General features: G+C 44.9%; 1 protein-coding gene across 1 annotated transcript; it reads left to right on the plus strand.

Annotated features, from left to right (window-relative positions):
* The first annotated feature begins 2,582 nt into the window (after nt 1–2,582).
* Nucleotides 2,583–10,506, plus strand: SOX9 (SRY-box transcription factor 9). The gene is made up of 3 exons (XM_028713809.2): nt 2,583–3,524; nt 6,080–6,333; nt 7,225–10,506. Exons 1-3 carry the CDS (start codon nt 3,094–3,096, stop codon nt 8,034–8,036), a joined length of 1,497 nt encoding a protein of 498 aa, XP_028569642.2. The 5' UTR covers nt 2,583–3,093; the 3' UTR covers nt 8,037–10,506.
* The last annotated feature ends 61,583 nt before the right edge of the window (nt 10,507–72,089 follow it).

The following is a 72,089-nucleotide window of genomic DNA, read 5'->3' on the forward strand; positions in this document are numbered from 1 at the left end:
TATTGTTCTTGGAGCAATAGGGGTTTATTACACATACGTGCGCAACTGGAAGTTGTACACAGGGTTGCAGCTTTAAATCCCCCTCCCCTTTATGACTTAGTTTTTCTAGGTTGGAGGGGGCAGGAAAAGTCGATATAGTCAGGGGTCTTCGAGAGCAATCTGTATTTTTTTAAGGGGAGCACAAATGCAATAGGCAAAGAAAGGGATTGTCATGGGGAAATTTTGCGGGTGCGGAGATAAAGAAGAGACGCGTAAGGTGACGATCTGCGCCCCCCCCCCCCACCGTTATCCCAAGCAGTTTGTTTGTTTTAAAATGAACTGTCTCTGAAACTTTTGATATCTTTATCAGTTTCCTTGACTCCGAAGCCGTTTCACCCGGAGAGGCTGGCTACATATTTACAATTGGACGGTGTAAGGGTGGCAAGGGGGAGTCGAGCCCTGATATATCAAATCGCCAGAGACTAATCTCTGCGAGTGTGCGCGCGTGTTCTTCAGGAGATGCGGTGCTCTGTGTGTGTGTGTGTGTGTGTGTGTGTGTGTGTGTGTGTGTGTGTGTGTGTGTGTGTGTGTGAAGGAGCGTCTAGCAGCCTTGAAAACGTCGGGGTTACTTTTCTGAGCCTATGGTGCCCCCTCTGGATGGAAAGGAGAAGGACACTTGATCTGCAGCAAAGGTGATTTGTTTATATATGTAAGTCACTGTAAAAGTTCCAAGAAAAGTTTGAAAGGAGAGTGGAAAAAGTGCACGGAAAGCAAAGCAAAAAGGCAATGGAATGGCGTCTGTCCTAGGGTAGGCAACATGACAGCTAATGATTTAAAGAGTTTGCAATGCGGGAAGCGCCCACAACTGACGGGCTGTCGAATTGCTAAGCGAGACAGTGCGATGCGCACATGACGTCTCGATAGATGGATTATCAAAAGGCGAATCAATCGCAAACTGCGCCCACTTTCCCTCCTTAGCCGTTTCTCTGCCGCAGCCAAGCTGTTCGGCTGTGCCAGAGCGCATCCCCGTAATGTGCATTCTTTATATCCGTCGGAAAACTTTTTCCTCCTGCTGTGTCACCTACTTTTAAGGAAATATTGTGGAAACATTGCAAAGCCAATAGGTATTTATATGTATGTGCCTGTGTATATATAGAAAAGACCTGAGGTTAGTAGGCATAGCATCTGATTCAAAAAAACAAATCAAAAACATTTCACAGAGACGTCTCTGAAACGAGATCCATCTGAATATCTATATGAGACGAAGAAGAAAACTTATTTTTCTTTCTCCGTGGTTTGAGCAGCGGGGCGGGGAGCGATGGGGATAAATTTCGAGGCATAATGCATCCCCTTGCGCCTGCTTTGCGTCTGGCCTTGGAAGAGAGGATGTCAGCGAGCCTAACAAGTAAATCCAAGTATTGTCTTTACGATGAAGGATCACGCTTGAGGAAGAAAACCCTGAATTATAGGGATTTAAAATATATTAGATCCCTCCCGGCAGGATGTGTAGCTGATGATCATTCCCATAGGTTCAACCCTTTCTAAAAAGATGCGTAGCCCATGTGCAGGTTTCCTTGAAAGTAAGTCTCGCTGCTTTCCGTGGCGCTTACACCCTAGTTAAGCCCTTGGGTTGGATGGTAGCTTGTACCTGTTGACTTTTACGGTGGAAAGTCTTATCTGCTTGAAATAGAAATTTGGTCATGTTATGTTCCTACACAGCAGATCACTCTCAGCGTGATATTTTGGAGGAGGGTGCTGCTGTCATTCACACACACACACACACACACACACACACACCACTAACCCTACTTTGCACAGAATAAGACCAGAGTAAGGGAAATTAAAGATAACCATTTTTAAAAGGAGTCGTCCTAGCCTAAGTATATAGCGTAGAAGGGGTATTTAAAACTAAACCTCTGGGTCAGATTCTCACGCCGTGAATTGCAGTGCAGCGCTGAGGAAGTCACCCTCGCCTTCTCTTCCTGAAACTTTTAAGTATCGATAAAGCATTAGGATGAGCAAACAAAAAACAACAAACTCTCCCATAGGAGAGGTGAGTCAGAAGAATCACTGGATTCAAAGCTGGGGGGGAGACAGATAGACAGACAGACAGACAGACAGACAGAGAGTCGTACAGAGGAGCTCTAAGCTCTTTCCGAGTGAGAGAGCGAGCGAGCAAGCATTTGTTCTGCAGTTTTACCCGAGCGATGACGTATCTGCTAGGGAAGATTTCATGCCTTTTCTTCAGCAGAAATCTGCCCAGATCAAGAAGTAGAAAAAGAAAGGAGAAGAGTTTACTCGGAGGAATATATAGCGCAAGAGTTGGGAAGTACAAAGGCTCAACTGCAGCGCGCGACAAACTTTCTCTTTCCCTCCTCCCTCACTCCCCCCCCCCCTATTTTCCTCTCTGAGATCTGCGCTCATTTCTCCCCTCCCTTCAGAGAGCGGCGAGGAAGGAGGGGGAGAGAGAGAGAAAACTTTTCAGCCAATCAGCTGTGTGCCAGCCCTCCAGGGGCAGGCCTGCCATTGGCTGAAAGTTTCTAAGGTGAAATAGCAGAGGAGAGTATTTATTAAAGAGACCCAGAGAGAAAGTTAGTAGAGCTGAGCTTGAAGCCGACTAGGTGATTTTGGGAGCCTATATATATATATATACACACATATATATATATATTCTTTTTTCTCCTTCTCTACCTTCCAAACTCCGAGGAACTTTTTCTCCTTCTTTTTTGAAAGGGGTGGAATATATATTTTAATATATATTCTTCCGACAGCCCCTCATTGACTATCCACGAAAAAGCTGCCCACATGTCCGTTGCTTGAGAGCAAATATCTGCAGCAGCAGCAGCAGCAGCGATTTTGCAAAAGCCGAGATCCGAGGTCTTCTTTCCAGTTTCTGCAACCCAGGCGAGACATTTTGGGTGCCCCTTGCGAACTTTTCCTTGTCGTTGCCGCTGGGCTCGCCTCTTTTCATGCAGTTTTAAGAGACCCTGCCACTTTCGCTTTTTCACCCCTCCCCACCCTCCTCTTCCTCCCCCCACCCACCCCCTCTTCCCACCCCCCTCTTGCTCGCTTTTTTCATTTCCACCGATATCCTCCCCCGGGTCGCTTTCTCGCATGAATCTCCTCGACCCTTTCCTGAAGATGACCGAGGAGCAGGAGAAATGCCTGTCCGGCGCCCCCAGCCCCACCATGTCGGACGATTCGGCCGGCTCCCCTTGCCCGTCGGGCTCTGGATCGGACACCGAGAACACGCGTCCCCAAGAGAACACCTTCCCCAAAAGCGACCCGGACCTGAAGAAAGAGAGCGACGAGGACAAGTTCCCCGTGTGCATCCGAGAAGCCGTCAGCCAGGTCTTGAAGGGCTACGACTGGACGCTCGTGCCCATGCCCGTGCGCGTGAACGGATCCAGCAAGAACAAGCCCCACGTCAAGCGCCCCATGAACGCCTTCATGGTGTGGGCGCAGGCCGCGCGCAGGAAGCTCGCCGACCAGTATCCGCACCTGCACAATGCCGAGCTGAGCAAGACGCTGGGCAAACTCTGGAGGTAAGCGCTGGGGATGGGCGCAACGGGGGGAAGGAAGCGGGTTGCCAAAGGGGCGCTGGCACGCTTGCTCCGGAGGAAGCGTGCAGAGGATCTCAGTCCATAGTTAGAGGGACGGGGAGGGTCTCCATGGTTTGATTGTTTAGCTTCAGGGGTGCCAACTTGAATAAAATATTCAATAAATAACATAACAGATCAAAAGACATGGTGTACACATATAATTTAAATGGCAATGCCCGTCAACTTTTTTTGGGGGGGGGGGAGTCGGCCCCCTCAAATATTTTATGGGGGTGCGAAGGAACCTCAGCCCTTAGAAGTTGGCTCCTGTGCTTCGTTTTGCATCACCACGCCTTGGCAAAGTCTACTTTCCGCCACTCGGGGTCTGTCTGTGCAGCATAGGAGCCAGTCCTAGGGGCCGAGGTCCCAAAGTTGCGCCCCCCCCCATTTAATGGGCATTGCCATTGAAATAGTGTTTGTGTGCCACGTCTTGCGATTGATAATGTGGGGTGGGGCTTATCTGGAAATACACACACACAAATATTTTATTCAAGTTTGCCTCCCTGCTCTGCAGGAGCAGGGCCAGAAGGGAGAAATTGCACGCGTGGGTTGGGTGCGCGCACGAGAGAGAGAATGTATGTTAACAGGGACAGTCGTTTCCAAAGGGGTGGGTGGTGGGAATCTGGGGCTTGGAGATCCCATGCTGAGCTCCTCCTCCTCCTCCTCCTCCGCAGAGGTAGCGTGGAGAGAGCCCAACTAACGCGCAGCTCTTGGAGAATGTGTCCCTTGAACTTCACATGCAGGTGGCAACCCGGGCATTTGGACTGGGTGGGAGCTACTTCCGAGTGCAATCCGATCGGGTTCTGTAAGAGAAGTTCTGGATCAAAATGTCGTTTGTACCTTGGTTTGTGGACATATATGTCCATAGGAGCTAACTCCTAGGGGGTCCTCCATCCTCCCTCCATTAAAATATTTGAGGGGGCCAGGACCCCCCAAAAAAAGTTAATGGGCACTGCCATTCAAATAGTGTGTGCATGCCGTGTCATGTGATCAATTATGCAGGGCAGGTACCCCCCCCCAATATTTTATTCAAGTTGGCACCCCTGTATGTGACCATATTTGAGGTCCTGTTTTAGCTTAGGGAAGAGAGGGAGGGCCAGGCCATGCTCTGGTTTGGTTTGTTCAATGAGATGCCAACACCAGAAAATAAGGCTGAAATGTATACTTCCCCAGGAGGAAGTCCTAGTAAACTCACAGCAAAGTAGACCTGCATAGGATTGCATTATAAGAGCAACTAAATGATGAGGCAGTGCTAAACCCCTTATTTTTAAAGTGGCCTTGAGATCATGCCTAGGAGAGAGCTGTCCCATCTGCTTTTATATATATATATATATATATATATATATATATATATATATATATATATGCTGCGGTTACTCTGAAAGGCACTCTGCACATGCCCAGGAATAATTTATTTTGTACACACCTGCCCATTAAAAAAAAAACATGTTACAAGGTTGAGCTCTGACAACTCAAGCCCTGTTCTCAAGACAAAACATGAATGGCATACGTTTGGGTATGTGATGATTGTTGGTGTAAGTTGGCAAGTGTGGACCAATAGGAGGTTGAGTTGGAAGGATGACTTGCAACAGGAGGGAGGGGGAGAGGGAGGGAGCAGGGAGTTAAGAGAAAGTGAGTCAACTGATTGAAACATAAGCTTGTGACTTTCCACAAGAAAAAGAGAGAGAGAGAAATCAATGGTATCTGCAAATGAAAGGTTTATGTTGTTGTTGTTGTTGTTGAGTTTAGCTATAAAAGAAATGGTGGGCAGTTTGTGCTGGTGCCTGGAGGCACCCAAAGTGTTGGCGTCCTAATCTGTATTTGTTTGAGTGTGTCCTGGGTTAGTTGGTGGGGGTGGATGGGAATTGAGTGATGGCTCCAACCAAATTCCAAGTAAGGGGCCAGAGCAGAGTCCCTGTAGTGGCTCGATTTTTGTTATGTCTTTTTTGAAAGTAGCCAAAACACTCTGCTAATTTCTTGCAAGAGGGGCAGAGTTCTCAAAAGGGACCCTAAGCTGATGTAGAAAAGGAACAGGCAGAGGCAAACTTAGCAGTACTGGACAACCAAGTCCTTTTCCTGACATCGCTCAGAGGTCCCAGAGAAAGTTTCTAGTCTGCTCCTAAAAAAAGGAGAGGGGGGGGCGGAGAGAGAGAAAGAGAGAGAGAGAGAGAGAGAGAGAGAGAGAGAGAGAGAGAATGCTCAGATAGCAGGATGTCTAAAAACTGCCTTCCTTGCCAGCTTCGCTATGCCGCTAGGACATTTTGGCATAATGTCCTATGTCCACATATATCTGGATCATGACCTTGGTATGACCAGAAGCCCATTTTGCACAACTTTGCAGCCTTCAACAGCTGCCTGGGACAGTGCTCTTGCAGACAGGCTGATATTTTCTTTTTTCTTTTTTTTTTGCAAAATGAAATATGACCTAAGTGCTACATTCTGGAAATCTCTGCAGTTGACACCATTGTAAGTAACCACAAGGCCCTTTCTGTCTCGCCCAGGTTATTGAACGAGAGTGAGAAGCGCCCATTTGTGGAGGAGGCGGAAAGGCTGAGGGTGCAGCATAAAAAAGACCATCCAGACTATAAGTACCAGCCGCGAAGGAGAAAGTCGGTCAAGAATGGGCAGGCTGAGCAAGAGGAAGGATCTGAGCAAACTCACATCTCCCCGAATGCCATCTTCAAGGCCCTGCAGGCAGATTCTCCCCAGTCTTCATCCAGCATGAGCGAAGTGCATTCCCCTGGAGAACATTCTGGTAAGTGTGCCGTATGCTGTGGTTCTGCTCGTAGAAATAATAGAATTGTAGAGTGGTTAGGGACCCTGGGGGTCATCTAGTCCAACCCCCTGCAATATGCCATTGTCCCATATGGGGATTGAACCTGCAACCTTGGCATTACCAGCACCACGCTCTAACCAACTGAGCTGTCTATTACCCTTTTAATGAATTAGGCTGCTCCCATTTAGGTGGATGCAGAAAAAGAGCGCACTTAGCAATCTATTGCCCTTATGCATCCTGAAGCATGTCTATAGAACAGAAACAGGATAACAGGTGTGATAGGGGCGAAGAACGTGCAGATGTGCGTGTCCTCTTTAGGTGACATGTCATTGGCCACCACTGTCAGTAAGTACGTCTCACGGACGACAGCACACAGCATCATTTGCACACATTCAAAAGGGCTTTCTCTTTGCATAAGGCAATTGCTTCTGCCAGCAATGCTTCCCAATCCAGTTCACACCTTTGCAAACCAGTTCTATAAACAGCACTCTGTCCTCTTTTTCAGCAGAGCACAGTCTCACAGGTACAAATCCCTTTGGCTGTACAAAACAACTGATCTAAGGAGCCATGCAGCTATCTTCAGTGGCAATTCCTTATTACTGTTCACCCTACCACCACCCTCTCCTTTCACTCACCTCCAGACAGAGTTAACCATTAATGGAATTATCATCGTAATACAACACCTCCTGCTTATATATAAAAAAATGGCTGCTGTTAGATTTCCAGCGCTTTATGGCACTCTGTCTGGACCCCTTATCAGTAGGAAGATAGGCCCAGGTGTGGCTTGCCTGGAGTTTTGACTTCAAAGGGGTGGAGGGGAAAGTAGCACGCTGACTCTGACAGATGCCGTTTCTCTTGTGTTTCCTGCAGGACAGTCTCAAGGGCCACCGACCCCTCCCACTACCCCTAAAACAGATGTGCAGCCCGGTAAGCAGGACCTGAAACGGGAAGGGCGCCCCCTGCAGGAAGGAGGAAGGCAACCGCCCCACATCGACTTCCGAGACGTGGACATTGGTGAGCTCAGCAGCGACGTCATCTCCAACATTGAGACCTTTGACGTCAATGAGTTTGACCAGTATCTCCCGCCCAACGGCCACCCCGGGGTCCCGGCCACCCATGGCCAGCCCGGCCAAGTCACCTATACAGGCAGCTACGGAATCAGCAGCACGGCAGCCGCTCCAGCCAGCACAGGGCATGTCTGGATGTCCAAGCAGCCTCAGCAGCCACAGCCGCCGTCTCAGCCGCAGCCGTCCCAAGCGCCGCAGCAGGCCCCGCAGCAACCCCAGCACACCTTGACCACGCTGAGCAGCGAGCCAGGGCAGGCCCAGCAGAGGACACACATCAAGACGGAGCAGCTGAGCCCCAGCCATTACAGCGAGCAGCAGCAGCACTCGCCCCAGCAGATCAGCTACAGCTCCTTCAACCTGCAGCACTACAGCTCCTCCTACCCCACCATCACCCGCTCGCAGTACGACTACACAGACCACCAGAGCTCCAACTCCTACTACAGCCACGCTGCCGGCCAGAGCTCCAGCCTCTACTCTACCTTCACGTACATGAACCCCGCCCAGAGGCCGATGTACACGCCCATTGCAGACACTGCCGGGGTGCCTTCCATTCCTCAGACCCACAGCCCGCAACACTGGGAGCAGCCTGTCTACACACAGCTCACCAGGCCGTAAGGTTTTTGACGGACAGAAAAAAGCGTCTTCAGACTTTGGTGAAAGTTTCTTTTTTTAAAAAAAAAAAAGAAAGAAGAAGCAAGCTAAACGTGAACAAGTAACAGAAAGGAAAATCCCAGAATGCTTTGTGTACTACAGCATCCTTCCGAAATCAGCTGGAGAATCCTGCTCCATAAACAAACATTCCATGGTGGACTTAGAACCTTTGCTTTGGAGGCGATTTTCATTCCCAAAACAGCCAGCTTAGTTCGCCTAGGTATGGACTTGCTGATTATTTTTTAACAATAACTAAAAATGAAAAGCGAATAATTTTTATTATTATTACAAAACTCAAAAGTATTCCTCTGTGAGGAATATGCTCTATTCTAAGTATTCTGTTTCGTTTCGTTTAGTATGTACTGTGTATGATTCGTTACCAATTTGAGGGGATTTTATATGTTAATTGTACTTTTTGTTTTTAGAGAAACCTTTTTTTTCTTTTTTAATGCTCCTTATTTTGACAGCTAAACAACACTTAGCAAAATGGCATGCCTTAGCCAGAGGTATTTTTGTATAGTTAATGGTCTTTCGCTTGTAGGCAGCAAAAGAAAAAATGTGGATAAAGGAAAAGCAAACCAGTGATCAGTTACTCAATGTGATGTTGTGGATTTGGAAAGAGACTTTATTTTTCCAGCTGGGAAGTAAAAGGGGTTTTTGCGGGGAGGAGGGAGGTTTGAAAGAAAAAGAAGATCTACACCTTAAGCCTTAAAGAAACACTATTGAAAAGCCTTAACAGCAACCCTGCAATATCTTCCAAGAGAGCTTGCGTAATTCTTTCTCTCACTGCCAAGGGGAAATACGAGGCTTCAGAGGAAGACAGTTCAGTTTTTTAAGGTCTGAAGCTCTCTCTCTCTCTTTTTCAATGCAACCAGCAGCACCAGATTATTATGCCACAAATCCTACCATGACTTGCCTTCTTCAGCTTCTGACACTGTCCCCTCCCCATGTGTGAAACAGATGCTGACCAGTCCATAGAAAACAGCCCCCCTGCAAAATCCATTATGAACCCAATTTGCAGGGCAGGGCAGGGATATCGACTTTAACAAAGGTCATGGATGACAGCACTGGTGTGTGTGTGTTTTTTTCTTTCTTTTCTTTTTTTAAAAAAGTATATATATTTATTTTGTGGTGGGGGTGGAGAGAGTTTTTTAATCAAGAGATTTTCCTCCATTTCCCCCTTCCGCATTAGAAGTTCTTGTAATGTAAACAGAAATTCCAGAGTCGGTATATGGTGCCTAATCGTTAAATTATGGTCTAAATCAATAACCCCTTTATTTTATTTATCCCTTTCATTCCCATTTTTTTGGTACTTTTTATTATTATTATTCCTTCGGAATGTGTCTTAGGTTTGTACAAGTATGTCTGCTTCTCTTCTGTTCTCCCTTTCTTCTTCTTTTCCCTCCTGTTTGAGGATAAACTGGAAAAAAATATGTTGTTGTTTTTCATTGTAGACACAAAAGATTGCAAATGTAGTGTATCACTGAGTCATTTGCCTTATTTTCTGCCTCAGCTCTTCCAGATTTACATATAGGGCCTGGGAGTACACAGGCCAGCAGAGTTAAGGTAGTAGAATGGACTGTACCACTTAAGCTTTGATGCTACTGTTGGGGCTGCCATTTTTCATGCTTCCCCCATGGGATTTTTATATTTAAACCCTCCATTGTTGTTGTTTATAATTGCAGGGAGTTCTTTTACAGGGGGTTAGGGGAAGCATTCGAAAGAAACGATACCCCACGACTTGCAAACCAAAGTGGTACAATCCACTCTACTACCTGGAGATTCCACCACCTTCTATGGGTGTTGTAGGGCAGGCCTTGGTCTGTTCAAGAGAAGCAAAGTGACAATGGGTGCAGCCACCAATCCCTGCTGCTTTGTAAGCCCTCTTCTTTTCCATGGGGCTTGCACATTTCCATGGGGCTCATATTTGCCCCTTGAAAGCTCGATGGAAATGAACGAAAGTTGCGGAGCAGCGGTTTTGGATTGGTAGCTGCCAAAGTGTGCAGCTCATTTTCCACCTCTTCACACTGTGTGATTTGGGAGGATATTTAGGGCAAGGAAACTGACCTTTGGTGAAGCGGTGGCTGAACAGTTAAGGATTGCTTTTTTTAAAAAAAGATAGCCAACTTTTTTATTTAAAAAAAAGTTATATTTGTTAATGTTTTGTAGGGAATACAGTAGAAGAAAATCTTAAAGCACTCTTATAATATGGTATCTTTTCTACTTCTATATTAAAAAAGCAGATATTTCTAAAGTATTTCTGTAACTTAAAAACAATCTTTCCTTTTAAAAAAAATCAGTTTTAGGTAAGGTTGGGTTTCCGTTTTGTTTCCGTTTTGGTCATTTTGTTTGCAAATCCCTTTTGGTTCTCTGTACAACTTACCTTTTTGTATATTATTGTTTGCAATAAATATACGTTTTATTAAACTTTAAATGAAGTGGAGCTTGTTTAACTGCCGTATCCATAACTGAAGCAATGTTACCTCCTTTTTTAATATAAAAATGACCAATGAATTTTTGTCATTGTTGTTTAGTCGTTTAGTCGTGTCCGACTCTTCGTGACCCCATGGACCAGAGTACTCCAGGCACTCCCGTCTTCCACTGCCTCCCACAGTTTGGTCAAACTCATGTTCGTAGCTTCGAGAACACTGTCCAACCATTTCGTCCTCTGTCATCCCCTTCTCCTTTCCCAACTTCAGGGTCTTTTCCAGGAAGTCTTCTCTTCTCATGCAGTGGCCAAAGTATTGGAGCCTCAGCTTCAGGATCTCTCCTTCCAGTGAGCACTCAGGGCTGATTTCCTTAGGAATGGATAGGTTTGATCTTCTTGCAGTCCATGGGACTCTCAAGAGTCTCCTCCAGCACCATAATTCAAAAGCATCAATTCTTTGGTGATCAGCCTTCTTTATGGTCCAGCTCACACTTCCATACATCACCAATGGGAAAACCATAGCTTTAACTATTAGATCAAAATATACTTGTCACTGATCCAATGGATCTGCCCTCCCCAGTTCCCAAACTGTATCCAGTTATGACAGGAACCTTGTGGCCCACTCAGCATACTCTTTAAATGGATATATTAATCCATGTCTCCCATAGAGGTAATGTTGGTATATGTGCCTATGGGAAAAAGGTGTCAAAATTCACCATCCTCTCCTCCCTTCTGTGGGGCCTGCAATGGTACTCACCCAAAAGGTGCCAGAACTGCATTCCTGCTGAAAAGAAGTCTTGCATACGGCTCTGCAAACAGATTAAGGAAGAGAGGCACCATTTCATAGTTACCAACCCACCCAGGAATTTTCACAACTTCACATTTCCCGTATCTCCACTGATACTTGGGCTGTTTCTGAGATTATTCTCCAGTGGAGGAGTTTCCAGACCCTGAAATGGAAACGGGGTTTTCAAACCATAGGAATAACAAGTCATCTCTGACTGCCATTGCCTATATCAGACTGATTCCCAGCACAAGTCAAGGGACCGATGGAGGGTGAATGGACTGGCTTTGTGTGTCATCCCCCCGCACCTCACCCTGGTCACACAATGTATGCAAATGCCAGACCCTCTCCAAAGGTACCACCTTGAAATTTCAGACATAGTTGCACCATTTGTAGATAACCCATGAAAGAAATTGTGCTCGTTCACACATGCCTTTAGGGGAAAGCACCTTTGGGTAAATGGAGAATTTGAATGGGGAAAGCAGCAATCAGGGAGCGGGCTTGTTTTATTCATTTAGGATATTTCCAGCCATCCCTTCATCATAACAGAATGGGGTACAGTGCACAAAATGAAATGCACTCCAAACCTTTCCTGGCATGTCTCACTCTTTTCTCTCCCCATTAAATGTATACCCTGCCTTTTCTTCCTCCAAAATGCCTAGGACAGCCTACAAAAAAGCAGTAAAACAATATATTGATTTAAAAAAGAAAAAAGCAATTAAGAACATCTAAAAAATTTTTTTTAAGCTGGAGGGACATTTTTGCCCACATTTGCATTTCATTTAGAAGTAGCCTTTTCATACACAACTTCAGATGTAACCTTCCTACCACAGATTAAGAATAGAAGGAAAGGGGGGACAGCTCCCCAAGGTTAGAATCAAAATACAACTAGTACACTAAAAATATAGAATCAGACATTATGACAGACCACCACCATAGTGATCCTATGGATAGACTTGGGCCTTGGGGGGGGGGGTGGTCCTAGATTCCACTTAAAGTTCCATGAAGAAACCATTTTGTGGTTTTAGGCAGATCATAGTCTGGCAGCCTCCGATCACATCTGTAAAAATGAGACTTGCTTCATAAGGCTCATGTGGAGATGATGAACCAGACCAGGCATGGAAGGAAGTTTCTTGCAGACATTGAAACTCTTAATGTAAGACAGCCTCTGTCCATTGATTTAAATGGGTTTATGCATAGCTAATTGTAGTCCCTCCAAGTGTCCCTATTTTCCAGGGACGTCTCTGATTTGGGGAAGCCATCCCCATTTCTGATTTGATCCCAGAATGTCACACTTTTCCTTAGGACGTCCCGATTTTCATCGGACAAATGTTGAAGGGCTATGGAATTATCCGATCCCCGAGCCATCTGAAGGCAATCCTGTACAGTGGACGCTCGGGTTGCGAATATGATCCGTGCGGGAAGTACGTTCGCAACCCGCAGCACCACGTCTGCACATGCACGGGTTGTGATTCAGCGCTTCTGCACATGCGCAAAGCACGATTTAGCGCTTCTGTGCATGCACAAGTGCCGAAACACAGAAGTAATCCATTCTGGTACTTCTGAGTTCGGCGCAGTGTGCAACCCGAAATCACGCAACCCGAAATCATGAAGCTTCTGTAACCTGAGGTATGACTGTATAGGGAAGTTTTTTTAAAAAAATGTTTACTGCTTTATTATGCTTTTATATATGTTGGAAACCACCCAGGGTGGCTGGGGCAACCCAGTAAAGATGTGTGGGGTATACATAGTAAAAATTAAAAATTATGATTATGGAATGGGATGTTCCTATTTTCATTGGAGAAATGTTGGAGCGTATGCAATTTTGTGCTGGGGCTGCAAAAGAAAATTGGACAAGTCACGTGCAAACGTGGCATACACGGTTTTAAGCACAATGGAGGAAGGATGCGAGGTAGACTGTTTGCTTTGGCATGAATCACTCGGGGAGTTTTTAAGATCATATTGACTCTCAGGTTTTCTCCAGCAAAACAAACAGATGAAATCACTCCCTGGACCTCTGTGTTCTTCTAAACCCCTAGCTTTGCTGCTCTTCCTTGCCCTGAAGGCTATTGGTGTCCTCTTTGTGGGATTTCTGCCCACACACATTTTTGTTGTATGGTATGTATACATCTGGGAAACCTCGGACCCTCATACAAACCAGCATGTGGCCCCTGCTGCAGATTCCATCCACGAACCATCTGGCCACAGGACAGAGTCTTTCCAGCCAGAGCAGTTGAGAAAACCAAAAGAAAAGTGAAATCTTTTATTATTATTATTATTATTCAGGTAGGCAGCCAGTGACCTAGATTTGATTGCTTCTGTTTAGTATCTTCGCGTTGCGTTTAGTTGTGGTTCTCATTGACTGTCCTATATATTTTCCAGGTTTCGTTGTGAGCTGCCTCGCAATATGGTTTCATTTTAAAGGTGGGAGACAGATGAGTTTCAAATCAAAGAGGAATTTGGGGTTGGAGAAACCACACAGATTGGGAAAGAATGCAAAAAGCTCCCCTCCCCCGCCAAGGAATGTGAATTCAGTCCCACGTAGAAGAGGGCCTCTGGAATTATCTCCCCTCTTCTTGCTCTTACAGTCCCTGCCGTCCAATCTAGCTTCTTCCTCTATTGCCCTTTAGGGTCAGTCCATATGACCATTAGGAGGCGCATGTTGACTTACTGCCTGTGGGGATGCGCTCAGGTTGCGCATCTCACCATCTGCGAAATTGTATCGTGGATCTGGGGTAGAAATCTGTCACTCTCTCCCATTTTAGGTTCAGTTCCACTCGACAGGCAAGACAGAAGGAAAAGATTTTCAGCTGGACGTTACTTAATATCCCAAGAAGTTGGAAGACACAATACATTCAGAGCAAAAAAATTCTAGGTCTACAATAGATGCTTCAGTAAATAAGAACAGGAATGCAAATATATTGAGAGTGAATTATAAAGAGATGTAAAGATGCTAACTAGAAATAAATATACGGTATGCCAGAAACTATAAATAAGCAAATGAAAATGAGAGAATCAGTGCAGCTCTGGATGTGGCAAAAGAAGAATAGTCTGGTTGGGGTCGCCTAATATTCCATGGCTCCTCTACTTCCTCTGTAAGCTACATGTGGCATTGCAGTTGGTTTTCCACACTATCAGGAATATCACTTTTTCCTGTATGTACATCCCACTATGTTCCTTCCACACTAGTGGCATACCCACCAACATTTCTCCAATGAAAATAGGGATGTCCTGTTCCCTTCTTCTTCTTCTTCTTCTTCTTCTTCTTCTTCTTCTTCTTCTTCTTCTTCTTCTTCTTCTGTCCTACCCATCTGACTGGGTTGCCCCAGCCACACTGAGCAGCTTCCAACATATTTAAAAATATAATACAACATTTAACATTTAAAACATTCAACATTTAAAAACAGCCCTGCCTTTAGAAGTCTTCTAAAGGTTGTATAGTTTCTTATCTCCTTGGCTTAGGGAGGGGGTGGTCACCTAACTCCATACCCTCCAACATTTCTGTGATGAAAACCTTCTAAGGAAAAGAGTGACATTCCAGGATCAAATCAGAAACCGGGATGGCTTCTGTAAATCTGGGACTGTCCAAGGGACACTTGGAGGGTCTGTGGTGACTATGACATAGCTACTGTGGGTGGGTCAGTTCACCTGCACTATATATTGTGTGTGGGGGGGTTGTGGCATGACACCTATTTCGTTTGCTGCCCATAGCAGCCATTATGTGCTATCACTCATGGCACTTTTATCATGATATAAATACCTGCTAAATCTGTTCTAGGTTCCCTCAACCCTCTTGAGCAGATGTTCTCCAGTGTTTCAGGTAGAAGCACCAATTCCACGCCCCCCTTCTTCAGATTCCAGGGACAGAAACTGGGACTTTCTGCATGGAAAACAGGTGTTACAGTCCGTCCCTCTATGAACCCATGGCAATCTCCACATCACAAGCAGACCGTCACAAGCAGCCTGCTTCTGTAGCTCTGAAAAGATACCCTCTAGTCCAGGGGCCCCCAAATTTATTGGGCCTACCACCCTTTTTCAGGAAAAAGAAAAAGCTCAGCAACCCCCTGGAAATCTACCTTCTTTAAGCAAACAAGCAGAAAGATGCAGAGGCAAATTTGTGTTCTTTCATGTACAGTGGAACCTCGGGTTGCGGACATAATCTGTGACAGAGACATGTCCACAACCCGCAGCCTTGGCATCCTGAAGTGGCATGTCTGTGCAGGCACCAGCACAATTTGGCACTTCTGCGCATGCACGAGCAGCAAAACCCAGAAGTAACCTGTTCCGATACTTCCGGGTTTCCCCCGGTCTGCAACCCAAAAACATGTAACCTGAAGCAGCCATAGCATGAGGTATGGCTGTATCTATATTTCTACCTACGTCCTATATCTTGCATTTTGTGTGTTTGTTTGGAAAACAATCACTACGACTTTAACGCAATGTTACACTGGTAAGTGTCATTACACAACAGTTGAAACATGTATGAATGATTTTTCACATTTTTCTTCTCTTCTTTCTTTATGCTTCCACTACCCCTTGTTTTTATTCAGCACCCCCCCTATCTGCACCCAAGGCTACTACTGCCCCCCTGGATCATTCCAGTGTTCCCAGGGGGTGGTGGCAGAGCAAGCTGATTGGGCGTCTGGGGCATTGCATGACCTGTACCTAGGATGCTTCGCGGGGTCTCCAAGGAGTCTGCCTGCCCCCTCCCACTCAGCCGCCCTACAGCTGAGGAAGAGGTGGTGGGCTGACTGTTTGGAGCAGCATGGAGCCTACGGGCGCCCAAGCCACCGTGTCACTCCCAGGAGAGATGCGTGGCTCAGGCACGCTGCTGGCCCCGTGGTGAGTGCCGCCCAGCATTTTGCCACCCTGCTCAGTGGTGACACCCAGGGCAGCCCGCCTCCACTGCACCACCCCCCTGTCCTCCACCCCTGGGTATCTCCCACTTTGGGAAACACTGTTCTAGTTCAACAAACATAGCAGCGGTTTCAGATGGGCTTTGGCATAAGTGACTCCGATGTCTCTCCTATGGCAAATCTGATCATGTGAACAAAGCTCTCGCTCCTAAACCTAAAAGTTCAAGCACCTGTCACTCTTCTCATGCTGGCACTGCGCTGAGCCAAGAATTTTCAAACTGCCTTTCTCTCGGGGCTTGTGACACTGACAGATGCCTTCTCTTGAGAAATGTACATTAAGGACTAGAGCCACATTTCAACACAAAGGTGAAAGCCTTTCCCATTAACTCCACTCCTTTCGAAATGACATTTGGGACTGACGTTTCGTGACTAGCTGAGACACATCAGCATATCAGCACAATAACTTCCCCTGTTTTGAGCGACTTTGGGAAAACACAAAAGAAGTTCCAGGCTGCGGAGAGACTCACGTTCCAAGCCTACTAAAGTTTGAAGCAAACACCTGTTCTGCAGTGTCTTTCAGCTACATATTTGTCTGACTCCTGTGCCAGCTGTTTGTCCTGTGAGGGCCAACGTTTCCCCCGAAGATGCATGGTGAGGGAAAGATAGCTGCTGCGTACATGGGCTGCAAAGTCATTTAGTGAAGATCAGTCTAAATATTGGTTTTTGTGTGTGTGTTTTTTTTAAAGTAGCCAGACAGCGCCCATGGAGTATCGAACTGCCGTTAAGCAATTAGTGATTCTGCAAATGTAGAGTCGAAGTAACCACTAGGCTAAGCTGGCCCCAGTCTAAATATTGTTGTATTTTGGGGGGGAGGGGACCCCATACACCCTAGAAATTGCGAAATGGTAGGATTTTCATGATTTGGGGTGTGAAGGGAGAAAGACGAGCTGCAAAGGAATTCCTGGGCTAGCTTATACAAAAAATGACCTGGCCAAGCTAGGGCCATTAAGAAAGAATACAGGGCCCTTGAGAGCACTGGCAATGCAAGAAATCTGTCCCCACCCCCTTGACCTGAGGTGTGAACAGAGACTGGGGGTTTGGAAGGTTGCCAGGGTAGCTGGGTGTGAGGTGACAGGAAAAGAAAGCTTTTAGCAGAGTGTTCTGGCTGGGAAGAAGGAAGAAGAAAGAGTGGGATCCATCTTGGGAAGGCTGGCTAAGAGAGATGCGTGAACTCCAGGGCTACAGTGCTTTGGGAGACAAGCCCCTCTTGAAACAACCATGCTGTAAGATCTTGACTTCTTCCATGGAGACTGAAGGTGTATACAGGTAAATAAACCATTTTTCTTAAAGCTACAACAGTCTTCGCCATGTTTCAATTCTCCAAAGGAGCACTGACCCTGGGTGAGTGCCTGAAACCCCCTGGAATCTTGCAGAGTGTGGGGGGTGGCACCCAACTTTTGTAACAATATTGTATGGCTGGGAAAGAGGCTGAGAAGAGCAATCAGTCTACAGCTGTAAACCTCGCACAGCATCACCAATGAACAGACGGAAGCGTAGTTCATTCACATGACCAAGGTTGAATTCATGCCACCAGTGGAAAACGGAATAGAGTTTAGCACCCTTACATGCAAGTAGACCAGTTAATAGTTGGGTCTAAATTATGATAGCTTTACTATGGTGTCTTCTGCCCTACTAAAGCCAACAGTATGAAAAGCCTGGCTGTACCACTCAGACCCCAGTCCCTGCCTTCATGTATTCTACTTTCTACACAGTGCTATCTGAATCACATTCTTTTGCATGCTGCACAGCAAGATCAGGCCAGAATATTGTCTCAAGTGAAAAGCACCCCACATTGTGCACGGTATACCAGCACGTCAAACTGAAGGCTAGACTAGGATTGTCATAGTCCAGGCACAAACACAGTCTCTGACGGCCGAATCCCAGCAATGGCTGGGAAATTTCAGACGTATGGCAACCCTAGGCTAGATGGCCTCCCGTGTGTTGTGGATTTTTGAGGTGATGTTTACTGAGACCTTCTGTGGCTGCCGTAGGAGACATTAGTAGCCACAGTGGTTTGAGTAGCGAGTTTTTGACATGGAGGAACATTCAGAAATGAGGGCTTTCACCTGTGGCAAGAAATGATGCAGTCAGGAAGGAAGCGTGTGGCATATGATTTATCTTTGAGCATCTGATGTGGTGGGCTTATGTTTACAAAAGCTTATGCCACAGTAAATCTTTAATGCGCCACAAGACTCTGTGTGTGTGTGTGTTACGCGCTCAACAATGTCTTTGCCTCTGGAATATTTCTGGGCGCAGAGATGGGCAGTGGCTGAGTTGAACCGAGTGGAGAACTGGAATCGAAGTGAATTGCGTCATCTTTTGTGCTTGGCCTGGGCAGAACAAAGTGAGGGGGCGGGCAGAGACCGGCCTATGAAGCACAAGGAAGTTTGTAAGGCAGGTTTGGCCAAGGAGGAAATAAATTTGGGTGCACAGACAACTCAAAAGCAAGGGAGCTCTGGCAATGTGGCAGGACAAGTTTGAGAACAGGTTGCGAGTGCTGCTGGCTAGAAAGCAGAGGGGCTGCACACAGGCGAGACAGAGGTGTGGGAGCAGGGTGCACAACTCCCAGCTTTTGCCAAATTGCATCAGTGCTTTTTCTTTGCACATCCTCCTGTTGTTGAGGATACCCTGGCCCATTTCTTCTTTCTGAAAAGCTGCTGCTGCTGCTGCTGCTTGCACTGGAAAATGAAACAAAGAAAAGGAAGCAGCTAGCAGAGAATTTTTATTCCTGCTAGTTCCTCATCCTCATATGGATGCCAGTGATATGAGAGGGACAGAGCCACATGAGGCAGTCAGGGGTTTGTGTCTTTCACTTGTAGCCACTGTCCATATGGGGTTTGTTCCTTTACAGAAATGTGGCTCCCGCAGAGCTACAGCTGAAAGGCACTTGAGTAAACCTAGGATGAAATGACAATGTGTAACTTCAGATCACAGATTCTCATTCTCTCTCTCTCTCTCTCTCTCTCTCTCTCTCTCTCTCTCTCTCTCTCTCCTTCTTGCATCCTCAATTCTCACACCAGCAGAACCCAAAACAATCTTCCATCCTTGACTGCACTGCACAGTGAACACTTTAGCTAGCCCCCTTTTTTTGTGCACAGGGTAAAATTCAGAGGAGCAATGGGAGCCACCAGCCAGTCACCTGCAAAGTCTAATGTATTTGTCCTTCTTATCTGTTGCCCTGCTTCTCTGCCTGCAGCCCCCCACAGCTGCTTTTCTTGGGCTCCATGATCACTGCAGATGGTGACAGCAGTCACAAGATTAAAAGACGCCTGCTTCTTGTGAGAAAAGCAATGACAAACCTAGACAGCATCTTAAAAAGCAGAGACATCACCTTGCCAACAAAGGCCCATATAGTTAAAGCTATGGTTTTCCCAGTAGTGATGTATGGAAGTGAGAGCTGGACCATAAAGAAGGCTGATCACCAAAGAATTGATGCTTTCGAATTCTGGTGCTGGAGGAGACTCTTGAGAGTCCCATGGACTGCAAGAAGATCAAACCTATCCATTCTTAAGGAAATCAGCCCTGAGTGCTCACTGGAAGGACAGATCCTGAAGCTGAGGCTCCAGTACTTTGGCCACCTCATGAGAAGAGAAGACTCCCTGGAAAAGACCCTGATGTTGGGAAAGTTGAGGGCACAAGGAGAAGGGGACAAGATGGTTGGACAGTGTTCTTGAAGCTACTAACATGAGTTTGACCAAGCTGCAGGAGGCAGTGGAAGACAGGAGTGCCTGGCGTGCTCTGGTCCATGGGGTCACGAAGAGTCGGACATAACTAAATGACTGAACAAGACACACACACACACACACACCTATATCTATCATCTATCTATCTATCATCTATCTATCATCTATCATTTATCTATCTATCATCTATCTATCTATCATCTATCATCATCTATAAATTCAAGAGTCTCTTATATCTTTAGTGAAACCCAGTTTGCTTCCGAACACAAATTTGAATTCAACTTTCCCTTCACAAGTCTATCACCCCACACAATTTAGCCTCCTTGATATTTCAGTAAAGGTCCCTGAAAAGCCAGCATGTGTCCACCTGATTGCTTGAGCATCCATTTCTTCCTGAAACACCTGTTTCAAATATTATGGCATCCACCTGCCCACTTTCTCCTAATGACATTCCTTTTCTTTCTTTCTTCACACCCTTTTTCTCTATGAATTCTCTATGAATTTCCCAATCCATCGTCACCCTAGTCCCCATACCAGTTTGTAATTAAGCCAAAGTTTAATTGAAATAATCAACATTCTTCCCCTGCCTTCCCATCTTTTTATTTCCCCCTTCCTCTGCTGTATCTTCTGCTGTCTATTGGAGATTGTAAGCCCCTTGTGGCAGGGCCCTCTTGCTTCTGTACTTTGTAAAGTGTCATACACATCGATGGTGCACTAAATAAACAAAAATCCACAGACCTAGATTTGTGTGCATCTTGGGCACAATAGAATCTGCTTTGAAATGGGTACTGCAAGTGTTAAACTGGGTTTTCTTTGCTTGGTGTGGGACCTCATTATTCCAAGTTTCTTGACCACCAAACAGCTATCACCAAGTAGAGTCTCACTCTATAAATTTTAAGCTGCTAATAATAAGGCTGGACAGGAGTTTTAAAGCTTCATTGGGCAGTTTAAAATTAACTTACTCCTGTCAGCTGGAAAATCAACGAATGTGATCCCAGTTTTGCTTCTTAAATCACTCTGAGTCCAGTGATCTCTTTGAAATGAGTAAATTACATATTTGAAAAAGCCAAAAAAAGAGACCATAACCATGAGCTCAATTGCAAAACTCCAAAAGAAACAGATGTTGAGTGAAAGAGCCTAAGACGAAATGGCCAAACTGCATGTTTTGCTGAGATATTAATCCCTCACTTTGTCTGTTTTTTAATGCAGCCATAGGGGCGAAGAACTGTTAATTCGATCAGAAAAACTGCATAGCAGAGTTGAGTCTTCCTTATGTTCCAATTTCCTGATCTATATTGCTCCCTCTAGGTATTATATGCTAAATGGGGAAAAATACAAGCACGTGTATCTTGTATCTGTACCCCTGACCCCAGCATGGGACAAATAGTCGGTTTGGGAGGGAGGTCCTTAAGAGTGCAATTCTGTACAGTATATGTATTTTCAGAAAGTCCCATTCAGTGCATATCAAATTGTAGCCTTAGACTGGGAAAATGGAATGGGGAGGGGTCATGAATGATAAGGTAAAAAAGGTAAAGGTACCCCTGCCCGTACGGGCCAGTCTTGACAGACTCTAGGGTTGTGCGCCCATCTCACTCTATAGGCCGGGGGCCAGCGCTGTCCGGAGACACTTCCGGGTCACGTGGCCAGCGTGACATCGCTGCTCTGGCGAGCCAGAGCCGCACACGGAAACGCCGTTTACCTTCCCGCTAGTAAGCGGTCCCTATTTATCTACTTGCACCTGGGGTGCTTTCGAACTGCTAGGTTGGCAGGCGAATGATAAGGTAGTAGTAGTAATAGTAGTAATTTTTTTTGTCACTTTCTAAACTGCCCTTCATGAGTTAAGATACAAGAACAGCTTACAACAATTACGTTAAAACAATAAAATACAACATCCTGTGTTCAAACAAGTTAAAACTGTTATTATTTAGAATATTTATATCCTACTTTATAGCCCTGAGAGGCTTTCAAAGTAGCGTGCAAAAGATTCTCAAAATGAAAATCTCATTCAAGCCTGATATTGGCAACAGAAATAACATGGTGTCCTCACGGCGCCAGGATAATCCAGGCGGCATTTCCTGTCCTCATCCTCAGCCTTCCTCTGGTGTTGCCTTTGGCCTCTGCCTACTAAGGCAGCAGAGGACCTCTGAGGCAAGGGAGTAGGTATGAGCAGTTGGAACTAGCTTGCTAGGCAAATGAAGGAGGTAACTCTTGCCTTATTGGCAGTTGCCAGGCAACAGTTTCCACTGAGGACCCCTGAGGAACTCACTCAGCCCATGACGTGGAGGAAAGTCTTCCCTTGGCTGGTAGGGCTGAGCAATATATTGATACATCATCCAAAACTGGTTTGAAGTCTATATTGTGATATATTGGGTCCTCCCTTAAAGAGGGTACGTGTTGCGGTGAGACCCGGATAACCGACACCCTGTGTTGTGGGTAGGTACAATTGGTCAGCCACAACACCCGATTGGTAGGTCCCTCAAAGCTGGGTACAATCTGGCCAATGGGACGAAGTCCAAACGGTTCAAGGGACCTATTTATACCAATGCACGTGACCCAGAGCTTCCTCTTTCGGCGTGTGCATTCGGAACACCCGCCCACCTCTCCCTACTTTTAGGGTTTTGCACTTGACCTTGCTATGCCGTCATACGTCATTGGGACAGGGGCACGGCAAGAATTTTCCCCACTTGGCTGATTGGCTGTTGCCATTTGGGTTTCACCTGCTGTATAGCAAATCATCACAACTTATAAGGTTGTGGATAGGCTCTGGTTCAGGTGATAGGGATGGGAGAACGCTCTCGCCATCCCTATGAGAAAGGTATTCTGTTAAAGGAATCCAGGGACTCGATGGTTTGGTCAACCCCTGAGAGGGGGTTGTGCCTGTGCCTGAGTCCAGGGGGACATTTGGGTGGCGGAGTTAGCCCATTCCCGTCTTTCCATTGTCCAGGTGTTCACCATTGGCTGACCTATGCTGGAACACTGGGTCAGCGCTACCTGTATGGCAGGGAGCTAGTCAAACCAGAGCCTATGCAACCAGTCACATTCTGTAATCAATAAAGTTGTGGCCTAAATTCTGCCAATAACCAAAACCAAAATTTGAGTCAAGTGTGAATTTATTTAGGAGGGAGGTTTCTGGGTCTGAACACGCAACAGATTTGTAATTTTTGACTGCACAATATATTGTGAATCATGAAGTGTGTGCGTGCGCTATACAAAATTCACAATACAGGAAAAACCATGAAGCCAGCCAATGCCTCTATGTAGCTCCATCCTTATCAATATATCACGGTGTCTAGCTGGAGATACATTGTGATGCTGAAAACTAGATATCGCCCCCCCCCCTTACCAGTAGGAGTGTCAGTGAGAACTTGGGAACCACTTACCCGGGTACTGTCAGGGACTGGGCAGAGGAGGAATGGTGGAAACCGCCTCCCCATCCTCACTCTTCCAGGGAGAAGGAAGAGGAAAACAGTATAGATTTACAACTGGGGTTTGAGGGAGGTAGAAGCTCAGAGGCAGATGGGGGGGGGGGACTGGGAAATCATGGGAGAGCCAGAACAACACCCAGCTGACATGTTGTCATTAGAAAGCATTCCAGACCCACCATTTCCCAGAACCCGGCGAGCCTCAAAAGTAGGAGAGCAAAGAGCTCAAAGACAGAGGCCACGTAGCAGCATCTATAGAGGAGATGATGATGATGATGATGAATGAGGAAGTGGGAGAGACAGGGGATGGAGATTCACTTGGGACAATGCCATTATACAAGAGGCTAGGTTCTATAGCTTCTCTCTGTAAATATTGAAAAACACCTAATAAAGCAGCTCTGTAAATATTGAAAAACACCTAATAAAGCAGCAATAAAGGTGCTTGTGGTTGTTTTTGTTTACTTGCTTGCACATTTGTTTGTTAATTGGAAATTAAAGCATTTACTGATGTTTCGCCTCGGTATAGAGTCACTCTGACCACTTCCCCCCAAAAATCATATTAAAGAGCAAGGGAGCAGGGGCTGGTTACCTCGCAACAAGGCCCTACAAACTGATCATGGCAAGTTTAGCAAGAGACAAAACCAAGGGATGAAAGAATGGATCGGGGTCTCTGAGGGAGGATGGGAGCAATACCAAAATGGGGGGGGGGGGGACAGGACAAAAACTCCACAGCCCAGCCATTTTATGTGATGAGAAGGGAAATTTTCATTCTTCTGGATACTTGGAACAAAATGTGGCATTGCCATGGTTTCACACTCCCTGGCTGGAAATGACAATATTAGCGGGAGTGACCTGGCAATTAGAAACTGTGCCCCCAGGTCAGACTACAGGGAAAATAAAGAGCGATTACTGAGCCTAGAGAAGGCAGCATAATACCATGGGCTCCTGGGCTCCCTACCTTTTATAACTCGCCCATTTAAATGCAGATTATGATGACTTTCCACCTGGGGCCTCTAATCTGCCTCACAGCCGAATCAAACAATAAACCATCTCTTAGCACAGTAGGGGGCTGGGCACTTTCTAACTTGGCCTGTCATAGGCGGCCAGTGGTGTTGTTGTTTTTCTCAGAGAAAAGCCCAAAGTCACCACATTCAAATATGATGGTTTCTCAAATTCCAGCTCTCTTCTCTCTCCCCCCCCCCCCGCCTCCACCATTCCTGTTTTCAAGTTTCACAGCCCTCCTAGTTTCTTTGTCCCTGATTCTGCAGCGGCTACTCAGCAGAGGAAAAACAAAACAGCACCACAAAGTACTCAAAGATGGTGAAATGCTGCCAAATTTTAATTGGTAGATCAGCCAGGTAATGGTTTCGTTGGTAAAATGGTTAATCAGTAGAGTTGGAGATGGAAGGGCATTTTCAGAAGCATTTCTGTTCTCAAGCAAAGTTGGCCCTGATTTCTAAATGTAACGGGGAAGAGGAAAAGCAAGTATTAAAAGATGGAACTTGAATAAAGACAGGCCTTGCTGAGGTGGCTACATCAGAGAACATAATTGCTTAACAGTCAGTTCCGTTGGTTAGAGTGTGGTGCTGATAATGCCAAGGTTGCAGGTTCGATCCCCATAAGGGACAGCTGCATATTCCTGCATTGCAGGGGGTTGGACTAGATGATCCTCAGGGTCCCTTACAACTCTACCATTCTATGATTAATACAAAAAAATTCCTTCCAGTAGCACCTTAAAGACCAACTAAGTTAGTTCTTGGTATGAGCTTTCGTGTGCATGCACACTTCTTCAGATACACTGAAACAGAAGTTGGTCTTTAAGGTGCTACTGGAAGGAATTTTTTTGTTTTGACTATGGCAGACCAACACGGCTACCTATCTGTAACTGATTCTATGATTAGTTTCTCTCTTCTAGCTGAAACATGATGTTATGGAGAGGCATCAAAGTTGCCACCTCAACTAGCAGCTCCACATCTCCTCATCCTTCTCTCTCTGGTAATATATAGAAGCTAAGCCATGGGTGGGCAAACTAAGGCCCGGGGGCCGGATCCAGCCCAATCACCTTCTAAATCCGGCTCACGGACGGTCCGGGAATCAGTGTGTTTTTACATGAGTCGAATGTGTCCTTTTATTTAAAATGCACCTCTGGGTTATTTGTGGGGCCTGCCTGGTGTTTTTAAATGAGTCGAATGTGTGCTTTTATTTAAAATGCATCTCTGGGTTATTTGTGGGGCATAGGAATTCGTTCATTTCCCCCCAAAAAATATAGTTCAGGCCACCACATGGTCTGAGGGATGGTGGACTGGCCCACAGCTGAAATAGGTTGCTGACCCCCTGAAGTCTAAGCCTTATGAGGAATGGTTGAAGGAGCTAGGTATGTTTAACCTGGAAAAGAGGAGACTGAGAGGAGATATGATAGCCATCTTCAAACATCTTAAGGGCTGTCACATGGAAGATGGAGCAAGCTTGTTTTCTCCTGCTCTGGAAGGTAGGACTCGAACCACTAGCTTCAAGTTACAAGAAAGGCGTTTCCGACTAAACATATGGAAAAAACTTTCTGACAGTAAGAGCTGTTTGACAGTGGAACAGTCTCCCTTCAGAGGTTGTGGAACCTTCTTCCTTGGAAGTTTTGAAGCAGAGGTTGGGTGGCCATCTGTCATGGATGCTTTAGCTGAGATTTCTGCATTGCAGGGGGTTGGACTAGATGGCCCTCAGGGTCCCTTCCAACTCTAAGATTCTATTACATAGCAATTTAATTACTTATTTTTAATGCCTGGCATGGCATATTTTACTCTGACTACCCCAGCTCTGTGCCACAACTGCCTGTTGCTTGTAAGGGAAACTCATAACATATTGATGTCACGCCACACATTTTGTATGTCCCAGCAGAGAGAGAAAATTCAAGGTTGCTGTTTTTGATAGCAGACCCATATCTTCCATGATAATCTCACTCTGGCCTCCCTTTCGCACTTTCCTTCCTGGCCATCTGTTGTCTCCTGCTCTGTCAAAATGTATTTTGTAATCTCCTTGAGGCAGAGGCCTGGCTTTTGCAAAAAGAACACCATTTAGTTGTTGATAGCAAATAAATGCATTGTTAAATTGTTGTGTTTGTAGCATGTAATATTCCTTTCGCCATCCAACTTCCACTCTAAAATGTGGTTCAGTCTCAATGAGTAGATTCCTCCCCCCCCTTTTCTTTCTTTCTTTCTTTCTTTCTTTCTTTCTTTCTTTCTTTCTTTCTTTCTTTCTTTCTTTCTTTCTTTCTTTCCTCCTGGAGAGATACTTTTCCCAGGGCGATACAACATGCCCAGAGCCCATTAGCATCCCTTGTGCATAATTAGAGCTCAGTGCATTGTTATGCAAAGCAGTCTCAGATGACAAAACTGCATCCTGGACAACACAGAAATGCCGCAAGACACTTTCTCACACAGTTTTAGCCAATGCAAACTGGCCCTCTGCATAGTTTCAAAATTAATTAATTGGGGACGGTTGGGGAAGCTTGCACCCACTCGTGGCATGCTTCCGATCCCAGCTGCATAAGAGGGGGTCTCTTTGCAGTTCAGTGTGTGTGTGAGAGAGAAAGAAACTTTGAAAAGCAGTGCTTTTGTTTTTATTTTTCTTCTTATCTCCTAAGTAAAATGGGAGCAAACATGCTTCTTTTCCCTGCCAGTTAAAACAAAGAGCATAAGAAGCTGCTCCGCACCAGTCAGACTGGTTGCCTTGGTAGGGATACTTCAACAACCTGAAGTTGAACCTGGAAAGGGTCCTGTTTCTGTGCATATCTGAATCAACCACTCACAAAGCTCAAGGCTTTCACAAGTATTCAAGGGTGCTGGTGGAGCACTTGCTTCAGCCACTTCCACCGCCTCTGCCACCCCTTGCCCCTTTCCACCTGTGATAATGGAGAAGACAGCAGAGGTGGTAACAGGTGAGCCCTGGCAGAATACACAATCCAGCCAGAGATGTGACTGGGGCTCCAATTCACAACATTGCCGGCAGGAAGGAGCATCTCCACCCCTATCACTCAGCCTGGACACTGAGGTCCAGCTCAGAGGACCTTTTGGCAATTCCGTCACTGCAAGAAGTGAAATTGCAGGGAACCAGGCAGAGGGCCTTCTCATCCCTATGGAATGCCCTCCCTTCAGATGTCAAGGAGATAAAGAACTACACAACTTTCAGAAGACATCCGAAGGCAGCCCTGTATTGGGAAGTTTGACATTTTATTATGTTTTTATAGATAGTGGAAGCTGCCCAGAGTGACTGGGGCAACCCAGCCAAATTGGTGGGAGTATTATTATCATTATAATTATCATTACCATCATTATTAATGTTATTTTTCACCATGGAGAACGTATTGTATTTCACCAATAAAGGCTGAGGAAGTGACAGTTCTTATAACAGAACTGCAAAGCCACTTTCTAGCAAATCTCCCATCTGAAATATAGAGATCCTAATATAAGTTATAGCCACCACCCCAGTCTGCCATTATGAGGATATTATTTATATGTTTATTTATTGAATTTATATACTGCCCTATACCCGGGGGTCTCAGGTCAGTTCACGGAATAAAATCAAGATATAAAACCACAAAATTAAAAATAACAACAACCCAATAGCCCCCCCTCCACAATAAATAAATAAATTAAAAGGGCATAGGATGAAAATCAGATCAACCACATGCCTCATTAAAAATGAACGTTTTGCCTGGCGCCTAAAATTGTATAGTGAAGGCGCCAGGCAAACTTCCTTAGGGAGAGCATTCCACAGATGGGGAGCCACTGCAGAGAAGGCCCTTTCTCATGATGCCACCCTTTGGACCTCTCAAGAAGGAGGCACACAAAGAAGGTCCTCAGAAGATGATCTCAGGGTCTGGGAAGGTTCATATAGAAAGAGCCGGTCCTTGAGGTATTGTTGTCCTGAGCCATTTAATGATATTACACATTTGTTATAAGCCAAACTCTTGGCCTCAGGTCAGGTCCCACACAGAAGGACACAATGTGTCTTCCTGGGCTGTAGCTCAGTTTGATCTAGAAGGTTGCAGTTTCAATCTTTGGCATCTTCAGGTGGGGTTGGAGGATACCCCTGCCTGAAACCCCAGTGAGTCGCTACCTGTCAGTACTGACAATACTTAGCTAGATGGACCAAGAGGTTGGATACCCTACCTGTTGAGACATGGTGGCTCCATCTGCAATGAAAATGGACAATTGGCACAGGAAAGGAAGCCTTGGCAAGGCAATTTTTATTATTTCATTTTATTTTTTTAAGGAAAGACCACCCTCATGCTCACCACCACAGTCACAAGACAACTGAGTGGAGTCTGACAGATCAGGAAGTCACAGGCTCAAAGAGGAAATGGCTTCACATTTTGTCACTTGAATTCATTGGCCAACAATCGCATGGGGGACCACCACAAATTGTTATAAACAGCCAGTTCTTCCAACAAGTGTTCCATAATGTGGTTAACAAGAAAGAGAGAGAGAGAGAGAATTGTACTTTATTTAAACACACATATACAGAGAGAGAGATACGTATTCTGCCAAATATATTCTGAAGAAAACATATAATGGACTTGTTGCAATATTGAATAGCTATCACGATTTCCTCGTGCCAGTTGCCAAAACCACAGGGGTAAGAGAGATTTACCTCAGAAACCTATAATTGGTAGCTTCTTACAGATGATGAATCATAGGGAGAATTCTAGGATTTCCTTCTGTTCCAGTACAGTGCAAATAGCTGTGATTCTAACATGGAGCTAAGCTGAGTTGAATGACATCTGGCTGAAACTCAGTCGCTACTGACCTTCGTGTTAAAAAGAGCTGCTTGGCAGTCACCTAGTCCCCAATCTCAAATTTCAATTTTGTGCTCAGAGGAAGGGCAAACACTTGAGACAGCAATTTCTTGGCTCCAATCATGCCTTTGCCCTCTGAAGCACTCAAATCCATGGTCAAATACACTGGTGGCACTTCAAAAGGCATGACGACGACTGAGAACACAGCCTCCAGAGAGAGTATGCAATGGTTTGGGATACAAGTTAGCCACAGCTTCAGAATAAGAAAACCCCTGGCCCTGATCCAGCCCTGGACACATGCAACAACTAAGGGGTTTGCATTCCCCTCCACATCAAAAGCTGTATCATTTAGCCACTTCAACAGAGGCTGGATGAGAATTGTGATGTGCATGTTAATGCACAACGAGATCATTCATGTTTGCATATGAACTAGCTGGATGAACAGCAGTTCGCTCCCAGCCACACTGGATTATTAAAGCACTATCCCTTCACACTCACAGGTAGTCTTTTGTCAAGTCATGAGCACACACGTGCAAACTAGCCTGAAGTTGTACCAAATCAAATTGTATTTGTGGTAACTTAGTAGTTGTGCCCCGGTGATATTTCATCTCTACTCGCCACACACAGAATGCAGTTCTTCAGCAGCAGATGATGTGGGTGGCGCTGTGGTCTAAACCACCAAGCCTCTTGGGCTTGCTGATCGTAAGGTCGGCATTTCGAATCTGTGTGATGGGGTGAGCTCCCATTGCTTTCTCCCAGCCTCTTCCAACCTAGCAGTTCGAAAGCATACCAGTGCAAGTAGATAAATAGGTACAGCTGCAGTGGGCGGGTAAATGGTGTTTCCATGAGCTCTGGCACTCGCCACAGTGTTCTGTGCACCAGAAGCGGTTTGGTCATGCTGGCCACATGACATAGAAAGCTGTCTGTGGACAAATGCCGGCTCCCCTGGCCTGGAAGCGAGATGAGCATCACAACCCCATAGTCACCTTTGACTGGACTTAACCATCCAGGTGTCCTCTACCTTTACCTTACCTCACTTTCAGCAACACTACATGTTAACTAGTTCTCTTTGGCGATTTCCCTTCATTGCAACATTTGTCTGCTAGAATAACCTTTTGTCTTTCAGTTCTCCACATTAGGAACACTGCAATCTGGATTGTGGGGACTGAGAACAAGTGGGTAGGTGGGGGATTCTATCTCTGCATTTCAAAGGGAAATGAGATTTGTAGAGCACTTTGTAATAATAATAATAATCTGGGTTTCCCCAGCCACTCTGGGCGGCTTCCAACAGAACATTAAAAACACGATAAAAGATCAAACATTAAAAGCTTCCCTAAACAGTGCTGCTTTCAGATGTCTTGTACAATTGCATGCTACCAAAATTAGTATAAATAGGTAAAAATATTGAAGAGGTGATGTTTCTGCATCCTGTTCCTGTGTACCCTGTTGTTCACACCTTCATGCTCTGCAAAAGAAACAGGCCCTTAAATCAATGACTTTTAGAACTCCAGAAAAAGTAAAGGTAAAGGAACCCCTGACTGTTAGGTCCAGTCATAAACAACTCTGGAGTTGCGGCGCTCATCTCACTTTACTGGTTGAGGGAGCCGGCATACAGCTTCCGGGTCATGTGGCCAGCATGACTAAGCCGCTTCTGGCGAAACCAGAGCAGTGCATGGAAACGCCGTTTACCTTCCCGCCAGAGCGGTACCTATTTATCTACTTGCACTTTGATGTGCTTTTGAACTGCTAGGTGGGCAGGATCTGGGACAGAGAAACGGAAGCTCACCCCGTCGCTGGGATTCAAACCACTGACTTTCTGAGCGACAAGCCCTAGGCTCAGTGATTTAGAACACAGGTCCACCCACGTCCTCCTCATGAAAGCCAGTGACAAATGCCATCCCTATTGAGAGCAACAACATAATCTGGTAACTTTTTCTGTTAACTTCATTACTATCCATCTTTGAAACAAACAGAAACCAAGCTCTCTGTCAGTGTAGATCAATGGCCACCACAGCATGTGGTGAAGGTGTGTTTTCATGTGTGGACTACTGAGATGCACTTTGTGGGGGGCTGCCTCTGAAGGTGATTCAGAAACTAGAATTAATCCAGAATGTGGCAGCTAGACTGGTGACTGGGAGCAGCTGCTGGGACCATATAGCACCGGTCCTAAAGGATCTACCTTGGCTCCCAGTATGTTTCTGAGCACAATTCAAAGTGTTGGTGCTGATTTTAAAGCCCCAAATGGTCTCAGCTCTGTATACCCGAAGAAGCACCTCAACCCCATTGTTCAGCCCAGCTCTGAGGGCCTTCTGGTGGTTCCCTCACTGCAACAAGTAAAGTTACAGGGAAGCCGGCAGAGGGCCTTCTCGGTAGTGGCGCCCTCCCTGTGGAACGCCCTCCCATCAGATGCCAAAGAGATAAATAACTACACAACTTTTAGAAGACATCTGAAGGCAGCCCTGTATCGGGAAGTTTTTAATTTCTGTTGTTTTATTGTGTTTTTAATATTCTCTTGGGAACTGCCCAGAGAGACTGGGGTAACCCAGTCAGATATATGGGGTACAAATAAAACAACAGCAACAACAACAATAGTGATAGGCTGGTATAATTTATATGCCTTTATGAGAACTATACAAATGGGCCTGCTTCCTCAGTTGTCCCATCAGACAACTGGCCACTAAAATAATGAGAGTTGCCCATTAGTATCACACTCACAAAAAGCTCCCAGGAATATGGGCCACCAGCTATGAAAACTGAGCTGAGATGACTCCATAAACAGGACTCACATAAACTAGTGCTGCAAATCAGGAAGACAGCACAACATGAAATCTTCTTTCTTCCTCTCTCCAGTAATCCATCCTGCTGAACAGAAAAGGGACATCAGTGGCTAGCGCAGGGAGGAAAGAAAGCTTTGATGGTGACCCTTAAGGAGAATTCCCAACTTTGATTCCCCCCCAGGGGCACAGCCTGTATTGCAACACCTGCCAATCAGCACAGCATGGAACAACATTGTGTTCAAGCCAATAGACTCTGGTACTCTCACCTAGTCTTCTTGAGACTGCAGTATGGGACCACAAATGCCATTCCGATCATAAACCCTGCTGTATGTCACCAAGTTAAGCAAAGGAACAGGCAATGTCTGCTTCTCTTTAGGTCTCTTTGTATCAGGTAACAGACACATATTCCTCCTTTTCCCCTTTGCACTAATTCAGCAGACATCTGCTGTTGTAAAAGTGTGTGTAAAAAAACTGAATGGGGAGATCAGCTCAGCTAGTAGCTGTTATACACACGCCCCCTAACCTAGAAAAAGATACCATATGGACAGGATTCACTCCATGCAACACTCTTGGGTCTTTTCAAGAAGGGGAGGCCACATAGAAGAATCAGCTGCAATATGTTTAGTCATTGTCAGTTTACGGGGTGCCAACTTGAATAAAATATTGGGGACCCCCAGGTAAGCCCTGCTCCACATAATCGATCACAAGACATGGCACACACACCATTTGAATGGCAATGCTCATCAACCTTGGGGGGCATGGCCCCCTCAAATATTTTATGGGGGGGGGCAAAGGGACCTCAGTCCCTAAGAGTTGGCTCCTATATTCCTAGAATTTAATATGGGTAATATTTTCCATTGCACCTCTCAAACATAACCGAGCAGCAGTTTGAATTGGGAAAAATAATTCACGATCATCATTATTTTAAAAAAAGTTTCTAAAGGATCTTTAAGAAAATATCAACTGATTCTCAAATGTATCAATAACCATGTTGGCCACTTTAAGACAGTGTCCAAATAAAATGACATTAAAGTATGTTTAAGAGCCATCGGCATCAGTGAAAGAATTAAGCAGATGGACATTCTCCCACTGAAATCAGCAAGAACTGAAACTGCTTAACTCTTGACTGGTGTGCAAAGTTTGCAGGTGTAAGGTTATCCTTAAGGAAAATTTAAGCACTGAAATACATAGTGTACAATAAAAATTGCAAATTATACTGCAGTCAGTCCTAAGGAAAAGGATCTTGGAATATGGCATGGGATAACAGCTAAGGAACCTCGTTTCTTGACGTAATACCCTTCCTACTCCTCTTTTTAAAAATTAAAATCCAAGTAAAGAGGGAAGTTCTTTTGCAAAGATGAGGCCTGCTAAAGGTGGCATTTGGGGAATGCACAAGAGGATTCTATTAAAGTAGCTCACGTCACCCAGAAGGTTGCAATCAGGAGCTTGGATGGCCCAGTTATGGGTCACCAGAAGGGTCAGTCTCTGACTCTCTCTCTCTGTCAGAAGGTCCACAGGGCAAGGCAAAGCAAACACACTGGGAAACTCCAATCAGAATCACTTTTCAACCTCCGTGGGCCCTCAATGTCCATGGTGATCACAACTTCCTGTGTTTTGCCTTGAGAGATGGCAGGGAAAAGCTAGTGGAAGAGAGGCCATGGGGACCTGGGAAACAGTGACCTATATGGACAGAGGTGGTTTTTTTTAAAAAAAGAAATTAAAAAGTTGCAAGTCAGCAGGGGTTGAGGAGAGAGTCGGTTTGCTTCAAAGCAGAGCCCGTCATTTTTCATTGTTGCAGTTGAACAGCTACTGAGCGGCTGTTTTTAGTAACCGTAACTAACACACGAACTGATGGATCTGTTTCCTCCGTCAGCCAATCAATTGACCAATCAATCAGCATTAAAGCACTGAGACCTCCTTAAGGTCTTTAATCCATTCAAATGACCACCCTGCTCATAAAGTGTGCCCTGGCAATCAGCTTTTACTTAGGAAACTGGAAGCACCAATTTCCACACCTGCTTCTGCCACTGACTCGCCACTGTGATCTTCATCAAAACCACACCTCAGTTGACTCCTGTTCCTCCAGGAGGATGCAAGAATGACCATGATGGGTCAGTGACACAGAATGATTTAATCCTTTTAAAACTGGAAGCGATCTAACCATGACGTTGTAAGTTTTCACTATTTATATTTATTTATAAACCACAGAGCTTAGGTCTTGCCGATCAGAAGGTCGGCGGTTCGAATCCCCGCAACAGGGTGAGCTCCCGTTGTTCGGTCCCAGCTCCTGCCCACCTAGCAGTTCAAAAGCATATCAAAGTGCAAGTGGATAAATAGGTACGGCTCCAGCGGAAAGGTAAACGGCATTTCTGTGCGCTGCTCTGGTTCACCAGAAGTGGCTTAGTCATGCTGGCCACATGACCCAGAAGCTGTCTGCGGACAAACGCCAGCTCCCTCGGCCTATAGAGCAAGATGAGCGCCGCAACCCCAGAGCCATTTGTGACTGGACCTAATGGTCAGGGGTCCCTTTAACTTTACTATGCGACCGATTGTCCCCTGGCATTCTAAGGTTAGCAGCATCTACCAAATGGATGCTCAGTTTCTTTGTTTCCTGAAATAGGAGTGCCAGGAAGAAGAGTACGCAGTTCCCCTTATTTTACAAAAAGTGTTCATTAATTTCACCTTGGCCTTCCACCCCAGAGTGCCAGAAGGCCTGAGCTTTACAGAGGAAGCATCTTTATTTTAAAGAAAATGCCCCCTGTCCTTTGTTAAAGAGTGGAAGTACATTAGTGGCCAAAATTGTGGAAGCCTTTTGGGGAAAGTGTATTTTTGAGGTCTGATGGCTCATAACACCACATTTTTGGGGGGAGTAATACCATAAAATTATATATCAATGGAAAGATAATTTAATGAAGAATGTGGTACATTAACATTTATTCAGTTATCTGTATTCTATCAAAAGTTATAGCCAAATAACCAGAAAAAAGAAGCACAACTTGCTTAGGTTGATATGCAGTAGCTTTTCTTCATTTGAAAGTAGCCAATGAGCATGAGTGTTTAGAGAGCCAATCAGGTGTTATGAGCCATCAGCCCTCAGAAATACACTTTTCCCAAGAGGTTTCCACAATTTTGGCCACTAGTTTACACAGACCTGTTACTTCCTACCTGTTGAAGTGTTTTTCTGTGTTATATATCTTTAATGTGCATTCCAAGTACTTTTCAGTGACCATCCTTATGTTCTAGTTTGCAGTGTCCTATCCATCATGACATGTCTGAGAGCATGTCTCTTCCTTTTCCTATTAACCCTTGATTCAGTTTTTCAGCCTACAGGGTCTCCTCCCATATGACCTTGCCCATCCATTGAGATTAGCTAGGGAAGCTGTCGCTGTGGTTTTGGGAACCAACAGATGTTCTTATCTTCACCTGCAAGACCAAACGTTGCTTTTTTGTGGATTGCTTCCTCCCAACTCACCCACTTTGTTTTCCAATCAATGAAACAACTTCTGCACATGTCTAAGTGATCGTGAAACCACCTGAGTAACCGCAGTGTTTAGTAACAGTGAACAACCCACCGTACTGCTGCTGTGTAACTGTCCCCTTGTCTGTTCCTCGCATTGCAACTGTCTCTGTGAATGTGGCCACTTCAAAATATTCTTTAAGGAGAGGGTAAATCCACAGAAAGAAACTGAAGAAGGGAGTTTAGTGATTAATGATTAATCTAGAGCACCTTGCAAAGCTCCCTTAAAAGTTCCCAAGAATTACAGTTCTCGTCCTTGTCTGTAAACAAATACCACTGTGCTGTCGCACCTGTTGCTGCAGTGAAGCTGGTAGAAGACTTCTCAGATTAATATGTTAAATTAAAGCTAAAAAAAAAACAATTTCAATAAAGCTTAGGGCTTGGATCCTAAGGCAAGTTAGGATACACATTTACCTGCAATAAAGCCAGTATGAGTAGGCAGGCATAACATCACACTGCTAAGGAAGAAGAAGAAGAGTTTGGATTTGATATCCCGCTTTATCACTACCCTAAGGAGTCTCAAAGCGGCTAACATTCTCCTTTCCCTTCCTCCCCCACAACAAATACTCTGGGAGGTGAGTGAGGCTGAGAGACTTCAAAGAAGTGTGTCTAGCCCAAGGTCACCCAGCAGCTGCATGTGGAGGAGTGGAGACGCGAACCCGGTTCACCAGATTACGAGACTACCGCTCCTAACCGCTACACCACACTGGCTCTCTGTGTGGAAGGAAAGTTTTCTGTTTTGTCCTCCCCACAGCAGCCCCTCTGCCAGTGCTCCACCTCATATTCTTCAGACACTCGGGAAAAGCTTTCCAAGGACTGCAGTAGAGTGGGTGAGATTGCTTAAGTTATCTCAGGATCTTCTAAGCCACAGCGTCTCCTTAAGTTCTTCAATGGTGCAAAATAAGGCTCACCCATGCATCTTAGATTTATTAAAATGATACAAATTAATAAAGAGTATTCTTTTGAAAAGGGTAAGAGGTGTAGGGGCACTTTTTCCTGCATTTCATTTGAGCCTCTGCAAATCGGTGCACATCATACACAAGTAGTTTTGCTTGCATAATAACTCTGCAGTTTGTTGAAAGACAGTTGCCAAGAACATTATGCTCAGCAATGAAAGGGTTATGAGGTGGAAAGGATTTGGTGAGCTTCTGAAATGGCAGGTTATAAGGTGTTTCTTACCCAGGAAAGAGGAATACGAGCAGAGAGATTTCACAAGGGGGTGCATCTTTCAAACCTGCACTGAGTCAAGACGTCACTGAAGTGCTAAGGTTCTGCCTGCTGCATATTAAGACACTGGATATTTCGACTAAATGGAAATTAAGAGGCCAAGTTTGGATCCGCTGTAGAATACAACACACAAAAAATGTTTCTTAGCATCTGGGATGCACGACTTCATTCACAGCACTGTATACCAGGTAAAGGACCCCTGGATGGTTAAGTCCAGTCAAACTTGACTATGAGGTGCAACGCTCATCTCTATTCAGGGCAAGAAAGCTGGTGTTTGTCCATAGACAGCTTTCCATATCATCTGGTCAGCATGACTAATCTGCTTCTGGCACAACGGGACACCATGACGAATTCCAGAGCGCACGGAAACATATTAATATACAACAGCTTTATACAATCTTTCATATATACAATATAATTTATAGATAATAATTTCAAATATTCCATAAATGCAATCCAATTTATTTCTGTTAAAACTGAATTCCTCTTGTAATATCAAAAACATTTCCCAAGTCAAACGCTCCTTCATTGTCTTTTTAAAATCTTCATTAATTTAGTAAATTCAGATCAATGCCTAACATTTAATCTCCCTGTATATTATTTTGGGGGGGCTTCCTCCTTTCTTGAATTTTGGGCAATTGATATTTGAGCAGCCATCAATAGGTAATGAATTAATCATTTCTAACATCTGTAATCCCAACCTTTCTTTAAAAAAAACAAAAACCAACAACTAAGAACACTCTGGTGGGATTAAGGATGGGAGTTTTTAAATAAAGCAGAGGAAAATAATATGGTAAAAGGTACAGGACCCCTGGACAGTTAAGTCCAATCAAAGTCACCTATGGGGTTGCAGTGCTCATCTCGCTTTCCAGGCTGAGGGAGCCGGTGTTTGTCCACAGACAGCTTTCCGGGTCATCTGGCCAGCATGACTAAACCACTTCTGGAGCAACGGGACACTGTGATGGAAGCCAAAGCTCACAGAAACACCATTTATCCTCCCGCCACAGCGGTACCTATTTATCTACTTGCACTGGTGTGCTTTCAAACTGCTAGGTTGGCAGGAGCTGGGACAGAGCAATGGGAATTCATGGGGCAGTCAATATGGCCCAAATAAGCTAGGTCTATACAAGAAGAACCAAACACTGATACCTGAATCAGCAGGTGAATACAGTACACTTGCCATGCACATAGTTGTCAAAGACAGAATATTGGTAAAGCAGCCTATATGAACCAAGGGTCCAAATGAAAGGCAGGCAAGTATTAACAGGCTCAACTTCAGTGGGTAAAAACAAGGGAAGTAGCCTGCAAAAAAAAAAAACAACAACCATAGGAAGACTGGTTACTGATGGGTACTAAGACATGACAAAGCAGGTAAATTAGTGTATTGTCTACTTCAAAATATCAGAATGACTGAACTGAGTGGCAGCTGCTCAGACAAATGGGTGTTGCATCCGGGAGCCAACTGGAACATTGCTATGAGTCACCTGATCCAGCATATTTTAGCAAGAAGCTGGGCATCCCCATTGACAATGAGTTAGAGGTCATTAAGATAGTTGCTCAGAAAGCAGTCCGGGAACCTGGCCTGCTGGCCAGGGTTTGAAGTCAACAGTAATAGAGACAAACCACAGCCACAATAAGTGACCACTAATGGCTGAGTAAGTGGGGTCACGGGAACATAAGGAGAGGGATTTGATGTCATGCTGTTACAGGCTTTCTGTTAGCATTAGTCCCCAGAGCCAATCAGGGGAGGGGAGAGGGAAAAGGCCCCCATTGGACCAGCAAAATTCTTTGCGCGGGCTTCTATTTGCAGGACCAGTAAGTTGAATCCATCCCAGATAATTTGCCTTATACCAATTCAAACCATGGGTCCACCCAACTCAGCTTGACCTCACCCCTAGAGGAGCATTCCTCAATTGCCTCCTGAGATAGCTGGATACCACCAGCAATACACTGGCTTCTAGTGACTTTCTAGGGCTGCAGGCAGACATGTTTCACAGCCCTACTTGGAGAGGGCAGGGAATTGACCTGGGAGCTATTTGCATGCAATGTATCTGCTCCTCCACTGAATTATAGCCCCTCCTTCCTTATAGCCAAGCAAATTACCCTTCATTAGCTTTAGTGCAAGAGTAGACTCTATTTTTTAACATTGTAATAGAGGGACAGTTTTTACTTGCTACAAGCTTTGAGTGATTCTGTGAGCACAGGGACTCTGAATCGCTTTATGCTTTATCTACAATGTTTTACAGGTCAGTGATAATCTAAATTCAATGCATCCTAGCTGTCTTTCTCCTGTGTGCGTTCTCTCTCTCTCTCTTAACCTGTTTAATCCTTTTAAGTTCAAGGATTTGCAAAGCAAATATTATAAAAGATGAAAGGTAGGTCTGAGGAAATAAGCTTTGATAAGAAGCTTTTTTTATGGCTTGCAAACTCTGTTGTGGCCCTTCCAGCTTGAAAGGCACTGCTAATTTAGAAATCCTTATGCAAGCATCAAGTTGAACTAATATGATAGCTGAATGCAAATGACAAGCAGCCTGTTCAGTATAACAGACGCTCCAAGTGTCCCTATTTTCCAGGGACATCCCTGATTTAGAGAAGCTGTCCCAGTTTCTGATTTGATCCCAGAATGTCCCGCTTTTCCTTAGGATGTCCCTATTTCCATGGTAGAAATGTTGGAGGGTATGGAGTTATTCGACCCCGAGCCATCTGAAAGCAATCCTGAATAGGGAAGGTATTTTTTTAAAAAGTTTAATGTTTTATTATGTTTTTTATATATGTTGGAAGCTGCCCAGAGTGGCTGGGGCAACCCAGTAAGATGTGTGGGGTATACATAGTAAAAATTAAAAATTATGGTTATGGAATGGGATGTTCCTAATTTTAATTGGAATGTTTAATGGTGATATGAAGTGTGGAGGGGAGAGGGAGATGATAGAACATTCCCCCCATAAGCTTAAACGTCAAACTTTAAATAAATTGTAATTTATGAGTTGTATGCCTGCAAATGGAAAGAACGATGGGAATGGTAGTTTGTCACAAAAGCATAAATGAAGATTTGAGGGTCACATGGCCCTTGTGTGGGTGCATATTCTAGGCGACATTTCTTCCCCACTTCTCTGGTTCTGACTGTGCCATGCAGGGGAGGAAAGAAGCAAGAAACAAGCCAGAGCCAGGCTGAGCTTTATATGCAGACCCAGACTTATGTTTTCCCCAACCCCTGCAAACACAAGTGGTAAGCTGAGAACAAACCTTGCACTAGTGGCTTGGTTGGTAAGAAACAAAGCATGTGACCACACAAGCTAGCCTTTTCACATAATGGCCAGTCTGGTTCGTTTCTTGGCTTGCTTCCTCCAGTGAAGTGCAGAGCCAGGTGTGTGAGCAGGGGACGGGGGTGTCATGGGCATGGCCAAGGGGGGCAAACAGGGCCGGAATTAGGTTTGATGAGGCCCTAAGCTACTGAAGATAATGGGGCCCCTTATATGTCCAGCTGTCCTTTGTCAACAACAAATTGCCACTGTTTTTTTGTGTTGAATATATGCTAGATGGCAATTTATGGACCTAATAGGTATCTAAAGCCATTTGCACTTGTTGCCGTGCAACCAGTCCATGCAGAATGTAGGCACCCTATATATAGAAATCAGCAAACCAGCGATATTTTAGGGAGCAGGCTAGCAGGCGGGGCCCATTACTTACATGATAGGAACCTACACTACACAAAACACTGTTGCTGTATGTAGGTGTTATTTTATTTGTTTTTTATCTTATATTTTGGAAATGTACATCCAGGTGTTTTTTCCCTTAATTTTTTTTTTGGGGGGGCAAGAGAGTGGGGCCCTAAGCTATAGCTTGTTTAGCTTATACGTAAATCCAGCACTGGGGGCAGCTGCCCCCCCTCCGATCAACTAAAACAATAGAAATACTTAACTAACTGACCAATCGCATCAGTTCTGCCCCTTACCCACAAAGTCCTGCCCCGTGCAACAAAAATCCTGCCTACACCCATGGGTGGAGTTGGTCTCACCCAGCTGTGGGGACCGGTGTGGCCTAGCAGAAGGCTGCACTAGCCTGGATGGCATTGGGAGACATGTGTGACATCACATACTTGCAACACATCACAACCTCCCCACAAATCTTGGGGGCACCCTGCTGCCTCTGACCTTAGTTGAATCTGGCCCAGACTCTTGGCTATATGAGGAAGAGCCAAAACATTCAGGTTTTTCAGATGGAGGGACAGGAGCAAAAATTCCCCTTCCTTGTGCTTACAACAATCCCTTTCTGAGCAAGATCTGTTTCTTCTCCGCTTCACACCTCCTCGTCCTTGCTTCGGGAGCAGGCACAGAGCACACATCAACTGTTTAACAAGTCCTGTCTGAGGAATCTCGGCTTGAGACCCATGTGCTCTAATCCTATTAAATTTGCACCAGCTTCCATAACTGAGCTTCCCCGCTCTCACCCCCCTACTCCTTCATCCGTCTTATTCCGAGGCCTTTTCCAGCTTGAAAAACCATTGCTCATTTTTGGCAGGGGGCCCTGCTGCTTTCTTTTTCTTTTTGCAGGGATTTGGGCAATGAATCAGCTACCTGCAGCTGTTCTCTAGCCTGCCACCCAAGTGCAGGAATTTCTAATATTAAAGTTATAAGGTACATTTCCCGAGGACTTGCTCAAAACAATGTAAAATCCTTTCTCCACCTCGGAACTAATTTCCAATCTGACTTGAGCCCCAGTATCCCTTGCCCTTCCAGCCCTGCCCTTCTGAAAAGGCAGAGGCTTTTTCAACCTCTCGCTATAGCCTCTCAGCGCTAGAAACCCTGGGTGACCTCTCTGGGTGGAGCATGTGAAAAGAAAAAAGCCAAACTTCACCTGACTGCTTTTAAACTTAAGTGATGTGTCAAGCTCTGTCATTAACAAGGAAGTTCCTGTGGCTAGCATCTATTTCCTACCCTGCCCCTTATTCTCAGGGCTGTTAACAGGTGACAGTTTTGTTCCACTTTTCCCCCCTCTCCTGACATTTGCTTCTCCTTGTCACCAACTTCACTGAAGGCTGTGCCAAGTGTGTGTTCGTATGCTTGTGGAGAGAGGGAGAAAAAGAGAGAGAGAGAGAGGGAGGGAGGGAGGGAGGGAGGGAGGGAGGGAGGGAGGGAGGGAGAGAGAGAGAGACTGTGTGTAATTCTGAGCCTCATAAACATGCAGACACATAGCCCTGGGAGTCTCAACATCCTTTGGGAAACTAATCTGTTAAATATCACCCTGGTAAACAGGAGACGCACGTGTCTTTACAGGTTGACTGCAAAGGCAAAAAGCTTTCTTGACTATACATGCACAACAGCTTCTCTGCTCTGTGCCCTGGAAATGTCACATGAGAAAGTAGGCACTGCCATGCCATAAATTCCCCCTTTTCCTTTGGGTCTGGGCAATATTAAAACCCTGGGTTCAAGTCTTCTCCCTCCAATTGTAGCACATTTTCCTGTGCTCTTCAAATCTAAACTGCCCTGATGGGCTTCACCAAATGTCACCCTTGCCATTGGTAGGGCTGTGCCCCAAGCTTCAGATCCATATTTACATCAGGCAGAAGTTGTTCTTTTTAGGGTGTGGGAAGACAGAGAACTTAAAGAAAAAAAGTGCAACATCCTAGGTGGAAAATGACCTTGGTGAGCCATCTAACTCTTTCTTCTTATCCTGCCTTCCGAACAGTTTCTCCTCTTAGCATTGGCCTGATTCAGACGCCCTAAACTTCAGCTGCTCATATTTTGATCTTCCAACAAAAAACGAGACGGAAATATAAGCACCAGAATTGACGGGGAATTTAACACAATAGCATTGTGGGCAGCAATAAACCCAATATGTGGAGTGCTTAACTTATGCAGGTATGATTTTTTGCATTTTTGTATGTTTGCTTTGCTGTTGTTGCTATTCGGTTTTAAATTAATTATTTGTATTTTACGCATTGTGACCAATTGTGACGGTTTATAGCTTTTAGCAATAAAGATTTCATTCATTCATTCAACCCAATATATCATGCAGATATGATCACATACCATTAGAGGTAGAACATGTCTTTAAAATGGGGAGCGGTGAGGTTTAAAAAGGTGTTGCAAAGTGAAGAGCTTCTTTCATGTTTAGTGGTCTTGTAGGCATGAACGGACAAAGGATATGCAACACTATTGCATCACACAGTCCCTTTGAATCCCCAACTGATGTTCCTGATCATGCACTAGAGACTGTAGTTGTGGCTGCCTCCCAAAGAGTGCATCAGATATAGGATGCAGCTGTCCTGCAATGCGGATGAAACATGAGGTTGGGTGGCCATCTGCCATGAATACTTTAGCTGAGATTCCTGCATTGCAGAGGGATGGACTAGATGGCACTGGGGTCCTTTCCAACTCTACAATTCTGTGATTCTACAATCTAAATGCATATGAAGAAAAAAAATCAAGGTGGTTCTGCTCCTCCATTTTATCCTCACCCACAACCCAACAAGGTAGGTTAGGCTGAGAATCTGTGACTGGCCCAAGCCCAACCAGCAAGTTTCATGGCTGAGTGGGGATTTAAACCCCGCCCTCCCCCAGGTCCTATGCTGACACTCTTAACTACAGTGGTACCTCTAGTTACAAACTTAATTCTTAACTAGAAGCGTGCTTTCACTAATGGGGCCTCTTGCTGCCGCTGCGCTGCTGGCACATGATTTCCGTTCTCATCCTGGGGCAAAGTTCTCAACTCGAGGTAACTCTTCCAGGTTAGCGGAGTTTGTAACCTGAGGCGTTTGTAACTCGAGGTACCACTGTACTATACACCACTGAAAGCTTTGTTTACACGTTAAAATCCCATCTGCCACTTCACTAAGCATCCCTGTCAGCTCAACTTCAGGAACAAGGGCAAGGCAAAGCAAGGGGGGGGGGACCCTACATGTTACGAAAAAGAAGCCCACCATTTGCTTCTCATGGGCTTTCTTTCCACGCAAATTGTTAAAGAAACCAGTACAGTGGTACCTCGGGTTACAGACACTTTAGGTTACATGCGCTTCAGGTTACAGACTCTGCTAACCCAGAAATAGTACCTTGGGTTAAGAACTTTGCTTCAGGATGAGAACAGAAATCGCGCGGCGGCGACAGCGGGAGGCCCCATTAGCTAAAGTGGTACCTCAGGTTAAGAACAGTTTCAGGTTAAGAACAGACCTCCAGAACGAATTAAGTTCTAAGCCCGAGGTACCACTGTACCCTCACGTCTGTGCATTTCCAAAACAGCCCAACTACTTTGAGGCTCTGTAGTTCAATTCAACTCTAAAAGAGATGGCTTAGCGAGATGGGAACTTTTCAACCTTGCCCATGGCCTGCAAAGATTTCAGGGCCTTCCTCCTCCAGCCAGACTTCCACCCCACCCCACCCCGCTCCCTGCAACCCTTTCCAAATAGAAACTTCTACCCCCCACCCACTCCACTGCATGTCTTTCCTGAAACTGTATGTTAATGGACAGAACACATACAGTCCCGGACAGCTGTGTTGAATGTGTGCCAACCCGACCAGAATTCTAGGACAGGCACTTGATTAGCTCATTGCAGGTGGCACAAACAGCAAGACGCATATACAAGGACAAAGAAATGCAGCCCACTCTCACACCCAGTAACTAGGATAATACAAGTCTCCCCCCCCCCCCTTTTGGGGGGAAACAGAAGAGTGGGTGGAGGGGGAAGGAGGGGAGAGCTTCCATCATGCAGTTGGCTTTATTACTGGGTGCCCGCTCCTATTCTTACCCAAGAGGAAACACTTCAGCCAAGAGAGGATTTGCAGTAATGAAATCTTGCTGCTATAAAGTTGTTCCTTCACACACTTGTATATTCTCTCGGATAGGACAGCCACTGTCACCAAAAAACAACAACACTACAAGTGTCTTCTTTACAGGAAGGAAAACAGGTTTGGGGAAGAAGAAGAAGAAGAAGAAGAAGAAGAAGAAGAAGAAGAAGAAGAAGAAGAAGAAGAAGAAGAAGAAGAAGAAGAAGAAGAGCTTTCCACCATTCATGAATCCTGAAGTTCATTTTGCAGCTCCCAAACTGCAGCTACAGAGCCTGATTTGCTTTTTACTACAGATTGAATTTTAAAGCTAGTTCATTCTTTACCCCCTCCACTGTTTTTCTTTTAAAATTTAGCTTCTCCTCTATAGTACATAGTCAAATGGACCTCAGAAAAGGAAGAGGGATGGGGACAGGATTTTCAAAAAGGAAAAACAACAAAAACAGGGATAGTCAACATAACACCCTCCGGATGTTGTGCACTCCCCACCTTGTCTTAGAAGCTAAAACCAACATTTCACCTGCTTATTTCATTTACGGAAATGCAACGTCTGTTGTGTTCTTTATCGTTGTTGGCATACCAAAATTAAGATGTAAAAAACTCCCAAAAAATACATATAGGTTTGCTGCGATCTGAGGGGAGTCCATATAATCTACCACAAGGGTGGCCAAGGTGGTACCTCCCAGATCCTGTGTAGACTTCTGCTCCATTATTCCTGACCATTTACCATGCTCCTTGGGGCTGACGCGAGTTGCAACCCACAACATCTGGAGGGAAATACATTCGCTAACTCTGAACTACCATATAGCACTTTCACTATTTTATCTATTTATTCATAAAATATTGATAGGCCGCTCTGTCATTAAAAAAAAATATCAAAACAGTTAACAATTTAAAAAAACAACAGTAAAAACCTATTTCAAAAGTTGAAAACAGACATCAATTGACCATTGTGGAATGATGTATTCTTAGTTGCCTTCAGAGGCATGGAAGAACAGAAACATTTTCAGCAGCCATTGTTAAGTCAGCACAGAAGGTGCCTGCTGAATCTGTACTGGCAGAGTTTTCCACAATGCTACAGGCTCTATTTTTGGTTGTTATCAAGTGAGCCTCGCCAATTCAAGGGGGGGGACCAATAATGCTCCTACAGATGATCTCAGTGATTGAGCTGGGATCTAAGAGTTCGGGAGATCCCTGTAGTACCCTGGACCTAAGTTGCTCAGAGCTTTGTAAATTAATATGAGGGCTTTGAAGTTGGCTCAGAAGTATGGTCAACCTCGATGTAGCCTGTTCTTCCTTTAGGACCTCCTGTTCCAGGATCCTGTCCGGCACTTATGCAGGTGCACTCTCTGTTCTTCCTTGCTGTTCTTCCTTACCATTACTAGGTAATATGATTGAAATAAGCCTGATTTCTTTCAGCTCAGGTAAATAGTGAGTCTTTGTTTCGCATTATCTATTCAATGACCTTTAAAGGGCAATGCAAACGGAATGGGGGAGACGCATAACTCATGTGCTATTATGCTGTTATGAGTTTGGCTGTCTCGATTACCATGAATAGACTGATCCTATGGAATTTGCTTCCCAATGTTGATGGGAGGTCAAGATTATAACAAAAAGGGTTTGAATAGTCCTTGGTGTCCTGGAATCCCTCACTAGCCTCGGAAATGTGACACTCATCATAAGCTGAGGGAGGGACAGAGAGAGAAAATAAAAGCGATTTGGCATTTTTGACTCAGGAGGGAGAGTTGTGAACTTTTGGATGGAGTGAGCTGGATAAGAAGCAGCTCAAAGAGCTGCAAGCATACAAACTGCTGCTTTGGTAATCTGATGCAGGAATAGTAGTTTTGCTGCCTGCCTGCTGTAGGAGTCTATGTGCTGCCATCAGGCTCTGCTCTTTAGATCTGCAAACAAAAGACAGTATGGGAATAAAATATATCACAAAGATAAAATTAATCTTCTGTACAACACTAGACCAGGATTTCTCAGCACTCAAACAGGGACTGCCTACAGGAGTTGCATTGCATCATTGTTTCTTAAAGGGTTGAATAAAGCTCCCAGTTATCTCTTCCTGGAAAGAGGGGGGGGGGGGAATCAAAATTTGCCCCACTGCCTGCTTTGAAAACCAAATAGGTGACAGTGGAGACAGTGCCGGATTTACATATAAGCTAAACAAGCTATAGCTTAGGGCCCCACTCTCTTGGGGGGGGGGGCAAAAAATTCAAAGGAAAAAACCTGGATATACATTTCCAAAATATAAGATAAAAAACAAATAAAATAAAACCTACCTACAGCAACAGTGTTTTGTGTTGTGTAGGCTCCTGTGATGTAAATAATGGGCCCCGCCTGCTAGTCTGCTCCCTAAATTATCACTCATTTCTATATATAGGGTGCCTACATTCTGCATGTGCAAATGGCTTTAGATACCTATTAGGTCCATAAATTACCATATAGCATACATTCAACACAAAAAACAGCGACGATTTGTGGTTGACAAAGGACAGCTGGACATATAAAGGACCCCATTTCCTTCAGAAGCTTAGGGCCTCATCAAACCTAAATCCGGCCCTGAGTGGACAGGAACAGTCAAATATGAAGCAATAAAACAACAACAACAACCTTATTGAGGAGTTCTGAGGGGACAGGGAAAATCACCAACATTTATCACTGGTCTTTACATACAGTGGTACCTTTGGTTACATACTTAATTTGTTCCGGAGGTCTGTTCTTAACCTGAAACTGTTCTTAACCTGAAGCACCATTTCAGCTAATGGGGCCTCCTGCTGCTGCCGCGCCACTGCCGCGCAATTTCTGTTCTCATCCTGAAGCAAAGTTCTTAACCCGAGGTACTATTTCTGGATTAGTGGAGTCTGTAACCTGAAGCATCTGTAACCTGAAGCGTCTGTAACCCGAGGTACCACTGTACTAGCTGAAATAACCCTCTCAAGATGGAATCCCATGATGGAAGAAGGCAGGCTATAAATGGAGCAAATAAATAAACTCAACCAAACACATCAGAACCATGAATTGAGACTAGCTCATCTAAGGCCAAGGGAAGCAGGTGATGCCATGAATGGTTAGTGAAGGAGCAGACTCAATTGTAGAGTATCTTCAAGTCTATATCTGAATTTTGTTTTACCCAGGCCCTAATCTTCACTCTTTTTTTCCGGAGGGGCACAGTGAACCTGCCTTCAACTGACTAATCTTTGTTGCACAGAGATTTCTAAGCTGCCTGCCTACCTTCAAAGCATATGTTGATATGACTAGCCGACCTTGGTTTTAACCCTGCCAGACATCCTTACAGTAGCTCATGTCTTTGTGCCAAGTGTGTCTGCAAAGTCTTATATAGATATTCCCCAAAGGGGAATGCCCTAATGCAGTCGATCTCAGTGGAATTTGCTGTTAGTGCCAATCAGCTGGTCGGGGTTGTCTGTTTGCAATAGAACAATTAGGAGGTCGTTTTAGGCTTCCGGTTGTTCCTTTGGAGCCATGTCCTTGTATATCACATACCTGGTGTCACATAGAATGCCAGGTGTGGAAAATGTTAGGGGAAATTGTCCCTTCCAGCTCATGAAAAGTGACAGGGGTGCCTGAAGATGCCTACTGATTTTAGATAAATTCCTCACTGTTAATCCCTCTCTCCCTCCCCAGCTTTCCTTTTCTGTTTCTGGAAGTAGAAGTATTTGTGTGCATTATTATTATTATTATTATTATTATTATTATTATTATTATTATTATTACCCAGTGCCAAACCAGAACAAAGGAATCATGTCTTAATAGCTTTATCTTCAAGATCAACAGGGACACTTCTGCGAATTCAGGCTTTAGCCAAAGTGCATGGATAAACAAGGGCAGTGCTAGCCTCATATTGTAGCAATCTTCTGGTCACAGCCATTAATTGTATCCTGCTGCTCTTGTAACCTGACCAAATATATGTAAAACACATTTCCCTCCTCGGAACACTTGCTGAAGATGCATTTAACTCCTTCGCCTCCAAGCCTCCCAGCTCCTCCAGAGATCAGATATCGAGGGAAAGGGACAAAGGTGCCCAGGGAGAATCATCGGAAGGTCACCATGGCTTTCAAACCCCATTCTCCACCCCCCCACCCAACTTCCTTCCTAAACCAAAGGCAGGGCATTTGCTGCTGTCACAAATACTGGTGGGAAGCCACTCCAGCTTCTCAGTTGAAGGAGGATATTGTCCCAGCTGGGAGCTTCCTTACTTTAAAGGCAACTGACATATCTGGACCTATGCTCCTATTTTTATTTTTATTTGGAAGGCAACACGCAGTGCATGCCTTTAATGGCGTGAAGACTGAGTGGGAGGGGGCTGTCACCATTTTCTTCACAGCATATTTTTATTTTTTTAAGGTCATTGCAAACCAGGAGCAAGCATTTCCATCCATACTTTTCTTTAAAACAACAGCACCATGTGTATGTCTGGCACAAGTTGGCCAAGCCATCTTAATTTCAGTTCTTTTCATTGGTTAAGCTGCTGCCTGATTTGCCTGGCAGTCATAATGCTTAAAGAATATTATAGTTACAGGTAGGTAGCCGTGTTGGTCTGTCGTAGTCAAAACAAAATTTTAAAAATCCTTCCAGTAGCACCTTAAAGGTAAAGGGTAAAGGGACCCCTGACCATTAGGTCCAGTCATGACCGACTCTGGGGTTGCAGCGCTCATCTCGCTTTACTGGCCGAAGGAGCCGGCATACAGCTTCCGGGTCATGTGGCCAGCATGACTAAGCCACTTCTTGCGAACCAGAGCAGTGCACAGAAACGCTGTATACCTTCCTGCTGGAGCGGTACCTATTTATCTACTTGCACTTTGACGTGCTTTCGAACTGCTAGGTTGGCAGGAGCTGGGACCGAGCAATGGGAGCTCACCCCGTCATGGGGATTTGAACCGCCGACCTTCTGATTGGCAAGTCCTAGGCTCTGTGGTTTAACCCACAGCACCACCCGCGTCCCTAGTAGTAGCACCTTAGAGAGCAACAAAGTTTGTTATTGGTATGAGCTTTTGTGTGCATCCACACTTCACCTATCTGAAGAAGTGTGCATGCACACGAAAGCTCATACCAATAACAAATTTAGTTGGTCTCTAAGGTGCTACTGGAAGGATTTTTTATTTTTATTTTGTAAAGAGTGTTATGTTTCACATGGGCAACAACACAGCAGTCCAGTCCCTTCTCTACCATCCCAGGGCTCCTGTTGTAACCATGGTTAACCCTAGGTCTCCAAAACCATCTCTTAAAACAACAAAACAGGCAGTTGCATCTAGCCAAATTGCTCTTCTTTGCCTTCCTTTCCCCCCATTTATGCACGTGTAAAACTTTCTGCAGCAGCAAAAACATCATCATGTTTTCCTAAAAGGTAAAGCCTCTGGCTGACCCATCAAGGGAGAGAGCCATGAATCTCCGCTGCCTTTGCTCCTGCCTCTAATTACAAAACAGCTGTTGTAAAAGATACCCAGGAGTTCATCTACTCCAGAACCCTACCTTGACACAGGGATGAAATAACCTTCGGTCAACCCATCCCAGACAGGTGTTTGCCCAACCTCAAGGAGATTACCCTTACCTAGCCTTGAGGCACTCTCTGCAAACATAGGCTTAGCTTTCTGTGCCCTTGCTAATGAGCTAAGTGCCTCCCCCAGCATTTCATACAGTTTCAATTACCCACGGCTTTCACCAGCTCCTTCATTTCCTGTCCTAAAATTCTGCCCTGGACTGGGAGCTGTTAAAGGGGCTGCATTTCAAGGCAAGGGAGCCCTTTCTCCACGGCTGGGAAAAAAAGCCGGTTTGCAAACAACTGTTTCTTGTAGAACCACCATGACGGGTTCTTATCTATCCACAAGGAAAGTGTAATTCCTTCTCCTCTGTCCTCCCCACTCTGATCTCAACCTTTGGGAAAGTGGAAAGGAGCCGTCACATAAAGGCCAGTGGCTATAGTAAAATTCAGGTATGGAGGGTATGAAGAAGGCCTACAACCAGGTGGTATATGAGAAGCCGAAGATCTTGTTTTGTTAGGCAGACGAGGGCAGAAAGGCAGGTTCTTGGTTTTTCTATAGCCTTGCCAATGCTGGGGTTTGACACAGTCCACCATTGGCAGGGGCTGTGATTCCTTCCTTCACCTGGTGAGGGCTTCGAGACTTGAACACACCTTCTAATCTAAGAAGCTAGCTGAGCTAAAAGACACTCTTAATATTCGTGTATGTGTGCGTAAGTTTAATATTTCCTATACGCCGGAGATGCTATTTGTCCCATGAAGGAAAAAGGCCCAATTGGTATGCAGATAACAGCATGGGGGATGGCGCAGGGTTGCCATATGTCCTCTTTTTCCATGACACATCCTCTTTTTCATGGTGAGAGCTGTCCTAGAGATCCATATTTGAAAATCAGCAAACAAGTCCTCTTCAAAATATGGTGACCTTAGAGGGATGGGTTGCCACTTTGTTCTGGCAAAATACAGGACAGTTTGGGGACGTGGGGGGAACGACTCCCCCCCCAAAAAAAACTGGTGTTGAAGTGGCTTCAAAGCAATCCATCACAATCTATTGCAGCCTAACAGGATGGCCCCTCTGGTATTTGTCGTGTACGTACGCACGGATGGCCCCTCTGGAATTTGTCATGTACGTACACACACACACAATAGTAAATCTGTCTGTGCTTGGCTACCCAGAGCTTAAATACATGACCTTTCACACATGGGCATAGCCAGGATTTTTGTCAGGAGGGGGCAGGCCTTTTATTGGGGGAGGGGGCAGAACTTCAGTTAGCTATGTATATTTATTTTTCTTGATTTAGCTGCCCCTCCCAGCTGCCCCTCCCTGCCCCCCCCCCCGGCTACGTTCACACACACACACACACACACTTGGAAAAGATACTTACATTGGCAAGGGAGGGGGGAGATCTGAAATACAGGACGAAACTGTTTCAATACAGGAAGTAGCATTTTACATTGAAATAAGGGGCAACCCTGTATTATAGGTGGCAACCCTAGAGGCCCAATCCAAATCCTACCCACTGCCACCATGCAGTGCTATTTGTGTCTGTCTAGCTATCTAGCTATCTAGCTATCTAGCTATCTCTAGCTATCTCTATCTATCTCTATCTCTATCTCTATCTCTATCTCTATCTCTATCTCTATCTCTATCTCTATCTCTATCATCTCTATCATCTCTATCATCTCTATCATCTCTATCATCTCTATCATCTCTATCATCTCTATCTCTATCTCTATCTATCTCTATCTTTATCTCTATCTCTATCATCTCTATCATCTATCTATCTATCATCTATCTATCTATCTATCTATCTATCTATCTATCTATCTATCATCTATCATCTATCTACCTACCAAAGATCCTTTCAGGTCTGGGTTGGCTCTAAGTTCCCAGTGCTAAACATGAGGGGTGGAATACAACATAGCTAAATGGGATGTGCTTGCAAGGGACAGAGTTCTGCTTGTGCAATGGGATGTTCTTCCATCCTATGCCCTGTGCAACCCTTAAAGCTGTTCAGGGGGTCCTCCAACCCTCCAAAGCAGATTTAAGGGGCACAAGGGAAGGAGAGAAGGGAACGTCCCTCATTCCACATATGCAACAACTTAGTTGACTCCTGCCCCTCAGGATTCCCAGTTCAAGCTGGGCAACTGGAGTTTATTATTTATTTAATTTCTATTCCCCCTTGACTCCAAGGCACTATTCACCCACCAGTTCTTAAGCTTAACAAGAAGCCTGGCAAGCACGGAGTGATTTGTCCCCAAACTGCTCAGTCAGTTTCCTAACCAAACAGGACCTTGGATTGAGCACATGATCCAACCGCTGTATCACACTGGCTTTTGGAAATCTCAAAGTTAATCTGTGATCCGATGGTCCATTTCCAGCAACCTGGGATAACAGCCGAGAAACAGAACACCGTGAGCTGACACAAAATACGCCACTCTGCCACTGAATAGTTACAGGCCAAAAGAAAATATGAAAAAGGGAGGTTGCGTTGACTGTGTCTTTGGTGCTTTCTGCAGGATTTGTGGTTGCTAATGTGTTTTTTTTTAAATAGGTTGGTTCAGCACAACCACTGCAACAGCAGCTGAAGTTCATCAAGTCTCCTTCCAGCAGCATCACTAGAGATCTCATAACATGTTTGGTGGAAGATATAACGGAGGTGCTATTAAAGCCACAAAGTCCTTTCTAGCTATCTGGAGAGATCGACATTTCTTGCATGGTTCCTGTGTAATTTCTGCTGTCAAGATAATTATTCTGAAATAGCACTTCTCAGAGCCTGCTACTCAAGACTACTGGGCGATGGCATGGGTACACCTTAATAGGGCAGGATGTGCCAAATCAGTGCAGGATCAGGTCACTGAGTAGACATGCCCATAAGTCTGACTCCCGCTCCCCGACACCTTCAAAATCAAAACTAACACTATTAGGCATCTAGGCTGCAACAGAAGCCAAGGAAAATTAAAAATAAGTTCTGAATGGCTGGTGCTAGTTGGAAGGAAACTTTCTCACTATGCCCAGTTTTGTAAAATGCAAGCCCGGAAGGGCAAAGCTGATTAGGACAAGTCTTATCCAAGGTTGTTCAAACTGATCGTTTTCATGTGGTCTGAATTCCCGTTATTTATTTTAGATCAAGTTGCATTTCCTTATTTCTGAACTCTAGTTACATCCCAAAATACCACATCATCATCATCATCATTATTATTATTATTATTATTATTATTATTATTATTATTATTATTCCCCTTCTTCATTTGTGAATTACCACCATGCTTACATGGCACAGATTCAAGCTTTAACCTAATTGTGACAGTGTATTTTTGCATAATGCCATAATAAACGTGTATATCTCTACAGTGCCCCAAGACCCTTTATTGTTTTCCTTTCTTCTGTAATACTGTTCCATATATATGCCTGTGCACAAACACACACACACACACACACACACACACAACATATATTCCTAGCATGATTTCCACAAGTGGGATTCCTTCATGGGGAGAGAAAGCTAATTTATTCTAGATGGGCTAGTTTCACTGCAACGTGCATCTCTCTTGATTTTAAGGTCTGTCACATGTAGCAATAAACCCTTTCTTCCAACATGCAGGCCCTTCCAAGTTGCATTGCTTTTGATGAGGTCATGTCTGCTGTGTCAGAGTACTAACAGGAGCGACTGCCTGCTTTGTGCCAGAGTTTCTTGACCCTTCTCCTCCCCACAGCAGACCTCAATGTGCCTGGCAGCTGAAGGGTTAATCCCCTCTGGCTGTGACTGAGCAAGAAAGGCATTCCTCTGCCCTAGCCATCAGTCAGAGTTTTAGCCCTGGTGAGTGATGACGTAGTCAAGTGGGGGGAATCTCATTAGTCCTCCCTCCCAAAACCTTCTACTGACCTCAGCTACCAGCTGTTGGCTGGTTTATTCAGGTTTGTCCTGCAGCACACCAGTCAAACATCATGGACAAATGACCCACAGGGATCCACACCCATCTCAGTCCCATCAGCACCTCCTCCAGCTCCATCCTGTGCTTCTGCGTTCTGGTTTTGTGGCCAGGCCAACAGTGATGCTGCTTATGCTGAGTGAGGGGAAACAGCAACAATTCCCATCTAGTTGCTCACTCCAACCTAAAGCATTCTTGCTGCACAGTGGTGTAGCGTGGGTTATTAGTGCCCGGGGCAGTGCAGAGGGGGTGGGAGGGAGGAAAGCAGATGGATTCAACTGCCTGATGGCATCCACATTACCCAGGAGATTGCAGCTGTGGAGATAAGAAAAAAAATAGTTGTCTCGTCGTCCGGAAAGGTCACTTCCTGATTCGTATGGAGAAGTTGTTTCCAATGGAGGGCAGCACTGGAAGCACTGGGTGTTGAAACTTTATGCCCCTAACAATTTTGCACCCAGGGCAACCACTGCTACTGCACAAGGTTCCTCAAGGTGGCTTGACCTCCTTCCTCCTGTAAAAAGGTAAAGGTAAAGGACCCCTGACAATTAAGTCCAGTCACAGACGACTCTGGGGTTGTGGCGCTCATCTTGCTTTCAGGCCGAGGGAGCCAGCATTTGCCCGCGGTTTTTCTGGGTCATGTGGCCAGCATGACTAAGCTGTTTCTGGCGCAACAGAACACCATGTACCTTCCTGACAGAGTGGTACCTATTTATCTACTTGCACTTTTTGGCGTGCTTTCGAACTGCTAGGTTGGCAGGAGCTGAGACCGAGCAATAGGAGCTCACCCCATTGCGGGGATTTGAACCGCCAACCTTCTGATCGGCAAGCCCAAGAGGCTCAGTGGTTTAGACCACAGCTCCACCCACATCCCCTCCCTTCCTCCTGTAGCCCCCCCCCCCAATGTCTCACACAAGGAGGACTGTTTCACACAGAGAGACACACCAGAATGTGTATGTTGAGCCCTTCAATCTTATTTCAGCCAACATGCTCCATCATGGTAGCTATTTCTTGCAATTGGCATACTCTCAATACTCTGCACTTTAGGGTGCTAAATTGAACAATCTGAAGGCTGTTTCCTCCAATACTTTTTAATTCAGGTGCAAACACCCAAGGGAATGGCACACACAGGGCATGTCGATTTCAGAGCTTTTCCATTCAAAGTGCAAGTAAGGTCCAAATCACGCACTGACAAAACAAGCGCCGTTTATAATTTATGCTTTTGGATTCATTTAATCATCCTAAGAAGCAGCCCCACAGTCACAATGGGTGATTCCACTCTCCCAGTCCTGCTTTTTCTCCTAGCTAAAAGCTGATTGACCAGATTTTCCTACCAACAGGAGGCCCAAGGATATGGTAGAGACAGGGCCGGTGGCTCCTCTTTGCCTCTCCTGTGACACAATCAAGTTCTTATACAAGGAGAACAAAACAGTGACAATTGGTGACAAATGGACTGTGTAGCATCCTCTGTTTCCATTACCATGGAGATGTCAGCCAAGCATGGGCGGGCAACTAGGAAATGTCAATAGGAAATGGTACAAGGGACACAGGTGCCAAAAAAAAATCAATATGGATCGATTTGCTAATTAGACCAGCCCAAATAATTGATGGGAGGGGAGGGGGGAACAACTTTTTTTTGCCCTGCCAGGCAAGACTGAGAAGTGGAGAGACTACAAGTAATAAAATTATAAAACCTTTTTTCATAACATTGAATTCACTCTGTTTGTAATTCAGATCAGCTTTACAGATATACCTGCTCAGGTGGGGAACGACATGTAGTTAACAGACAGACAGACAGACAGACACACACACACACACACACACACACACACACACAACAAACAAACAAACAAAACATCAAGCTGAAAGAAATAATAAAAACAATCATAAGAGAAGGAAGAATAAAATTACAAGATAATAAAATAATCATGGTAATCATATCTTAAAAACGAATCTATTCCATAGTGAAATACAAGAGTCATCCTTATAACAAATATATCAAATAATCATGAATGTTGCCAAATAAACTCATATTTAGTGGGAAATATGGGAAAGTGCCAACCATGAGATTGTTTGTTCATATAAATCACATAAAAACAAAGCAGAAAGAAAGTTGGAGGGGTCCACTTCACCCTGGCCAGGGTTAGGGTTAGGGTTAGTGGGGGGAGGGGCTCAAAAGCAGCTATAAGGGCACTGGGCCAATAGACAATTAGCTGAACTGATTATGCACACTTGCCTTGAGCGAAATCTGAATTCGATGATACATCTGCAGACTGCTTTATCATCATCATCCTTACATTGCATGTCACTTTTCTATATGTGGAAATGTGAAGCAGCCCCAAGCTGCGGAAGGGATATTATTCATAGTTCTTTTTTTTTCCTTTTGGAATTTTTTGCTGGGTAATGTGCGAAGAACCAGATCTAATCTACTACAGGAAAACTCCGAATTGTCCATTTTGATTTCCGGAGGCTGGATTTTGTCCTCTGTGACCTTTTTCTACCTCTCTCTCTCGCTCTCTCTCTCTCTCTCTCTCTCTCTCTCACACACACACACACACACACACACACACACCCCAAAATAAAAATTAGAATACCAAAGAAATACAGTGGTACCTCGGGTTAAGTACTTAATTCGTTCCGGAGGTCCATTCTTAACCTGAAACTGTTCTTAACCTGAGGTACCACTTTAGCTAATGGGGCCTCCTGCTGCTGCCGCGCCGCCAGAGCACGATTTCTGTTCTCATCCTGAAGCAAAGTTCTTAACCCGAGGTACTATTTCCGGGTTAGCGGAGCCTGTAACCTGAAGTGTATGTAACCTGAAGTGTATGTAACCTGAGGTACCACTGTATAGGACTCTGTATTTTGAATTTGTGAATACAGAGTGAGGAGGAGGGGGCAGTTAATAACATCACCTAGTTCTATCTCCACCCTGTAGGATTCCAACAGCAAATATTAGCTCCTTCAGTTGCATTTACCACACTTGCCCAGTTCCCAGCAAATCCTTCTTTGCCCTCTTCTCTCTTTCTTTGCATCCCAACTTACCATTTATTCATCTGGGGGGTGGGGGTGGGGCTAATCCTCCCACTGAAGCATCTGAGCATCTTTCTCTCCTTCTCTGCCTGTTTTTATTTTAATTGGTCTTAATTCTTCAGTGCAACAACCAGCAACACCCCCCCCTCTCCCCTCTGCAGTCTATGCTGGTGGACAAGGAAGAGTTAAGTCTGCAGCTGCCAGCTCCGGGCCTGTGTGGAGTGATGCTCAAACTGTTCCTACTGCTGCATGAAGTCAGCTGTCATTAGAGAACAAAAGCAGCCCCGGGAGCAGCTCAAGTTGTGGCTCACTCAAGGAAGGGAAGGCGCTGAGACTGCTCCCTGATTAGGATTTCTAAATCAGCCCCATCGAGACCCGGAGAGAATAAAAGCTGCAGGGGAGAACAAAAAGCTGGCTACATTCACACAATCAGCAAACCCCTTCCCCTCCCCTCCGGCACCTCCACCCATCACCGGCTCGAAGAGAACTGCTCTCCCAAGGCTCAAGAAGGACCGAAGATTGTGCTGCTGCTTAAGAGGGCAGCTTGGGTACCCTTCAACATTTCTCCAGTGAAAACAGGGACATCCTATTCCATAATCAATAATAATAATTTTATTATTTATACCCTGCCCATTGTTCCAGGCACTCTGGGTGGCTTCCAACGTATATAAAAACATAATAGAACATTAAATGGTTAAAAAAAAAACTTCCCTATACAGGGCTGCCTTCAGATGTCTTCCAAAGGTTGTATAGTTACTTATCTCCTTGGCTCAGGGGGTCGCATAACTCCAGACTTTCTCTGATGAAAATAGCGACATCCTAAGGCAGCAAGCAAGGCCAGAGCTCAAGGATGATGGGAGTTGTAGTCCAACAACATCTGGGGACCCACAGGTTGAGAACCGCTGTCCTAAGGTAAAGCAGGACATTCCAGGGTCAATTCAGAAACCAGGACAGTTTCTGTAAATCCAGGACTGTCCCTGGAAAATAGGGACACTTGGAGGGTCTGAGCTTGCTCCTTAGAACTTTCCTTTCAAAGCAAGTCTCCAAAGACCCCCTCTCTACCCCCAACTCTTTGGAAATTCCTACTCATATTTGTGATTAAGTTCTAGGAAATGGATAGGATCAGAGCATTTCAAGCACACTACTTATTTTTATTTTTATTATTATTATTAATTACATCCCACATTTCCTCAGAGCAGCTGAAGGTAGCACACACAATTCTCTCCTGCCTCATTTAATACACACAACATCCCTGCACGGTTGTTTCTCCATAACACATAGGTCTCCGAAAGACTCTCAAGAATGAAGTTGGAACTTCTTTGCAAATTCAGTTTCTGGTCCTCCTTCCAGCCAGACTGACCAATCCATCCCCAATGACAACAATGTCTATTTAAAGGGTGTGATCAAAGCAGCAGCTTTTAAAGCCACACCTCCTTATATATAGTCTCTGCAGTTAATTATGGAAAACAGTAAAGCCCAAAGAGTGTAACCACACTTTGTGTCTGCGAGCTGAGAAAAAATACAAATAGAGTTTCCCCCCCAGCATATCATCACAAAATTCTAATACTGACTGCAGTGTCTTTTGAGACACCACTATCAAGTAGACCCACATTCCATAGCTCAATTGGTAGAGCATGAGACTCTTAATCTCAGGGTTGTGGGTTCAAGCCCCATGTTGCGCAAAAGATTCCTTCATTGCATGGGGTTGGAATAGATGACCCTTATAGTCCCTTTCCAACTCTACACTTTTATGGTTCTATATGAAGGGTAACGTTGCCTTAAAAGTAAAGGTAAAGGGACCCCTGACCATTAGGTCCAGTCGCGGACGACTCTGGGGTTGCGGTGCTCATCTCGCTTTACTGGCCGAGGGAGCCGGCATACAGCTTCCGGGTCATGTGGCCAGCAGGACTAAGCCGCTTCTAGCGAACCAGAGCAGCACACAGAAATGCTGTTTACCTTCCCGCCGGAGTGGTACCTATTTATCTACTTGCACTTTGACATGCTTTCAAACTGCTGCCTTAGCAGAGAGTAATTGGCAGGACTCTGCCATAGTATTGGCTGAAAGGAATTACAGTTAAGAACAAGGCCCAATCAGTCAACAGGACTGAGAATGAAACCAGCAAGGAAATAAAGGTGATGATGGTTTTTTGCTCCTAAATTTCACACTCAAAGGCATCAGTTATGTGGAAATGTAAGAGGCAAACATTGTTACTGTCCCATCAGTGGAGTATCTAGGCTTCCAAATTTCACAGAACTCTTCATCAGGCAGCTGAAGAATTGACCAACACATCTGTGAAACCCCAACCCTTCCAAAAAAACCTACATCAGCGATGAGGAAACTGTGTCCTTCCAGATGTTACTGCATTCCATCTCCTTCCAGCCACAGCCCCATGAGCTGTGTTTCCCAGACTTGGGGTCTCCAACTGTTTTTGGACTGCAATTCCCACCATCCCTGACCACTGGTCCTGCTAGCTAGGGATGATGGGAGTTGTAGTCCAAAACAGCCAACCCAAGTTTGGGTGAAACTGCCCTAGAGCCAATGGACAGAAATGATGGGATTTTGTAGTCCAGAAACACCTGACAGGCAACAGGTGGCCTACTCCAAGCCTGAGTGGCCCAATAAAAATGCATTTCCTGGGGCCCGTCGTAGAACACTCTGTCCCTTCTGAACAGGATGGCAAAATATCCTTGTTATGCTTGATCAAAAGCCAGAGGAAAGTACCGTATTTTTTGCACCATAACACTCACTTTTTTCCTCCTAGAAAGTAAGGGGAAATGTCTGTGCGTGTTATGGAGCGAATGCCTGCGGGTGATGGGGGGGGATCTGCTGCAGTCGTGAGCAGAGGATCCATGGTTCCCCTTCCTTCTCTCCTCCGTGGTTACAAAGCATGGATCCACATGGATCCTCAGGATTTTTGCATTGGGCTACTCCAAACTCACTGTCAGATCACATGTAGCCACAGCATGAACCACAAAAATCATATATCCACTATTTCGTTTAGAATATTTTTTTTTCTTGTTTTCCTCCTCTAAAAACTACGTGCGTGTTATGGTCTGGTGCGTGTTATAGAGCGAAAAATACGGTAATTTCTAAGCGCCCAGCCCGTTTCTAGGCGAACATTGATTAACAAAACATTTGCTGACCTGTGAGAAATCCTCTCTGCTTTTTATGTCCCAGACACCGGCCACTCTTTTGGGCGCAACCACAAGAAAGATGGGGGGGGGCATTTTCAAGAGGGTGGCCTCCTCCTCTTCCTTTAGCCTCAATTGCCATGCACAGAAACTAGAAAAAGACCTCAAGAAACAGCCCCCCCACCAAAAAAGCAACACAACCCAGCCAACTAGCAGGCTTTATGAATAAACATATACAAGGTACACACACACAGAGAGAGAGAAATCAATACAGAAAGTGTATTGGGAGGCGGCAGACCCCACCCTCAGCACCCCTAACAAACACACATTAATCCTGGGAGATTTGGCCATCATATGACATGGCCAATCAATCAGAAGAAGAGGATTTCAGGCACGCCTCTTCTTTCATGCCACTAAGGGATTTTCACCCCCTTGAGAGCACAATGCCAAGAGGGGAGAGGGGAGAAAGGTGGAGGGGGGCGGGGAGCCAATCAGCCCAGGATCAGCTGTAGGCTGGCTCGCTGTGGATCTGCTTGTCCCAGAGGGGGGCACGGAGAGACATATTGGGCCGTGTGGGAAACCGGCAGCCTCAGCTTCTCACATATTGTTCTCCCCCCTTTCCAGTGCCCCCCTTCCACCAAAGCCGTTAATGCCACAAAGGATAACTTTGCCCATTGTGTGGTAGACAGCTGAGAGGATAGAGTTAGCCATACACAAGCTAGCATTACCAACTCTCTCCCTCTCCCTCCCTCCCTCTCCCCTCCTCCGTCCCCCACCCCAACCCTGTGGAGCAATGTGGGGGCAGGGTGAAGGAGGAGGAGGGGGTGGGGTGGATGAAGAGCTGGGTGCTTACCATACAAAAGAATTAAACCCACTTAGGCCCCTCTTTCTCACTAATCTAGGACCGTGGGGGGTTAAATATGGTTACATTTTCATTAGGTGCTAATAGTGAAAGGGCAGCCCCCAAGGCAGCATTGTCATGCAGATGGCCAAGCAATGGACTTCTCCCCAGGTCCAGCGGGGCTGAGGCCTGTTTGGAGCGGGGGAAATTGTGTCATTCCCCCCCCGCATTGTTGGCTGCTGAATTCCATCAATGGGGAAGTCATGTTTCCTCTGAAGGGAAGGAAACAAGTTAAAATTGTTGGGGTGGGCTTGGTCAAGGCGTTGGCAGGGGGGAGGGGGGAAGAGCAAGGCAGGCCACAGAAGGAGCATTGTGCCTGGTGGGCGTGTGTGGTCAATTCCACCTGAATGTGTGGATGCTGAGAGTGAGGACCCCTGACGGTGCAAGAACCAGGCAAAAGGGGAATAGGCCCAAGGGGGAATCTCTGCCCCTTTAAACCAGTTCAGGGAAATCTTCCTGTGAGACTCATAGAGGGAAAAGGAGAGGGACCAGTGTTTGCCAGGATGTACACTAGAGGTTGAAAAGTGCAGAGGGCCTTGGGACAAAGGTGCAATTCTACTGGTGGGTTCCCTTTAAAAGAAAAAGAAAAAGTGAGCACCCAATCATTTAGCAGAGAGAGTGTTTTTTGCTGTAACTAAACTGTACTGTATAGGTTTTGAGATTCTGCCTTTCGAAGATGATGCTCAGAGCAATTTAACCTACTAATACCGATGCTTTATCTTGTTAATCTTTACAAGACAGTGGTACCTTGGGTTAAGAACTTAATTCGTTCTGGAGGTCCATTCTTAACCTGAAACTGTTCTTAACCTTTTGATGTCTGATGTATTACAGTATTTTAATTTTTTTTGGAAGCCGCCCAGAGTGGCTGGGGAATAAATAATAAATTATTATTATTATTATTATTATTATTATTATTATTATTATTATATAACCTGAGATACCACTTTAGTTAATGGGGCCTCCCGCTGCTTCCGCGCTGCCGGAGCACGATTTCTGTTCTCATCCTGAAGCAACGTTCTTAACCCGAGGTACTATTTCTGGGTTAGCGGAGTCTGTAGCCTGAAGCGCCTGTAACCCGAGGTACCACTGTAGTCCTATATTGTTGTTATCAGTACATTGCATGGGGCCAGGGGAAGGATGAACAAAACAAAAAAAATAGTGACTTTTCAAAGGCTACCTAGAGAATTCATGAGCTCTGAAGCATCTCTCTTAGTCCTTATGCTATTTCTTGTATTTGGGGTGAATTAGTGCCAAAGTTAGGGTTTCATTAGCTGTCTGTAAGTTGCAAATGCAGAAAGAAGAAAAAGGGAATTGAGATGCATCCATTCTTCAATATGATTAAAGTGGCAATCCTATAACATTTACCTGGGAGTGAGTCCCACTGAACTCAGCAGGGCTTGCATCTATGCACAGGGCAAGCCTACTATACAAAATGTATGCTTCCTATTCAAATGAACATCTTAAAATGGGTGTTGTCACATCCGAAACAGTCTCAAAACTCATCACAGGGATGGGAGTAAGTATGCAGTCATGTGGAGAAAAACACCAGAGACCCACAGAAGGCAAGATTTTGACATGTTAACAGCTACCACGCCAATGACTGAAAGGAGCAGTGTGCCAAATATTTTTCAGCTTTTGTTTTGAAGTGAAAACCAGAAAGAAAGAAAGAAAGAAAGAAAGAAAGAAAGAAAGAAAGAAAGAAAGAAAGAAAGAGAAAAGCTGCTAGGATAGAAAACTTTCTTTAAAAACCACAACAGACAGTGAGTACCAAAATGTTTCGAGGTTATTGTTATTGTTTCCCTTAGCTGCTACAGTTACTGCTTCAGAGCCATTACACACATACACACACAAGCACAAACACACAAACTGCCTGTCCTACTCCTTCCCCTGCTGCATTCTTCTGGGATCAGACACAGTGATTTCATCTATCCAGGCATGGCACAGTGAATGAGATGATGTCACAACATTACATATCCAATGAGACTGGCCTAAGGACATCACTGAGGCGAAAAAGAAAAAAGAAAAGAAGAAGCCAACATTTCAATAAGGGCTATTGGGGGGAGTGGGGAATGTTCTTCTAAGGCAAATTCCAAAATACATTATTAGCTCAAAGAAAAGGTCACAAAGTAGTGTGCAGGCTTTCAAGTTCCCCAGAACTCTTGATCAAGGTAGACAGTGAAAACACAGAGAAGGGGTGAAGTTGTTGATCAAGCTATCCTTGTCTGTACCTGTACAGGTAAAAAGGTAAAGGACCCCTGGACAGTTAAGTCCAGTCAAAGGCAACTATGGGGTTGCAGCTCTCATCTCGCTTTCAGGCCATGGGGGCCGGCATTTGTCCACAGACAGCATTCCGAGTCATGAGGCCAGCATGACTAAACCGCTTCTGGTGCAACAGAACACCGTGATGGATGCCAGAGCACTCGGAAATGCCGTTTACCTTCCCGCCGCAGCGGTACCTATTTATCTACTTGCACTGGTGTGCTTTCAAACTGCTAGGTTGGCAGGAGCTGGGAGGGAGCAATGGGAGCTCACCCCGTTACGGGGATTCAAACCGCCGACCTTCTGATTAGCAAGCCCAAGAGGCTCAGCAGTTTAGACCACAGCGCCACCCGCGTCCCTAGCTGTACCTCTATATGAAGCAGCTGCTAGGCAAATGTCATTTTACATGGTCTTAAAACATTGGCAGTCCATTTAGGTTCTCCGTGGCTCTGGAACTGCTGTTGTTCATTGCTTTTTGTTTTTATTCTCGGTTTTATTGAATTTGTATGTAGCCATTTAATTGCATTTTTAATTAATTAATTAAGTAATTATTATTTTTTAAAGAATTCCAGCGGCACCCTGTGTGATGCTAGAATTTGGCACACACACCGCCTCTCATGCTCGATTCTACAGCGTTGTTGTGGTGCCCCCTGTAACACAGCAACTGGTGAGGCCAAACCCATCACGCTATACCCTAAATCTGCTTCTGTTGGGAAGAAGCAGCACACTGGATGCTAAGTTAACGGAACTATGGCTCCTATGTCCAAAGCAGCCAGCTGGATGGGACTGCAAGGCACATCCATCAGAAGAGGCTATGTTCATTAGCAGTGCTAAGGCAAGTGGTGCTGCTGCTGCTGCTGCTGCTGCTGGACAGGATGTTGCTCAAACAATCTTTTCAACTCTTTTATTTCCTTACTAAACGAAGGGCTACATCAGATGTTACCGTAAGCAGTGAGAAAGAAGACCATGTTGTTGAAACAACTGCTACTGTTGCCATTTCAAAGCAACTGACCATGAAAACATGCCGCAGTAAACACAATTAGTCTCTAAGGAATCCTAGTTCTTTTGTTCTTTTTAATGCCACGCAGACTTAACGCAACTGCTCCTCTGGTTAGTAATGGTCAGTAATTTCCTAACCATTCAGTGTTGTTATTTTCTAGAAAAAGAGGTGCCGGAACTCACCGTGAACGCCTCCCTTGTTCTCTTATCATGGCAATGGCGCCCACCTGAGAGGTGCCGGAACTGTGTTCTAGCCAGTTCCAGCCAGGGGAGCTGACTTGGGGCCCAGTTTATGGGTGTCCAGTGTGTGTGACGTCATGACGTCACGTTGCAACGTGGTGTCATGATGTCACACACACGCCCTGGCCTTGGAACCTGACTTCTGGTGCCACCGGAAGTCAGGTTCCGAGGTCTCAGAAGGCCTTGGACAGCATCTCTGAGGTCTTGTGAAGCCTTGAACAGGAGTTCTGGTGCTTCTTGAGGCACCGGAAGTTGCGCTGGGGGCCCTGCAGAATGATGCTGAGCACCTACAAAAAAATTTGTGGGTGCTTGGACACCCAGAACCCCCTATAGTTGGCACCCCTCATTCCAACTGAAGTAAAGCCCTGGTTATTTCTTGTGGACTAGATGCATGCTCTACTGTTTCTTAAAGCAGACCAGAACTAGGAGATCATGGAAATACAATCTAGAAGTCAAAATACCTCCCCGCTTCCAGCCAGGCTGTTGATTCATAATAACAGCTGCAAATGGAGAAGCCTGTTAACTAGGAGGTAAATAGTCATTGCTAATTAGTACCAGGAAGGTACTCACTGATGTTATGTTTACAATACAGGGGACCCATTTATGATTCTAACTTTGATTAACTGATGGGCAGTTTTGCACAAACCCGGCAGCAGGCTGAAAGAAAGTGGATTATAATTGGTCTTCCTTTGATTGTGAGCTACAGCAGAGATGTGATTGCTTTTCTGAGCACTCACATACCCCAGGTGATGTTGAAAAAATCTTAGCGGTGTTGCATCAAAGCTCCACGTTATGCTTCAACATTTTACCCTAAGCTTAACATCTTCTCCCACACTGTGATTTGTTGTATACTGTGCTGCAAGAGTGGTTGGTGTATAAATAAAATAATGATAATGATAATAATGACAATAATGATGATCATGATGATCATGATGATCATGATAATAATAATAATAATAATAATAATAATAATTATTATTATTATTATTATTATTTCACATGTAGTCAATAGATTGGTTGGACAAATTGATTTTTTAAAATGTTAAACACTAAAAAGGTGCATCCAGTAAACTAGGTAGCAGAATTTGGTGCATCAACATGGTAAGTTAATGCTTGGTGTTAAGTTTGCTTGGTGGACCACAAGCTTAACATGAGTCAACAGTGTGATGCAGCAGAAGAAGAAGAAAAAAGCTACGCTGCATGAACAGTAGTATAGTGTCCAGATTGATGGAAGTAATAAAGGTAAAGGTAAAGGTACCCCTGCCCATACGGGCCAGTCTTGACAGACTCTGGGGTTGTGCGCCCATCTCACTCAAGAGGCCGGGGGCCAGCGCTGTCCGCAGAAACTTCCGGGTCATGTGGCCAGCATGACAAGCTGCATCTGGCGAGCCAGCGCCGCACACGGAAACGCCGTTTACCTTCCCGCTAGAAAGCGGTCCCTATTTATCTACTTGCACCCGGGGGTGCTTTCAAACTGCTAGGTTGGCAGGCGCTGGGACCGAACAACGGGAGCGCACCCTGCCGCGGGGATTCGAACTGCCGACCATGCGATCGGCAAGCCCTAGGCGCTGAGGCTTTTACCCACAGCGCCACCCGCGTCCCTGATGGAAGTAATAGTACCACTCTATTCTGCTTTGGTCAGACCACACCTGGAATACTGTGTCCAATTCTGGGCACCACAGTTTAAGAAGGATGTTGACAAGCTGGAACGTGCGCAGAAGAGGGCAATCAAAATGATCAAGGGTCTGGAAACTAAGCCATATGAGAAGTGGTTGAAGGAGCTGGGTATGTCTAGCCTGGAAAAGAGGAGACTGAGAGGAGATATGATAGCCATCTTCAAATATCTTAAGGGCTGTCACATGGAAGATGGAGCAAGCTTGTTTTCTCCTGCTCTGGAGGGTAGGACTTGAGGCAAGGCTTCAAGTTACAAGAAACGAGATTCCAACTAAACATTAGGAAAAATTTCTGACAGTAAGAGCTGTTTAGCAGTGGCGCAGATTCCAACGAGAAGTAGTCAACTCTTCTTCCTTGGAGGTTTTTAAGCAGAGGTTAGATGGGCATCTGTCATGGATACTTTAGCTGAGATTCCTGCATTGCAGGGGGTTGGACTAGATGACCCTCGGGTCCCTTCCAACTCTAAGTTTCTATGATTCTAAGTTAACTTGAATAATTTCACAAAAAGAAAGCTTCCCATATCCTTCTGCCTACTGTGGACACACACATCCTCCCTATCAGTGGTTCTCAACCTGCGAGTCCCCAGATGTTATTGGACTACAACTCCCATCATCCCTGAGCTCTGGCCTTGCTAGCTAGAGGTGATGGGAGTTGTAGTTCAACAACATCTGGGGACCCACAGGTTGAGAAAGGCTGCTCCCTTCCCTAAAAGCTTCTCCAAGGAACCTTTTGGAGCAACGAGAGATAGGGCATTGGGCGATTGCTGGGAAATTGCCCTGAACTGCTATAGGAGCACTTTACATGCAGAACAACCTGGAAAGGTAGGTGAGACCGAGAATATGCCCATAGCAATACTGTTAGCTCACTGACTGAGGGAAAATTTGATCAAAGGGTTACCGGTAAGCCCACCAGGCCAGCCACAATATCTCACTGGCTCTCGGAGCTGCAAAATATATTATGGTAAGTGATTGCTCTAACATAAAGAAAAAGATACTGGTAAAAGCATATTTTTTCTTCTTCTGTCCCTAAGAATCCTCACATACTTGAGCAATGTATTAATTACATTGGACAGTTTTACAGGGGCCGAATATTTGCTGATAACAAGCTAGGTGACATCATGAGTATTTCTCCATCTGTTGTCCCTTTTAATCTGTCGAACTGGGTGCTGGAGACCAAACAAGAAGGGGAAATGTGACCCGCAGATTTGACTCACCGCTCACATGACGGGGCTGCCCACACATTATGCGCTTGGCTCTTTGCAAAGAGTTTCTCTCTGTGACTTTTGCTATAACACTCGGTCACTGCTTTAATCATTTGCTGACTCATCCCAAATGCCCTCTGCAAGAGCTGGGGGCTATTCTTTCTGTCCTTTTATCCTGCTCATGTGATAGGCAACACTGCTGTTCCATACAGCAAGGGAAACAAAGAGATTTGGATCAGGGTCTCTGGGTCTGGGACGTGAGCTTAATCCGGTCGGCATGCCACAGACTTTGGACACTCGCCTCTTTAGAGCACAGACGCTCTGCCAGCTACAGAACACGGCCTTCTTTCCAGGGTTGCATTAAGTTTAGCAAATGTCTGTACATAGTCCATCCGTTTTCTGTGACAGAGCTTCAGCTCTGACTGCATGTTGCTGATCCTGATTCATTCGTCTTTCCTCAAACCTACCTTGAAGTTACTGTATTTAAAACTTTAATTTCATTTGTTTTTATGGTATGTTTTGTGAGACACCTTGGGCCAGGGGTATGTAGCGGTTAGAATGTCAGACTAGGACCTTAGAGACCAAAGTTCAAATCTCCACGCGGCCATGAGAAGCTGACTGGGTGAACTTGAGCCAGTCACTGCCTCTCAGGCTCACCTACTTCACGGAGCTGTTGTGGGGATTAAATGAGGAGGGGGAGAACCATGTATTTTTTTTTAAAGATATTTATTAGAATTTTCAACAAGTTTATGACATAAAAAAACAAAAAAGACAAAAAATACATGCAAAAAACATACAATCACAAGTATAACTTCATTCCCTTATATTCATAAAACTTACTTTCCCGACCTCCTCATACCTCCCCTTTCTGCATTCCGATCTCTAATCAATTCTCTTCAGCAAATCCTTCCCCTAATTTCTATTTGAATTTTGACCTTTCTTTTCTTATTTACATATTCATTACAGCTAACAACCACTTAATTTCTGAATCAACATCGTTTTAACATTCAGCAATTTTACAATATTTCTTAAGATAGTCCTTAAATTTCTTCCAATCTTCTTCCGCCGTCTCTTTTCCCTGGTCTCGGATTCTGCCGGTCATCTCTGCCAGTCCAATATAATCTATAACTTTCATCTGCCATTCTTCCACGGTGGGTAGTTTTTCTGTCTTCCAATACTTTGCGATGAGTATTCTTGCTGCTGTTGTAGCATACATAAAAAATGTTCTATCCTTCTTTGGCACCAATTGGCCGACCATGCCCAGGAGAAAGGCCTCTGGTTTCTTCAGAAAGGTATATTTGAATACCTTTTTCATTTCATTATAAATCATTTCCCAGAAAGCCTTAATCCTTGGGCAAGTCCACCAAAGGTGAAAGAATGTACCTTCAGTCTCTTTACATTTCCAACACTTATTATCTGGCAAGTGGTAAATTTTTGCAAGCTTGACTGGGGTCATGTACCACCTATAAATCATTTTCATAATATTTTCTTTTAAGGCATTACATGCCGTAAATTTAATACCGGTGGTCCACAACCGTTCCCAGTCCTCAAACATGATGTTATGACCAATATCTTGTGCCCACTTGATCAGGGGAGAACCATGTAAGCCACCTTGAGCTCCTCAGAGAAAAGGTGGGATATAAATGCAACAGACAGACAGACAGAGTTTGATAATTAATGAAATAATAAACTAAACTAAAGCATGAGGGCAATATTCCACTGCCAGTGCAAGGATTTTCATGTGCCTAGCAGAACTCCCACTCTTCCCATCCTTCCCAAATTTGCTCTGGAGGGTTGGTGGGAAAACTCAGTACAGATTTAGGAGGAAGGGAAGAATCATAGAATCGTAGAGTCGGAAGGGATCCCAGGGCTCATCTAGTCCAACCCCTGGAAATACAGTGGTACCTCAGGTTAAGAACTTAATTCATTCTGGAGGTCCGTTCTTAACCTGAAACTGTTCTTAACCTGAAGCACCACTTTAGCTAATGAGGCCTCCCGCTGCCGCTGCCGCCATAGCTGCCGTTTCCCTTTTTTTAAGGGAAATTCCCTTATTCCGAATAAGATTCCTCGCAAGAAAAGGGAAAAGTTGACAGCTATGACTGCCGTGCGATTTCTGTTCTCATCCTGAAGCAAAGTTCTTAACCCGAGGTATTATTTCTGGATTAGCGGAGTCTGTAACCTGAAGCATCTGTAACCTGGGGTTACATCTCCGCTAAAGCATCCACAACAAATGGCCGTCCAACCTCTGCTTAAAAACCTCCAAGGAAGGAGAGTCCACAATCTCACGAGGGAAATGATTCCACTGTCGAACAGCTCTTACTGTCAGGAAGTTCTTCCTGAAGTTTAGTCGGAATCTCCATTCTTGTAAAAGGAGGAAGGTTCTGTCACACAACTGGGCACCCTTGTTCTGACAGAACAAATGTCACAGAATCATAGCGCTGGAAGGTACCCTGAGGATCATCTGGTCCAATCCCCTGCAAGGCAGAAATAGGCAGCTGCTTCTTATGGACATCGAACCTGCAACCTTGGCGTTAACAGCACCATGCGCTACCCAACTGAGCTATCTCAGCTTTGTGTCGGATTCCACGCTAATATTACAATTTCGGGTCAATGTCTAATGCATGAACTTGCATTGAACGGACAGGGTGTTTTCCCTGATAACCGTCCCATTCATTTGGTCCTGCATGAAACAGATTAAATCTAAACAAAACCACCTTTTAAAGTGATTTGCGTAAAGGAGCTTCCAGACGTCTGGTGGGGTCGATGTGCGATATGTTAAATGAACTTCTCTGGTATAATAAAATTGTAACGAAGCACTTCTCAATGCTAGTGGGTGGGGATTTTGTTTGGTTTATTGGTGTTTTATTAGTGTTTTAATATTCTGTACACCGCTTTGAGATTTTTCTTAAAAATATAAAGTGGTATAGAAATGAAATAAGTAGTATTAATAAATAATCAGATTTTCAGTGCAATCCTGTGTGATTTTACATAGCAGTTCAATGGAACTAACTCTGAGGTAAGTGTGTTTAGAATTGCAACCAAGAAAGCTTCCAAACATTTTGGTTGTAGATAGAGAATTTATCTGTCTATCTATTAAATTGTAATTAAGCAGTAGTGGGGCAGTGAGTTGGTGGTTTTCCCCCTGTGCAATCCTATGCATATTCCGTTGGAAGAAAGCCTTGTTGTGTAAGCCTTCCTTACCCCCAGGCATGTGTGCATAGGATTGCCCTGTGAACAGATTAATCTCCCATCTCCTTTAACAGTGACTGTTAAAATGCACACATGCCCACACATACAAAGAGTGACAGAAGAGAAACTGTTTTCTGAAAGTCAGGCAAATCCAAAAATTACAACCGGTTTCGGTAATTACAAGAAGTAAAACATTAAAAAACAACAACACAAGAGTTAAAGTGCGTTTGCATATTAATCACTCCCTTTGGTAGAGCTGGGAGGCTGTGTCCAACAGCAAGAAAGGGGATTTCCTGACTTGAAAAAATATTAACTCTTGTGTTCATTGACACTTTCCCTGTTCTCAGACCTAAAATTAAAGTGGTGTTTGAACATTAGGTTTAGGAGTGCCCTTAGGGTTCCCAGTGTTTGAGGTCCTTTCCTTCAGAACCTCTGATGGGAAGATAGGTAAAGGGACCATTGACCATTAAGCCCAGTTGCAGAAGACTCTGGGGTTGCGGCACTCATCTTGCTTTACTGGCCGAGGGAGCCAGCGTACAGCTTCTGGGTCATGTGGCCAGCATGACTAAGCAGCTTCTGGCAAACCAGAGCAGCGCACGGAAACGCCGTTTACCTTCCCACCAGAGCCTATTTATCTACTTGCACTTTGACGTGCTTTTGAACTGCTAGGTTGGCAGGACTGTTGGGAAGATAGTTTAGAGCAACTCTAGAAAACTGCACCAAGAATGTTCTTACTTAGGGTCAAAACAGATGCAATGTGGGAGATGTATGATCAGGATTTCCAGCAATTAGAAAAGAATAGTCAGCGCAGGGGTTGGGAATCTGATGAGGACCTCATTGCTAGGAGGTTAATCTTTTCTTCCCTGCCACTTTCATGATCAAAATATGTCACCTGAAAGTTCAAAATGGCCCACAGAGAAAACAAACAGCATAGGTATTTTTTAATAGTAGCTTACTCATATGAAGTGTGACTAATGCAGGAAGGAAACACAACGCTCACTCTGATTTAACTTTGTTTGGCCTTACTAACAGCATCTAGGATTCTAGCCCAATCTGACTGGCCACATGAATACTCTTTCTCCTATAGGGGAGAATAGACAATAAGGAGGAGGAGGAGGAATACACGCAGCTTGCAGATTTAACATATAGAACAAGAAGAACATACATTTAAAGAAAACTGGAAAATGTTTACTGAATATATGGGTGAAAATTGTGCACATGTAAAAACATTGGTAGCATTAAGATAAATTCAATATTGTAAATAAGTTTTGATGGATGTAACAATGGAATACTGAATGGTTTAGTTCATGTAAAATATGCAGGGATGTATGGTATGCAAAACGAACCACAGAAAGAGAAGAAGGGAAGTCATTGATTTAAGGTTGTTTAAATGAATCTCAGGGGCATCACTGCCCTGGCTCATTTTTATTGGCTCCATTATATACCGCCCTCAGGGTGGTTCACAAGATAAAAACATCCTGCATTTTATTCTGTGAACCACCCTGAGATCTTAAGATGAAGGGCAGTATATATCAATCTAATAAATAAAATAATAAATCAATAAATAAATTGTGATGGTCATCAACTTGGATGGCTTTCAAAGAGGATTGGACAAATTTGTGGAGGACAGAAGGCTATCCATGGC

Source organism: Podarcis muralis, chromosome 2 (assembly GCF_964188315.1).
Source record: "Podarcis muralis chromosome 2, rPodMur119.hap1.1, whole genome shotgun sequence".
NCBI lineage: Eukaryota > Metazoa > Chordata > Lepidosauria > Squamata > Lacertidae > Podarcis > Podarcis muralis.

Bases quoted from the DNA above. Each gene is read 5' to 3' on its own strand.
- SOX9 (XM_028713809.2), top strand. From the start codon at position 3,094: ATGAATCTCCTCGACCCTTTCCTGAAGATGACCGAGGAGCAGGAGAAA. The intron at 3,525-6,079 runs GTAAGCGCTGGG...TGTCTCGCCCAG, and splicing joins ACGCTGGGCAAACTCTGGAG to GTTATTGAACGAGAGTGAGA. The intron at 6,334-7,224 runs GTAAGTGTGCCG...TGTTTCCTGCAG, and splicing joins TTCCCCTGGAGAACATTCTG to GACAGTCTCAAGGGCCACCG.